This window comes from Tenrec ecaudatus, chromosome 17, assembly GCF_050624435.1.
Source record: "Tenrec ecaudatus isolate mTenEca1 chromosome 17, mTenEca1.hap1, whole genome shotgun sequence".
In the NCBI taxonomy this organism is placed as follows: Eukaryota; Metazoa; Chordata; class Mammalia; order Afrosoricida; family Tenrecidae; genus Tenrec; species Tenrec ecaudatus.
In genome coordinates this window covers 14,891,908-14,952,855 of record NC_134546.1, presented here as the reverse complement: position 1 = coordinate 14,952,855, position 60,948 = coordinate 14,891,908, and the positions used below count along the sequence as shown (strand labels likewise).

Here is a 60,948-nt window from a genome sequence, read left to right as displayed (position 1 = left end):
ACCATACCATTCCATACCATTCCACACCATACCATACCATTCCATACCATACCATATCATACCATACCATTCCATACATACCATTCCATACCATACCATTCCATACCATTCCATAGCGTACCATACTATACCATACCATACCATTCCCTTCCATTTCATACCATACCATATCATACCATACCATACCATACCATACCATACCATACCATACCATATGAACGTTGTCAACTGGGGTTCTTTAAAGAACAGAAGTTTATTTTCTCATCTTTCTGGGTGCTAGAAGCTCAAATGTGCCTCTTGATCACGTTGATTCCATTCTTGTAGGCAATCCCAGCCCATCCTTACTTTCTTAGCAATACTCACATGACATTTTCGCGCCTGTTTGTGCTTGCACATCTTTGTTGCTCCCTAGATAATTCAGAGTGATTCATTTTAGACTCTACACAAAACTGGTTGTAGCTCAATGGACTGACTATATTATACTAGAGTGTATTACTTTAGATTAAATGGCCTAAGGGGTGACTTAGGGTCACAGTCTCATGGGTTCCACTAGTCTCTGTCTGACCAGAAGCCTGGTCTTTTATTTTAATTTAAATAATTTTGAGTTTTGCCTACAATTTTCCCCTACTGTGTCCAAGACTTCCTCATTCAATCCCTTTCTGAGCAGTTGGTAACTGGATACCGTTTACTTCTCCTTCTGGTCTCAGGGTCATAGAGACTGATGTTCATGTGGTCCACGTGCCTTCTGTCGGCATCCCTGCTTTTTTCTCTGCACGGGGAGAGAGCAATAGAGTCACACATTAGATGGTTACGCATGAGCTCTGAAGACCCCAGTTGCTACTCATCAAAGTAGAATATGGATCATTGTCTTTATGTTAATTGACCATGGTGTTTCCCAAGACTGATCCTGAGCTTCCAGACCCATGGACTCATTCTCTCAAGAGAATGAGTTTTTATGGCTAAGAAGTTCTCATAACCTTGCCTTTATACGCTGTGCCACATTCATGGCTATGTTTCAGCAAATCAGACTCACTGTCATCGAGTCAATGCTGACTCACAGAGATCCCCCTGTGAATTTCTGAGACTGTAACTGTTTACAAGAGTAGAAAGCCCGGTCTTTCTCCCTCGGAGCTGCTGGTGGTTTTCGAAGGGCTGACCATGCAGATCACAACCCAACGTGTAACCCCTGCACCACCAGGGCTCCTAGCAAAGGTAAATACCCACTGTGGTCATTACATAATCTGTTGTCAACTTGAGACTTGGGAGTGAAGGGTGGAGTTTAGCCTGTCAATCAGGTTGCAGCTTAATGACCTCATCTGGAGGTGCTAAGGAGATAAATAGCTCACTGGAGGAGAGACACTCCCTGGGAGACATTCCTGCCAACAAGACACATGGAGCTATTCTAGAGCTCTAGAGCTAGAGGAACCACATGGAGATTCCTTCCAGTGCTGAGATGCTTCTACTGCCGCTGGATCCACAAGACTTCCCACCCACTGTCCTGTGATCTTCCTGCATTCGGCATCATTGCATGTGTTTCATGAGTCTGAAGAGGACTTTATGGTTTTGGACATATGGGCTCATATCAGACTTATGCACTTGATCTGGACTAGATTGAGATGTTTTCTCAATATACAATTGCTCTTTTATATAAAAGTCTTTCTTATACACATATGCATGTTTATGAATTTGTTTCTCTAGTCTACCCAGACTAGCACCCCCACCCCCAACCTGCTGTCATTGAGCCCATTCCAACTGATAGTGGGCCCCTAGGACAATGGTGAACTGTAGCAGGTAAGCCACCACAATCCACTAACCTGACAGGTGCAGGGAAGTTGCACCCTTTAATGCACTCAGCACAGACTGCTGCCTTTTAGTCCCATCAGGTCAGTGTTTTTCAAAGTATCATCCTCAACGAGTAGCATAAGCATCACCTGGAAATGCACATTCTCAGGCCTGCCGAAGACCTACGGAATCAGAAGCTCTTGGTGTGGCCCAGAAATCTGTGCTGTAATAAGCCTTTCTGGCGAGTCTGATGCTCCCTCACATCCGGGCAAATTGTTCTGCCTTTGTATACTCACAGCGGTTGGTGTTCGGATTCCCAAAGCCTATTGTTCATCTCGTGGATTCTGGAATCTTTATGGGATGACATCACCAAGTCTTTCTCCTGTGGAGCCCTCACCGCTGCCTTTGAATCGATTCTGACCCACAGCAACCCTGGAGGGTGTGCAGACCTGCCCTTGAGGGTTTCTGAGACTACTTCTGCACGAGGAGCTGGTGGCTATGAACCGCTGACCCTGTGGTGAGCGCCTAGCGCGTAGCCATGAGGTGGTTTCAAGCCTTTTGATTAGCCAGAGAGAGCTTAGCAGTTGTACCACCAGGACTACCTAGGGCTAACAATATGGGGATTATTGTATTCGTAGTTTAAAGTGTTTACTAAGGGTTCATTCTGAGCCAATGCCCTTCTTGAGCTGGTAGATGCATGTGGGAAAGAGCGCCGACGATATTCCCAGGCTCAAATCAGAATGGTTTCCTGAAGTTGAATTATTCATTATTGCGTAGGGGTCGGTTGTAAAGAAGTGTAAGAAGGTCTTGATATGTCCTCACTAGTAAATGACAGAGCCTAAGGGAGACATTTTCAAGTAGAGACTTTTGAGTGTTGCCGTTTCTCAGTGCCGATGTAATAGAAAGTACCCTAAGTAGGTGGCTTTCATGAACAGAAATTTGTTTTCTCACAGTTTCTGAGGCTAGAAGTCGGAATTCAGGACACAGGCTCTAGGGGAAGGATGTCTCTCTGCGTCGGCTCTGGGGCAGGTCCTTGTCTCTTTTTGGCTCTGTCCCTTAGGGGTTTTCAGGTGGCCTGGCGTCCGTCATCCCCCATTGGAGCTTCCTTGCTTCTATGCCAGATGGGTTCCATGTGCGTCTCTGAAATGACTGGCTTACAACCCACTGCACAGGGAGATGGCCTTACTAAGATCACCAAGAAAATCCTATTCCCCAGTGGGGTGACATTGATAGGGAGGTAGGGGTTCGGATTCACAAGATATACATTTTTGTGAACCCAACTTAATTCATAACAAACATGGACCATTAGTAAGTCTTCATCCAAAGAACTTCTCAAGGAAGTGCTCCAGGAGGAAGAAAGTTGAACCTAGAAGAAAGAAAAGGGAGTTGAGAAACAAGCAAACAAAACATTGGCGATAAAACAAAAGCAGTAACAAAAACCGTGTACGCCCGTAGCTGAGCCTCTCTGAGGGCAGGCTGTCTTTCCACCCCCAAACGGCTGTCCCGCAGTCCCAGTGGGGGGAGTTAAACATCAGACACACCAAAATGGGCTACCGTGCATTCAGTGTATACTTTGGGCCAGACTGTCATGGTATGTGATATGTTCGCTCTCATTCAGAGCCACACTCCACAGATGGAATAGAAACCTTGATTGTGTCAAGTTAAACCCGTAGGACTGCGAACCCTAGGGCTGTCGTTCGAACCCAGCAGCTGGCCCTCAGGAGGAAGATGTGGCAGTTTGCTTCGGTCAAGGTTGCGCAGCTGGAAACTCCGGCGCAGTTCTGCTCTGTCCTGCAGGGTCACCGTGAGTCAGAAATGAACTCAACAGCAATAAGCTTTAGGTGTAATTTTACATCTCTCAACGCTGAAGCTGGGATGTGGGGGTGGGGGGGGCCAATGGCCGAGACCACCCAGATATTCCTGTAGGTACAGCATACCTCAATAAAGTTGATTTTTAAAGCATCCGATGACCTAGAGTACTCTCCTGTCTGGTTCTTCCCAATACAGGCTTAGCTTTGCACACCGTGTGTGTGTGTGTGTGTGTGTGTGTGTGTGTTCGAGCTTGTGTACACATGTACCTTGGCTTGAAGCCGAAACTTCTATTGAAGTAGCTGCAAAGCCACCTAAGTGACTGGCAACTCACTCTGTACAAATTCACGGAGAGGCAGAGGGTGTGGCTGGAACTGTGGTCACCTCAGCAAGTCCCCCTGTTCCTGAAACCACAAGTCTGTGAAACCATAGCCTGCCTTTCCTGCTGCCCGTGCGATCTCGATCTACGCCAAGGTCTACAGAGTAATTAAGTGAATTGATTTGGGGTTCAGACAAATGTTTAGAAAGAGAAACGCAAACATGTGGACTCAATGCCCTGCCAGACTGTTGGTGCATCGGTGGAGTTCCATTAGGGGTTTAAAGTCAATACCATTTATCCAGAAAGACGGCTTTATTGAAGAGTCACGTGACTGCTGCGGGACTCACCTTACAAAGTCCGTTTCCAAGGCGGTCAAAGCGCCAACAGCCTTGCGCGGTGCCAAGAAGCCAGTGGCAGCGTTTTAAATCAACCTACTTGTGCTTTCCTTCCCAGAGTGAAGAATTGCTAAAGGCTGATGCCTCCACCTCTCTGTTTATTTTTGAATAGAACATTTGTTTTTTCTTTGTTGAAAATTGCCTAATAAAAGGTCTCTGGTGTATTTTGTCACCGTAGGTAGCCTTCTTGAATCTTTGCTATGTGTTTTCTGTTTCTCAGTATCTGAAGCCCAGGACTGATGAACCTATAGCGACAACAAGTAGAATAAAGGCTCCCGAGGGCCACGGGGAGGGAGATGCGGGGCGGGTAAAGGGGAGCTGACATCAAGGAGTTCAAGAAAGAAGAAAAGGTTTTGAAACTGATGGTGGTAGCAATTGTACAACACTGCTTGACGTGGTTCAAGTATGGAATGGTATGATATCTATGTTAGCTCCCCATAAAGTGGTTAAAAAAAGAAAACATTTCTAATGGACAATGCCGTGCATGTCTTATTTCTTATTTTTCAACTGTATACTTACCTCTATTTTCAATCCACCTATGTAGGATGTTTTCTTTTTGATTCTTAATTCCAACCTATTATGAGAATTGCACATTACAAAACTACAATAAAATCCCAATGTCACCTTGTGTAGCTGAGGGACCTTCAACAAGCTTATGGACAAAATGAAATGGAAAGATGCTGAACAAATTTCCACAAACATTTTGAAGACCCCTTCCATATTTAATTTTGTTATAGATTACCTTTGGAAGTGTTGAGCGGAAAGAACATACTCATTTTCACCTTCTTGATCTAGATATACTTGCTCCTGTTAGTAAGTTTGTTATAAAATCCCCAACCTGATATTTCATGATGGGGAACAAAAGGTGCTGGGTGGTCACTGACGAGCCAAGGTGCCAGCTTGGTTTTCCTCCTCATCGTTCAAACATCGCTTAGCCTTTTCTTTCGATGGCCGCCCAAAGATAAATCGAACTAACAATGACCCAAAACCCACTACTACCAAATCAATTCCGACACATAGGCACCCAGATGGGGTTTCAGGGCCTGTCCATCTTGATGGGAACAGACAGCCTCATCTTTCTCCCACAGAGCGGCTGGTGGATTTGAGCCACCGACTCTGGGGCTAGCAGCCCAATGCCGATCTCACAGTCTACCAGGGCTCCTCCATCAACAACCAGGTCTATGTGTTTATCATCAGGACCCACCGTGACACAGAAATTAGAGGCATAGAAGGCACATAACTGGCAGGAAGGAACTAGAAATCTAGTGGAAGGATGTACACACAATGAGCCAGCTCTGAACACAGCTTGTATGGAACTCTGTGCTCAACCGAACCCGGAACATGCCAACTCCTCCTCCTCTGTTGTGATTAGGGGGCTGCAGCCAAGACCAACAACACTGATGAAAGCCAGAGTGGAATGCAAGCAGGAGAGGGCTCTGCCCGGGGCTCTACGAGAGTCCCCCAGCGGCCATGGCCTCCTTTCAGGAGGTTTGCTCCTGAGGCTCATCATAAAGGGCCTGGGGGAAGCAGTGCAAAGAACCTTCAGGAAGGCTGTGTGAAAGCATTTATTCCTTCACAGGAAGGGAACAAAATAGGCTTTTGATAGAAGACATTCCAATGACAGAAAAACACCTCGGTGACAGTGGCCAATGAAAATGAGTGATGTCCAAGCCAGCAAAGGACACCCCCCCCCCCCCCCCCGCTCCTCTTTCATTCTAAATGCCCTGGGTCTCACTGTGGGGACTTGACTCTGCTGTTTGTCGCCTTCAGTGAATATTGGTAACTTCCAGTTTCAAACTCATCCTAATTCCCACAGGTAAGTATTTTTTTCCTTGTGGACCAGGGCCTGGAGAGCGATTTGTCTTCCAATCAGCAGAGGCCGAACGGTCGACAAACCAAACCAACCTCGCTGCTTCTGACTGGGTGCCAAAGCACAGCCACCCTCCAGGCCCAGGTAGAACTGCCCCTCCGAGTTTCCAGGCTGTACCGGTTCATCGGAGTTGAAAGCCTTTCATCTTTCTCCCACAGAGATGCTGGTGGTCCTGAACTGCTGACCTTTCGACTTTCACTACTGAGCCACCTGCATTTCCCCATAGCGTAGAGTGAGGCCCAAATACGAGGTATTTGGACAAATGGCGCAGCTAAAAGATGACCCGTCTTGCTCCTAGTCTGCATGGTCAGTCGCACCTGCCAGTTCGTTTGTGAGCAGCAACAGGCTCTTCGAGTCGAATCTGTATCATTTTTGATCTTTGAAGTTCCTGTTGCTTCTGTTTGGGGGAAAGGCAGGATGCCAGCTCTTCTTCAAATATTCACCATGATTTATGATGCTATAAATCAACCTGCTGATAAGAGCTTTCCAGCCTGGAGTTCCCAGCAGGGCACACGGAGCTTGCTGACATGGGAGAGGCAGCATATTGCGGCGTTCACACACATTAGTCCCAACAAGGTGTGTGACACTTGCCTCCATTGAGGCTTTCCTCAACATTGACTTTGGTGGCTTTATTTATTTTGGGGGGAGGGGTGAAAATAGCCATGTAACTCCGCTCTCCTTTCTCCATCAACCCAGTCACTGAACCGCCAGCATAAGCAGAGGCACAGCAGTTTTCCCATTACTTTTGGCAACCCAAACCAAACACACTGCCATGGAGTCAAATCGGACTTACAGAGTCCCCGAAGGACAGCAGAGCTGCCCTGTGCGATTCCCAAGCCTGTTCCTTTGTTGCTGCTGTTCAGGGCCATCCCTGCGACCCATAGTGACCCTGCGCACCACAGCAGCAAACACTGAACGACGGTCCTGCTCCATCTTCGCCGTTGCTCCTGTGCCCGAGTCCACGGATGCAGCCACTGAGGCCATCCATCTCCTCGAAGGCCTTCCACTTGGTTGCCAAACGTGATGTCCTTCTCCAGGGACTGATCTCTGCAGACTGTATGAACGATGAGTTCTTGCCATCCTTGCCTCTAAGGACCGCTCTGGCCTGACTTCTTCAAACACAGATCGGTCCGTCCCTTGAGCAGTCCATGGTGATGTCCGCGCACCAGCACCACACGGCAAATGCTCTTTAAATACTAACTTACAGTACGTTTTCAGCACCAGTGAACTAAGCGGGGTGAGGTCGTGGTCCTGTTGTCCTAGCTCCGTTCCCCACAGCAGCCACTCAAAGCAAGCCTGCAGGCCTTCAGTTCCAGGAATCTTAGTCTTATCTGGAATTGGGGCTCCAAATGACATTGAAACAGTTTATTACAGCGACAATCAATCTACTTTGTATTTTTTAATATGACAAGAATTTTTGTAATACGAGGATGAGGTGACATATTCACTTTTGAGATAACTTTTTTGACACTCACTTTTGGCCAATTGTCCTGTTAATTTTAATCTCAGATTTATTTATTTATTAATCAGTTTTACACCAATCCATTCATCAATTGCATTAAGCACACTTGTACATATATTGCCGACATCAGTTCCAAAGCATTGTCTTCCTACTTGAGCCCTTGGGATCACCTCCTCTTTTTTCCTTCTCTCCCCCAACCTCCCTCACTTGTTAATCCTTGATCAATTTCATATTATTATTATTATTATGGCAGTTACATAATATGTCAATTTACAAAGGGGTGGAGTCTAGCCTGTCAGTCATAACCAATGAGGCCACTGTGTGGGCATGGCCTTCTCCTGAGAATTCTGGAAACTCCTGTCTTCTTCCTTAGAGGTGGGAGACAGACCCTCTCTGCTTCATCTTTCCGACTGATGAGACACATGGAGCTACGCTAGAGCCCTGGAGCTGGAGGAGTCACGTGGAGACCCGTGCCAGTGCTGAGATGCTCCCACTGCCACTGGATCCACAAGACTTTCCACCCACTGGCCTGTGGTCTTCCTGCATTCGGCGTCATTGCCTGTGTTTCGTGAGTCTGAAGAGGACTTTATAGATTGGTATGGGACATATGGGCTAATATCAGATTTATGGGCTTGATCTGGACTGGATTGGGATGTTTTCTCAATATTCAATTGCTCTAATATATAAAGCTCTTTCTTATATACATACGAGTATCTATGAATTTGTTCTCTAGTCTACCCAGACTAGCACAATTATTATTTTTGTATTTTACAACCTCCATTGTCTCCCTTCACCCACATTTCTATTATTCGTCCCCCTGAAGGAGGGGGTTTATATTTAACCGTGTGTTGTTTATTTTTTTATAGTAAGCTTCCAAGATAAAATAAAAGGAAAGTAGATTTTAGATGGAACTATAGCATAATATTCTTTTATTGGGTTATTTGATCCTCCACTGCTTCAACTGGTTTGGGCGTCTAACGAGCTGGGCTAGTTTGTTTTTAAGTGAGAAAGAAATTATTAGATGTTTTAAGTAACCACTTGCAGGATTTTTCTTAGCAAGATACAGGGGAGATTTCTAGTGATTCTTTCATTTCCAAAATATGTTTCCTTCTGTTTTATTGATTAGGAAAGGGATTCGGCTGTGTGGGTCAAACAACTTATGGATAACAGTGTGAAGAATGGGGATTCCCCAATACGTGGCTGTGCTCCGGAGAAATCTGTATACAGACCAAGAGGCAGGTGGCGGTGGGGTGACTCGTGACTCTGCACGGACTGCCAGAAACTGGTGTGCTTTTGGGTTTTTAAGCAAAAGTCTAATGTAATAGCGAAGTAAATAGCAGAGATGGAATCCCTCGGGAGGAAAGAAGAGACTGGCATTTCGACAAGAGTGTTATGTGATCACAGAACCTTGAGATAGACGGTCTGCTGTGAAATTCTTTCAGCCACGAGGACCCGCTTCCGGAGCAAACCCTAAAACAAAACAGATGATTAAACACCTACTGTTGGGACCTGAAGACAGGGATGTTTAATTAACCCTGGGGAGAAGTGGCTGACAGGAACATGTAGCCAACCGCTTAGCTTAGTCACCAGGCACAAGCTAACGCCCACCTGAAACAGGTCCAATTGTCTCTGCTTCCTCCACTGACATCTTGAAAAGCTGACTGTATGCTCACGATTCAATCAGACCAGAACGGAATGCATTGCTCCCCTTCCCCTGGGGGGCTCGCGGGATGCCCAGGGGGCTTCACAAAGCTCTGGGAATGTTGCCAGTGTGGGTGTGGGTACATAGGCCAGGAGTGCGTCCAGAGTGTCCACTGTCCACCATGCAATCGGCTCGCTGCGCTGAACAAGGGGGAGCTTTTCCAAGCAGGTTTGCCTTCTGCTGGTTCTCCGGGCTGAGAAGTCATCTCCTTCACAGAGAAGACGGTGATGGAAGGTTTGTGCATCACGGGAAAACTGTGTAGCACGCCTATCTGTGTCTTGTGATTCGGATTCAACGAGAGCTATTTTGACAGCTCTGTAAACTGTAGCTGACGGATATCAATCCATGTCTATACAAAACAAAACAAAACAAAAGAAATGCCCTCAAACTTACTGCCGTGGAGTCTATTTTGACCCATAGTGAGCCTATGGCACAGGGCAGAACTACCCCCATGGATTTTGCAAGGTGAAATCTTTACGATGGTAGACAGCCTCAGTTTTCTCTGGCTGAGCAGCTAGTGGGTTGGAACTGCTGATTTTGTGGCCAGCAGCTCCAACCCAGAATCCACTCTGCCTCCAGAGCTCATGTCCATTCCTGTCGGCGGACATGCCACTGAACTCTCAGAGGATGGGTACTTCACTAATATTTCATTAATGCATTAAATACAATATTTTAAGCATGAAAAAGGTTCATGGAAAAAATGAACCGGAAGATAATGGGATTTTTCCATGAGCTCTTTTGGAAGCCCCTCCCCCTATTGTGTAGACAGGACGGGGCTACTGACTACATGAAGAAACACATACGTAGTCTATTCAGCAATCTCCTCAGACTTTGCAAGAAAAGAATAGAATTAACACAAACCAAATGTGGGAAGAAACCTTAGCTGTCGGATTCTTCACTCAGCATCCTCGTCTTCCAGTAAGTGCGGTTGCGTGTCAGGCACCAAACAAGGGCAAACGTATTGCATATTCTTTGGCAGCCCCGTCACTCAAAGGTGCCGCTACAGCCTTGGTCTTCCGGGCCCACATCATCATTCAGAGGTATCGAGTCTCCCTCGGGCTTCCTTATTTATTACCCAGCTTTTCTCGGCGTGCCTTTATGTGTGGTTGGTGGATGCCACCACGTTGGTTCTCAACACAGCTATCCTCTGGGTACAACAGAACGAAACAGCGCCTTCCTGTCACCACTGTGCCACTCCATCTGGTCCACGGTGTGCCTCTTGTTCGCCGCCCCTCGACTTTAGCACGCATGTACGTTTCAGATGAGCTCATTTCATGCTGCCAATAATCAATGAGGAAGACGCTGTTATCTTTCCCCTTTTGCAGAGACTGCTGAGGCAGAAAGAGCAATGCACTTTCAGAAGGTCACACAGCTACCAAGTGCAATATTAGGATTACAAGCCTTATGGTTTCAATCAGTGAATTCCATACCACGATACTACATCACCCGGGCAGTATTTCTCGACCACAAATAGATTTTCAGGGAAATTGCAATTCGAAGAGAACGAACGTGTGTGTGTGTGTGTGTGTGTGTGTGTGTGTGCTCTTACTACATGTGACTTTCTGAAAAGAAATGCCTACATGGATGACTGTGCATGAGCCTGGGCTGAACTTTTATTTGCTTATGTGAATTTCTCCCTTCTCTCTCTGGGCTGCAAAGGGCGGACGTGCTCACTCAGGTGACAGTTTTGAAGGTTTGAATCCCCCCAGAGGTGCCTTGGGAAAAGCCTTGGTGATGGGTTTCCAAAATTCAACCAGCTCAGGTCTCATGTGCATGGGGTCTCAATGAGTCAAAATCCACATTTGATCCATTGCTTAAGTTATTCTAATGATTACCATGTTGCAGTTATAACTAGAATTTCATTAAACATATCAAAAAAATTTTTTACTTTTAATTTTCAAATGAATGTACAAATAAAACCAGTTCTTGAACTATTCCTTAAACTATTTGCTATTAAATTTAAGAGCATATTTCCCATTTGTAGAAAATGAAGTTCGCTCTTTTATGTGATAAAATAAATTTTAATCATATTGTTTACCTACAATTTTTAAAGTACAAGCAAACCATCTCTTAAGTGATTTACTATTCAATTGTACTTCCTATCTGTAGAAATTAACTGCTCTGTCCTTTACACTAATTATTTTTTGATAACTACAATATATGGTAAGACAGACTTTCTAAAAATATGCTGTGATGGTTAAAATTACGTGTCAGCTTGACGGCTCCATGTATCTCCGTGGTTTGGCTACTATGCAAAAATTGAATTTGGCAGTTAGAGCATGGTTATGTTATCCTCCATTATGTGACATATTGTGGCATCTAATGCAACCAGTTGTAAAGGAAGTTTTCTTGGGGTGACGGTCTGCATTCAGCATATGGTGGGTCTTAAAAAAACTCATGAAAAATGTGGATTATGGAAAACGTGCATGTAGTTCAAAAAAGTTTTTACCCCCCAAATAAACCCAGACTAACTTGTTACAGTATAGCTGAACAGAATGTAGCTTCTGAGGCACCCAGAAGGCTAATACATCTGTTTGACAAGACCCCCTATTTGAGCAACATCACTCCACACACTCACTGCTATCCGGCTCATTCCAACTCATCGATCCTGTCGATGGAGAACTGCCCGTGGGTTTCCGAGACTGTAACTCCTTTGGAGAGAGGAGAGTCCCACCTTTCTCCATCTGTTCATTGAAGAAAGAACCAACATCAAATGTGTGGTGAAGCTTGGGGAGAAGAATGGTGAAATCATGGATGCTTTATGAAAACGCCATGAGAACAGTATCCCAAATAACTCAGTAGGGTACAAATGGTTAACATGCTTTAAGAGGAAGCCAGATGAGGTGGAGGGTGCAGTCTGCAGAGACAGAGCATCCACATTGAAATTTTGAGACATCAATCTTGTTCATGTTGCAAGTAAGCAAGCTGAAGGATTCACCAGAGACAACCGCCAAGACGATTGACCTCTCAAAGGGTCCAGCGTTCTTAGGGAGAGATCAAAGTTGAGCAAACTTTCTACTCAATGGCTGTTGAAATGGTTGGGCCCTGATCAGCTGCAGACAGGAGGAGAGCTTTCCACAGAATTTGAAAACCAGGGTCATCAAGGTCCTGAAGCATTTCTTCAAGTACTGATAAGTAATAGGAAGTGAAATATGGTCCGTGCTACGATGACCTTGAAGACAAAGTTCAACCAGAGCAACGGCTCTCAAGAAATGGAAATGCTTCACTCAAAGCAAAATCAGGTTGACCAAGAGCAAAGGTCACGGTCATGGCTCTTTTGGGTTCTTGGGGCATTTTGCCTTTTGTCTGTCTGGAGAGCCAAAGAGCGCTAATACCTATTTCTAGGAGTGTGAGTCGAGAAAGTCAGCCAAAGCTTCAGCTCAGGATATCTTTTCACCAGAGACTCTACTTCACCACAACTATGCACCTGCTTATTCCTCTCTGCAAACAAGGGTGATTTTGTGGAAGTTTCCATGGGAAATCATTATGCACTCACTTTTCAGTCCTGATTTAACCCCTTTCAACTTATTTTTGTTTTCTAATTTAAAAAATCTTAAAAGCACCCATTTCCTTCCATTGGTAATGTTAAAAAGACTGTATTGACATGGCCGAAATCCCAGGACCCTCTGCTCTGTAGGGGTGGATTTAATGACTGGTAAGTGTAAGTGATCAGCCTCACTTACAAAAATGTCTTGACCTTGATGGAGCTGATATTGAGAAATACAGCTTATTTTTAAAATTTTTATCTTTTAATTCCATTTTTTCCCCACAGAAGTTTTGAAGTCCTCTTATAGGTAGAAGCCTAGCAAAACTTGGTGTGCTTCATTTTATTGTTTTATTTTGCTTGCCCTGGATCCTGTATCTATGTGACTACTGATTCTTGGGACTTAACGTCAGCCTGAAGATCTTGGGGTTCATCAGCCAGTGTGGCCTGGGAGCCAGGTGCTTGCCATCTGACCTGCTGGTCTTGAGTGTGTCTACCTTGGCAGCTAAGTGAATCAAGAGAAGCCACCGGAGTGATGTCTGACCCAGGAACCTGGGACTAGCCAGCCTTTACAACCAGATGAATCATTTCCTTGGGATAAATCTCTCAGTACAATGGGGCTCCAAAAACAATTCGTGAAAAAAGAGAATTATAGTTATTGACTTGACCAGTACACCCCCCTCTATGATGCATGCTGGACCTGGACCTGATCTGGTTTCTAAAATTTCCTGTATTGGGGTTGTATTGTTTGCTTTTTGTTTGTTCACATTAGGGGTATCTCAAAGAAGTTAACACCACCCTCTTGAAGTCGTGGTATATGGTTTTTTGGTTATTGAAATTTGAAACCCAGGATTGATCAACCTGTAGATGACAAGTAGAATAAGGGACTTGGGGGAGGGGGGACACAGTGGTGGTGGCAGAGGGAAGGGTGATGAGGTCAAGCAGTCCATGCAGCAAAGATATGGTAGGAAACTGATTGTAGTGGCAAGTGTACCATTCTGCTGGACATGATTGAACGATGGAATATGCATATGTATTAATGACCAATTCATAATAATAAATGAGGGGGGAGTTATTGGAGAATTAAAAGGCAGTAGAATGTTTCCACACATTTTGTGAATCCCCTTTGTATGTGTATATACAATTATAAAAGCATCGCTGGTTTTGCTTCAGTGAAGAAGCCAGCCCAAGACATATGCAAAACCAGCATGCTTTTGCAATCTATGGATGAAGCGGGGGTGGGGATGAAGCCCCGGTGCAACCGTGGTTAAAGTGCTTGACTGAAGACCAATAGGTAGGTGGTTCTAATCCACCAGTTGCTCTGAGTGAGAAAGATGTGACTGTCTGTTTGCATAAAGATTTTCAGCTAGTGTTACAGCTCTTTTAGAATTTGTCTAGCAGGTTTTCTGTTTGCTTTTTTTCAGAAAACCCATTTAAAAAAAAAGATTTTCAGTCTTGGAATCAATAAGGGGCAATTCTACTATTCAAAATTGACTCGGTGGCAGTGGGTTTTATTTTGGCAGGGTGAAATGAATAATGTTTGCATAATTAATGAAACTCTCAGTCACACATATAAATAAATATAGCAAAGGAGAAGCCTCAGACGTGACCCTGGAAGCAATTCACGGAGCTGTTAATTATGCTCTGCCTGCCTCTGGCTGCTCATAGATCTTTGAATAGACATGCAGCTTTAGAGTATTTAAAAAATAAATCTTTCATTAACTTCAGGACTATTACCAAGAGTGACTTTGGCCTACTAATTCATAGATAAATTACACCCAATAGAAATGATCAGCGAGCTACTGTTGGCAACTTGGAATCTTAAACTCATAAAATATTTGTACAGATATTTCTAACACACTAAAAAAAAGTAGCAACTTGTTCTCAATTTGGAAACAGGACACCATTAAAAACTCTTGCGCTGGTAAGATTTCCCACTAACAGACAGCTTTTTTGTTATTTTAGTAAGATTATATTTGTAGGTCTCTTTTGGACCCAAAGTAATATTTCATTATCCCTTGAATAAGGTACTTTTACTTAGTGTTTGTGTTTTATTCTAAATGCGGTCACTTAAAAATGTCTTCATGTCGATCAATGTTATTGTCCGTCGCTTGTCTGTCAGTTTGTTGCACTGTGGTGGCATGTGTGGTGTTGCGATGGTAGAAGCTTGGCTGTCCGTGTTTCAAATACCAGCAGGGTCACCAGCGGTAAGCAGGTTTCAGTAGAGCTTCCAGACTATGAAGAAGGACCAGGTTGTCCATTTCTGAGGAACTAGGTACTGAAAACTTCATGTATGTCCGCAGAATCTTATCAGATTTAGTGCTGGATGATGGACCCATCAGGTGGAAAGACATTCAAAATAGAACTGAGGAAGAGCTGCCTTTTCAAAGAAAAGCTGGCAGTGATAACGTGAATTGAGTGCAATTTCAGGACCTCCAAGTGCTGATGGGGCATGACTCAAAACGGGTAGAACAGGTGGTGGTTATATCTTGAGTTGGTTCCGACTGCTAGCTACCCTGTACACAGTAGAACTAAATGCTATCTGGTCCTGTGCCATCCTCACAATTGTTGGATTTCTGCCCATTGTTCCAGCCACTACGTCCATCCATCTGGACAATGACCTTCCTCTGTTTCAATGCCCTCTACTTTACCAAGCAGGATATCCTCTCCCAGGGATTGAGCTCTCCTCATAACATGCTTAAAGTACATGAAGTAACAGAAAGTTTTAAAGGAGAGCTCAAAAAAGACAATGTAAAATATAGTGAAATGTGCAAAGACTTGGAGATGGAAGACCACGCTCCACATATGTCAAACCCACAGGCCTAAGGGGGAAAGATAAGCTTAAGTTGCTGTGCTAGTCTGGGTTGACCAGAGAAACACATTCTTAGACACTACACTCCTATGTGTATGAGAAAGAGCTTTATAAAAACAGTAATTGGATATTAAGAAACAACCTGGCTCAGTCCAGATCAAGCCTGTAAGTCTGATATTAGCCCATATGTCCAATACCAGTCTACAAATCCCTGTTCAGACTCACACCGCCATGCAATGATGCCAAATTCAGGAAGATCCCAGGCCAGTGGGTGAAAAATCTTGTGGATCCAGTGGTGGTGGAAACATCATGGCGCTGGTGTGGGTCTCCACGTGGCTCCTCCAGCTCCAGGGCTCTGGCTGTATCTGCGTAGCTCCATGTGGCTTGTCATCAGGAATACCAAGCAGAGAGCGTGTGTGTCTGGCCTCTAGTGAGCTATTTATCTCCATCATGCCTTCAAATGAGGTCATCAAGCTATGACCTCATTAACACGCTAAACCTTCACTCTTGATAGTCTCAAGTTGACACCAGATTATGTAATTACCACAGTTGCAATATTCAAATATTCTATGGGGAAAATATTGAATGATGTAGGAAACAGTTAAAAAGATGGAAAGAACACAGAGTCACTGTACCAAAAAGAACTAGTCACCATTTAACCATTTAGAACAGGTGTCCTCAAACTACTGCCCACGGGCCACATGTGGCCCACCGAGGACATTTATCCGCCCACCGGGTGTTTTTGCCCCATTTGTTTTTCACTTCAAAATAAGATATGTGGAGGGTGCATAGGAATTTATTCACAGTTTTTTAAAAAAAAACCTGTAGTCCAGCCCTTCAATAGGTCTGAGGGGCAGTGAACTGGCCCCCTGTTTAAAAAGTTTGAGGCCCCCTGATTTGGAAGTACAGTCAGAATGCTCCTTTAAAGTTAGGATGGAGAGACTTCATCTCACATATGTTGGACATGTTGTTGGGAGAGACCAGTCCCTGGAGAAGAGAGTCTTGACTCATACAGTGGAAGGAAAGCAAACAAGAGAGAGGAAGACACTGAAGAAGGTGGCTTGACCAGTGACCAGCACAATGTGACTCAAGTCTAACAATTGTGAGGATGCCAAAGGACCCATCCATGTTTTGTTCTGTTGTACATGGGATTTCCATCACTCGGACCCAGTGCGATGGCACCTACCACCACCAACATGATGCCACTCTTACATGAATGCAACATGAGGGTGCACACACATGAATGGAAACATTCTTCTACAGAAATAACTTCTCACATTTCACCAATGCCACTTTTAGAAGGTTATGGAATAAGTCCTCATGGATTTGCGGCTTACATATTGACATTAGCTTTCTTAGTTAAATAATCGACCCCTTGCTCACCAGTCCATTCTGCCTCATGGGACAGAGAGGGTCCAATGCTACAAATCTTTGTTTTTAACATTTTATTAGGGACTCATACAACTCTTATCACAATCCATACATATACATACATCAATTCTATAAAGCACATCCAAATCTTTACAGGAGCAGAATGTCTCATATTTCTTTTGTGGAGAGGCTGGGGGTTTAAACTATTGACCTTTCAGTTAGTGGCCCAACTCATTACCCACTGGGCCAGCGGTGCTCCATTCATGAAATAGATGACTCTCTTACTATCTAGGAGACTTAACATGATATAAGAAATCAAAGTCACTCCTCTTTTCCTTTATATGTTTGTACTGAATGGTCGGCATTCCTATCGTGTGTGTGTGTGTGTGTATACCTCAAAAATTGCTGCATAACATACGATGCTATACATTCACTTTCAGGTGTCTGGGAGGTCCGGCTAAATTGACCTGCCCGAGGAGATAGACTGGGCTCTCTGGAGGAATGGCCTTTTGACTCTGCACCCCATGTGCCTCCACGTTTGGGGCTAGCAAGCTCTGATGGCGTCCTTCGCATCATGATGACAAGCAACATACAGCAACCCAGATTTTCAAGTTTCTTCTTGCATCCATCCACTGGGATTCCGCTGGCCCCGAGTCAGCAAAAGATGGAATGAATTTTAATCAAGGGGTGGAAAAATAGGGTTGGTCTCGCGATTGGAGAAGCAGCAACGCCCCAAGGAAAAGGGCACTGAATCAGGGCGAGCTGGAGACTCACCCCAAAGCCTCAGCCTCTTCGAGAGGGAAGCACAGGAGCCTGTGGGGTTCCTAAGAATACATATGGAAGTATTTAAAACTCTCCAAGTGTACAAAATATGACACTCAATTTCCATCAAAACACCAGGGGAGAAATAGACCTGAAAGATGTAGTATTTCCACCCAGCCTTTTAATTATTTTATAAACACGGGGTGAGCCTGTGATGTGAACACTTGCATGGGAAGCCCACAGCTTTCTAGAAAGGACTGGGTTGCAATTCTGAGCTCGTGACACAAACGTTTTCATGAAGCAAGTGGTGAAACAATTGAATTACCCTTCATTTTCTGAGCAATTTTTGCATTAGGCAGAATGATCAGGGGATAGTTTCGCTGTCTTTGTGAACTTATTTATGTCTTAGATCTGAGCCAATGGGAACACCGAAACCTTTAAAATTAGTAGCCCCTAATTCTATTTTTGTCTTAAGATTTATCCTTTAATTAGATTTTCTTCTTAAAATAAATCCTACTCGTCCTCTCTTCATGTCCATAGCAGTCCTCACTAGATTTCTTTAGGGAGTCTTTCGGGAGTCCCACATAAAAAACCAACCAACCAAGTTTATGGTGTTTCCCTAGAGTTCCAACCATATCAGCTATGTAGGGAATAGCAGAAACTTGGTAGGAAGGGAGTGTCAGTCACTCCGTGAGCTTCAGCCTACGTGATTAAAAAATAATCTCCAGTCCATGTTCTAGAGAAACTGTGCATGGATACAGTTCAGGGGACTTTGAGTCTATTAGCAATAATAAGACATTTGAAAATTAAATCTGCACCTACCAAAGGCTCTGTCCAGCAAGTGTCAGAGAAGCAGGAAGGAAGCCCCCAGGGAAGAGGTCTCATCACATGAACGATAGTAACTCACTCCAGTTTTCCAGTGTTGGGTGCGTTAATCTGGGCTGACTAGAGAAACAAATTCATAGACATTCATATGTATATAAGAAAGAGGTTTACATAAGGAGCAATAGTGTGTTGAGAAAACATCCCAGCCCAGTCCAGATCAAGTCCATAAGTCTGATATTAGCCCATAGGTCTGATAACAATCTATAGATTCCTCTTCAGACTTATGCAATACATGCAATGACGCCGAATGCAGGAAGATCATAGACCGGTGGGTGGAACGTCATGTGGATCCAGTGGCAGTAGAAGTATCTCAGCATTGGCATAGGTCTCCACATGCTCCCCCAGCTCCAGGACTCTGGCTCCACCAGCGTAGCTCCATGTGGCTTGTCAACAGGACTGTCTTGCAGGGAGAGAGTGTATCTGGCCTCCAGCGAGCTATTTATCTCCATAGTGCCTCCAAATGAGGTCATCAAGCTGCAACCTGATTGACAGGCTAGACTCCCCCCTTCGCAAGTTGACAGGAGAGTCTGTAGCTGCCTCGCAGGGTTATCGGGATGTTGTTCAGTGCCGTCAAGGTAGCTCCAGTCCATAGCGAGCCTATGCATAACTGAACTAAACACTGCCCGGTCCTGCCCCAGCCTCACAGTTGTTCCTATGCCTGAGCCCATTGATGCAGACACTGTGTCATTCCCTCTTGTTGAGGGCCTTCCTCCTTTTCACGGCCTCTCCACTATACTAAAGATGCTGTCCTTCTCCAGGGACTGGTCTCTCCTGACTATATGTCCAAAGTATATAACTCTTGTGATCCTTGCCCCCGAGGAGCACTCTGGCCTTACTCTTCCAACACAGATCAGTTTGTCCTTTTAGCAGCCCATGGTACTCTCAATATCTTCTCCAGCACCATAATTCAAATGCATCAGTCTTCCTTATTCAATGTCCAACTTTCACCTGCATATGATGCAATGGAGAATAGTAACATCCTTGCTCTTCAATACTCTAAAGAGTTCTTGTGCAGCAGATTTACCTAGTGCAATGTGCCTTTTTATCTACGGACTGCTTTTTTACCCATGAGCATTGATTGTGGAACCAAATAAGACAAGATCCTTGACAACTTCAACCTGCTCTCTTCCATTATCGATATGCCGGTGGCACAATCTTGCTCGCTGAAAGCCGAGGACTTGAAGCACTTACTGATGAAGATCAAAGGTATGGATGATACCTGTTTTGGAGTACAAAAGAGAGCCCCAACTCAGATATAGTTTAAGGAGAATATTTGTTAAGTCTTAAGTAGGACAAAGGTAAGACAAAGGCACATCATCTGAATGAAAGAGACTGTTAGCACAAGACCAAATGGCTTCTCAGGGTTTGCTTTTTGTCTTGATTTGGATCCTGCACCTGGCTCCTCCGTCAATGAACTTCCAGCTTTTTTGACTCGAGCCTGCTGTATTGCCTCTACACCAGCCTGCATGATCCAAGGATTGGAAAGAATATAATCCAAACCTGGAGGAGCTAATGGCCTAAATCAGTGCCTAAATCCAAACACCTCATTTGTGGAATGTAATGCATGATAGAGGATGCCCCAAATCCATTTGCAGGGTGCCTATGTGGACTGACTCCTCAGTGAACCTTCACTTTCCATACATTAGGAATGTGACAGCCTTACTATCAAAGGACATGGCATGGCGGGTGTTAGCAACAGTACTTAGACTAGAATCTAATATCTTGTCATTAGATCTCCCTTTGGACCCATTTTCAGTTTATTCTCAAGTTATAATATCTTCTGCTCTTTCTTAGATTGTAGTCTTTCCTCTGTTTTAGATGAGCACTGTCAATGGGTCCTTTTTGTATTATTTTTTTTATTGTACAGGGGAGCCAAGATCTGTGGATTTATAAAGACAGTAAGTGGATTAGTAATTACCCGAGGACAGGGAAGAGAAGGGTGGGGGGAAATGGAGATTAAACACCAATGTGTCTGATGCAGAAGAAAATGTTCCAAAGTTGACAGTGGTGATAATTCATAATATGAATGAACTATTGAGTTGTATGTTAATTAACACATCATAGCAACCCCCGTGGGTTTCCAAGGCTGTAACTCTTTATGGGAGTAGAACCCCCAGTCTTTCTCCCATGGAGCTGCTGGCGGTTTTGAACTGCTGACTTTGGTACATTTCCCTCCTCCAGGTTTTGATTTATTATTCCTAATCCTTGGATCACCCAGGCTGGTGTGATTTCCTCATGAGGGTAAATCCTCGGTAGGGCCTTCTCACACCTGTTTACTTATTTACCTTCAGGACTTAGCCAGAGAATATGCAGAGAGGGAGTGTTAGCCACCTTTGCCTCAAAGATTGTCATGAGATTAATACATGATTAATTAATGAGTATGCTTCCACATCTTGGTCAGCATTACCCTATAATTGAAAATACATTTAGAAACAAAACTTGATATTGGAATTCTTAATTTTGCCATGACTTGTGGATTATACTTTTCAAAGTTAGAAGGGGCCATAAAGTAATGGTGAGGAATATTCTTTACCTTGTTGCTTACATAACAGAACAAAATGAAAAACCTTCTTTATTGTGAGTGAAGTGAAAGTTTACAGAGCATACCAGAATTTTACATTCTACAATTCATACTTTGTGATTCAACTTTCCCCCCCTTCCTCCCTGTGTTTCAATGCCTCCTTCTTTCCCACGGCTTTGATCCGTGGCTTTGGTTGATTATTCTAAGTCAGACGTGAGCTCTAGTCCAGACCTGAAGGAAAAGGGCGATCTTCCGGGGGTCCCACCGGTCTATCCAATCAGCAAGCTTGTCTTTGTGAACGACTATACCAGCTGACTCCAGGGTCCCTTGAGTGCGCAGGACTATTTTGAATGCACAGGCGGTTCCAAAGAAAACCTGTCCAATTGTCCCTGAGCTTATTGGGCTCGTCGCAAGCCCTGTGTTACAGAGCAGAGCTGCGCCATAGGGGGTTCTTGGCTGCAAGATGAATGGAAACCACCCATCCCTTTTCATGGTGCATTGAGTGAGTTAGAATCCCCAATCCTTACGTTAGTTATTAACCCCACCCTGGTCTCACCTGACGATATGTCCCAAGTATGTGAACGCTCACACTCCTTGATTTTGAAGGACGTTCTAGCCACCCTTCTCCAGACGCGTTTGTTCTTCTGACAGTTCATGGGGTACTTTTGCTATCCTTTGCCAACAGCGTCATTCACATGTATCCGTTCTTCTGCAAGCTTCCTTTTTCACATGCATAGGAGCCAAGTGAGAATAGCGTGCTTGTATCAAGTGTACCTTAGCCCTCCAATGAGGAATGCACTCTAACTCGTTCAAGAGGTCTTAGGCAGCAGCCTTGTCTGTTATGTGGTTTCTTGACTGCTGCAATTGGTTCTGACGCATACGTGCTGAGGAATGAAACACTGATCAGTCCTGTGTGAGACTCACAATGGTTCTTATCTTTGAGCCCGTGAGTGATGTAGTGTGACATTTACACAATGACCCGATCATCCCCCATCATGAGAGCTGACACAATGTAATCCCATTTTGATGCCATCTGCTTCCAGCCGTCCATCAAGTGACTGGGATTATCCTTGGAGGTGTGGTTGGCTTCCAGTATAAAAGGAGGTACTTTGCTTTTTGTCTTGATTTGGATCCTGTACCTGCCTCCTACTGGAACGTCTAGCCTTTTTGGATTGAGCCTGATGTTTTGACTATAATCTTGGATTTTTTGGCCCCTGCAGCCGGTGAAGCACGTCTCCATCCTCAGACATCTTTGAGAGTAGTAAGGTATGTCTTCCGAGAATTTCACTGGGGAATCTTTCTCTGTCCACGATCTTGTCTCATCAGATTTTTTGCTCCCAAACTGCAAAGAACACTTAAGGGAGTCCCTTGAGGAGGGTGAATCAAAGAATCTAGGATTCGTTGGGAAAGGATTAGAGCAATGGAAATACCAACCCTCAGAAGTGTTTAGACCTAGATCGAGGAAGTAAGTGTAGAAGCATGGCTTCACATTTTGTTTAAGAATGCTTTCTATGATTTGTACCAACCCGTTTTAAACACATCTTTCAAATCTTCACTGGTTTTACATCTCTGAAAAAGTCTAAAACAGCATCTATTGAATCTCTCCTTGGTTAATTGTCATGTGGTTGTAAAACAGATTTTATATTATCATTTGGAAGCTGGAAACAAATACTCCAATCTTTTACTGTGGTTCAAACATTTTAAGTCAGGAGAAAGATGAGACTGTTCTTGTGAAGAACTGTCTTGTGATTTATAGTTTTGGAAACAGTGTATAGGGTCACTATTAGAATTGATTGACTCAATGGCATGGGTTTGGTTTTATGAAATTCCTATACTGTGGTAGGCCAAGTTAGAGTACCCAATTCAGCTTCATGGAATGGAGTACCAGAGACTGTGATATCCCGTGATGCACTGGTCTTGAAATGCTATCAGGCCACACCCCTCACCCCTAAGATCTTGGATAAGTTTTCTTTCCTAATTCCATGACCCTCGAATGCAGTTCCTCATGTTGTAATGACCCCCAATCATAGTTATTTTCGTTGCTACTTCATAACTAATTTTACTACTGTTTTGAATCTTCATGTAAATATCTGAGATGCAGGATGTATTTTCATTGTTACAAATTGAACATAATTAAAGCATAGTGATGAATCACAAAAACAATATGCAATTATATACTATGAAATATTTCTTTACAAAAAACCGAAGTTTTGTCTGGAAGCATGGTGGAGCATGGGTAAGTCTTCACCCCCCCACCGACCCCCCTACTCGTAGGTGGGTGTATCTGTTGTGGGCGGACCCGCTTGGAGACAGCTAGAAGAGCGGTATCTCGATTCCTAAGACCATCGGAAATATATGTTTTCCGATGGTCTTAGGCGACCCCTGTGAAAGAAATCGCGACCCACAGGTTGAGACTCGCTGATCTCCATCCTGGTTTAATGATCCATGCGGGGACACTTCATCCATGCGGGGACACTTCAAATGGATTTTAGGCTGCCCCGGCCCCTTTGCAAACCAGTGTGCTCAGAATTCAAGTTCTAATCTTGCAGTCATTCAGTCACTCCATGTCCTTGACCTCGAGGGTCTTCCTCTTTTTTTCAGAACTAACACTTGCCTTGCTTTATTAACATTCGATTTATTTCGAGGTGGTGGTCGGCTGAACACAAATCTAGAAAAAGATGGCTAGCATCCGTCTCCAAACTCAGAACCCGCCGTCTTGGAAGACTTCCTTTAAAATCGGGACCCACGCCAGGCCAGTGGGTAATTTACTTCCTGTGACCAAGCGGGGCGGGGCGAGCGCGGTTACGTCATCAAGAGAGCGACGCCGCGGCGCCGGCCGAGCCGGCGCGTCTGACGTCACCGCCGGGCGACGGTTTTCCGGCGACGGCGTCCGAGGCGAACGAGGTACCCTGCAACGCGGGGCCTGGAGGCTTCCCCCCCGCGTGTGTCCCCTGCCCCGGGCTCCTCTCCATTCCCCGACGGGACCGAGCGTCCGGCCTGGCGCCGTGTCCTGTGGGAATGCTGTCCCCCCCGTCTGCTCATCGGGGGTGGCTTTGCTCGAGACCCAGTTTGGCCCGCCGGGTCTCGCTCGCCGGCCCTGCGCTTTTTCTTGGTTTCATTACTTGTCAGAGTCAACTGACCATGCTGGAGGTGTCGAAGTTGAGAAGTGATTTAAAAAACAAACCAACCAACTTCCAATGGTTCTTCATACGAAGGGGCTTTAAGGAGCTCGTGGGAAATGCTAATATTCCATGACCTTTTTGAAGTCCGCTTGAATGAAAAGATAATGGAATTTTCTGTGGACTCTTCAAGAGCTCTCAGCTGGGTTTTCGCAGTTAGCTAGTATTTGCTATTTGAGTAAAGATCCAGAGTACGCATTCCATTTGGGAGTTAAGCTTTGTCCCTTAGTCTAGGGAGAACAATCACGTCGGCCTTTGCTTAATTTCCCTTTATTGAAACTCTTCCATGCTATTACTTATTTTCTTTTCCTGTAAGTAAACTTATAGGCGCAACTAGATTCATATTTAACTTCTTTGGGAGGCGGACATACTTTGATGGTGTTGTATGTAGGTCATAGGAAGGGCCTCAAAAATGCTCGAGGGAAAATTCGATGATTTTTTTAGTTCCTTTTTCCCAGAGTTCTGAAGCCTCTTCAATAGAGCTGGCATCAGGAGGTCATCTGTGTTTGTCCTCGTTGTAATAATGCTGAGAGTGATGAGTGGATCTAAGTAGTAACTGCCCTATGCCCTCTTGTTAATCTCATTACCCCCTCCCCTTTTTTGGGTCAATTTTCCTGTATTTACTGGGTGAAATTGGAAGTGTAATTTTATTCTGTGGAACAATGAAAAATAGCAAGTTGTGGCCAATGGAGCGACCTTTTGTGATGACGTCAGGAAAAGTCTTTGGTCTCGGAAGATGAAGGGAGTGTGATGGAGTTTTTTGATAATGTCTGGGAGGCCGCAGCCCTTAGTTATTCAAACACCAATCTAGGTGGTGCTGTGAAAGTGGAAGATTTGATTGAGAGGCATGATGAGTCGATTTCACGAAGGGCTATCATCATAGAGGGAGCCTTGGTATTGTGGTTATGGGTTGATAAGCCACCAGCTGCTGGTGAAGTGGTTATGTGTTTGAAACCACCAGCTGCTCCTTGGGAGTAAAGCGGGGCTTTCCCATTCCATGAAGCATTCCAGCCTCAGAGAGTTCTACTCTGACCTGTAGGGTCGCTATGTGTTGGCACAACTTGATAGCAGTGAGTGTTCGGCTTATTCATCATAGATAGTTCTGGCTTCCCTAAAGAGAAAAATGAAGGAAGGAATTCTGCACAGCTTCAGCCTGTGTCCATGAATTCCAGCTTGCCTTAGGAATTTTGAACTTGCCTGTCCAGCCTCCATAATTGTGCCAGCTAATTCCTTGTGAGGCCCACCTCTTAACGATACTCCTGCTGTTTCTGCTTCACCTACCGACCGATTGGTGACCAGTATAAGGAGCACTCTGCCGCCTCTCCTGTGGTTCGCAAACCAAAGGGGCTGCGGATGATGGAGAGGGTCAGAGGTCCTCTTGAGGTGACCATTTGTTTGATGTAAATGGGGGCTGCTGAGAATGAGAGAGGGAGCCTGCTGGTGGCAAGCAGAGATAATTGGCATACACTGGGACTGTCTTGAGCAGATGGAGAATATGGCTGTCTTCCTGGTGACCTAGTGGTAAAAGTGTTGGGCTGCTAACTGCAAGGTCAGCAGTTCCAAACCACCAGCTGCTCAGGAGAAAGAGACTTTCTACTTCTGTAAAGAGTTATAGTCTTGGAAATCCACAGGGGCTGGATCGTACAGGGTCGCTGTCGAGTCTGAGTGGACTTGATGGCAGTGAGAGCTGTGTGTGTCACTGAGGTTACAAAACCCATATGACAGCCCTGTTGAGCAAAGAGGCCCCAAGGAAGTCAAGTGAATACACAGACTTTGGAAGATCACGTTTTTAGTGACTAGCTCATTGCTGGGTTTCTCCTGCAGCCCTTTCTGAAGCGAGGCCTGATCCTAACTCCTGAAGACAAGAAAGGTGTGATGAAAGTAGAGTGGGAAGGATGTTTTTGGTGCAGAGAACCATGTGACATATTAGAAAAACAACCAATAAATCACATGACTGCAGTTCATAGGATAGGAAGGCGACATGGTGAAAGTCGGGGCTAGTTAGGCCAGAAACTAGCACAGGCCTTACAAGGAATCTGGAACATTTCCTCAAAGTGTTTGGGAACTCTTGGATGAATTTAAGCAGGGAACTACCCTGACCAGATGATGTAGGGACATCTTTATTTTGTAGCACTCCCAGATTAGTGAACCAGCTGCCCAGGGTCAGGGTAATTCCTGCGCCCAGCAGCCCTCTGCTTGTCAGGAGAACGGAGTCCCCCAGGGTTGTCAGGCTGGTTTTATGGAAGGAGATTGCCAGCCCTTTCTTCCAAGTTGCCTCCAGGGCCAAATAGACCTGTAAGCCTTTTGGTGAACAGCTGAGCTTGTTAACCATCAGTGCCACGGGGCCACAGTGAGCCAAATTAGCCATGGGGAGACCACTCCCTGGCTGTTGAAATCGGCTAGGCGGTGTGAGTGACGGGCAGCTTTTGATGCCAGTGGGACTGATTGACGTGAGGGGTGAGTCCCGGGGTTCTGGCTGCGGTAGAGAGCTGAAGGGAAGGGTGTGCAGTGATGTCAGCTCTGGCCTGTGCCAAGCACTTCGACCTTGGTGACCTGTGAGGTGGGGAAGATGGCCAGCCCAACCCCACCCCTTGTTCTTCCCAAGAGGAGGGAGACCTTCCTGAAGGATGAAGGGAAGCACATAGAAGGGGTAGTGGGAGGAGTCATGGTCCCTGGTGGTGCCACGGTTAAGCTCTTGGCTGCTGACTGAAAGCTTCACAGGTCGAATCTACCCAGATAATGCACGAATAAAATAGATTTAAGATATGTAAAATATAATTGATAACATCATGTGTATATATATCTGGTAAATGTTATTGCGGGATGCAGGGTAAGGGGGAGGAGGCAAGGAATGCTGGAAGGAGGGGCATGCCACTTTAAATTGACAACCCTCATTGCCATCCAGTCAGTTCTCACTCAGGCTGACCCTTTTGGGGGAGAGGAGAACTACCTTACAGGGTTTCCCAGGCTGTAACCTCTGTGGCGGGACCCAGCCGGACTTGCCTCCCCAGAGCAGATGGTGAGTTCTGACTGTCAAGAATGTGGCGGTCGAGGTTGTGTCAGCCTGGCTGGCATGCATCTCCGTAGTTTGACCAGCAGGTATGCCTTCACCATTGCCCAGGATTCGGTGTGATGAAATCCATGGCGTGATTAGTTTGGTGGGCATTGTGACTTCTTAAAATATTTTTACCAGCACTGGACTCTGCATTCAGCTTGTCATCAACTGACTGGCAGTTCTCGAGACTTGAGCTGCCAGACTTGGGTTTTGTTAGCCCCTGCAGCCAAGTGAGTCAGGAGACATTTCCAACTTGACTTCTGACCCATGAGCTTGGATTTATGAACCCTGGTGGCATATGTTGGGTTGTTGACCAGAAGGTCAGCAGTTCGAAGCCATCAGCCTCTGCTGGAGAAAGACAGAGCTTTCCATTCCTATAGAGAGTTACAGTCTCAGAAACCTACAAGGGCAGTTCTACTCTGTCCTGTGGGGTCCAGTAGGGTCACAGTGAACCTGGATTGGTCAAGGGAGTGAGTTTTTTAATACAACTACATAAACCGTTTCTTTAAGCAGAATCTCTGTACATACATCAGCTTCACTGAATTTGCTTCTTTAGAGAATCCAGTGTAAGACAGTCATTGGTTTATTAGTGTATTTTAAATTATAGAGATTTGTGGTCTCACTTCAGGAGTAAAGCAGATAGATAACTAGAGGCAGCATTAAGATGCTGAAGACATGCGATGGCCCCTGATTACAGAAGATTAAGAAAGGAAGAGGAGGAAATAGAGTAAGGAGCCTCGGGCCGGCACCGCACAAGAAAGACCTGGTGATCTACTTGCAAGAAATCGACCATTGAAAACCCCTCGGAGCACAGCTCTGCTGTGACATGCGTAGGATTCCAAGCGTCAGAATCTTCCATGGCAACCGAGTTGACTTTTGGAGGTTTGAAAAACTTGCTGCCATCGCTTCCATTCGGACTGATGGCCGTATGGGACAGAGTAGCACTGTCCCTTTGGATTTCAGAGACTCTCACTAACTCTCTATAGGAGTAGCACGCAGGGGCTTTCTCGCGTGGGACTGCTGGTGGTTTCAAACTGCTGAACTTGTTGCTGAGTGGCCCAATACGTCACCCAGATCTCCTATTTGGGGGTTTAGTAGAACAATTCTTTAGAGTTCTAAAATGTAGAGCGAAAATGGGACTTCCACTAGGGGGTGATATGGAGTCAAAGAGTTGCTTCTTGACTTGGAGAAATAACATGTTTCCAGTGGATGAATAATGTTTCATAGAGGGGAAAATTGATGCAAGGAGGAGATTCAGAGAAAAGTTTTGAGGTGTCCATTTGAATCAATTTATGTCTCTCTGCAGGGTTTTCTGCAGGCTAGATCCTTAAGGGGATTTCCTGAATCTAATTAAACAGTCTGTACCTAGTTAGACCCACCCTAAGTGGGTAATTAAACAGTCTGTACCTAGTTAGACCCACCCTAAGTGTATGAGCTTGCTAATGCTGGACATTCCTCATCTTTAGAATGATTGCCTATCTGACAGATGATGTGATTGTCATTGTTGTAAGTTTCTTCATTGCTTGCTAAGAACTTTCTGTAATCTGTTTAATCCTTTGCTGGGTTTTGCCAGTTATTTTCTCTCAGGCTATCTCTTGCCTTTTAACTTTGTTTAGGGTATCCTTTAATTATGTAGAAGCCTCTTTTCACTTTTTACCGTGCTAAATCTGCCCTGATAGCATTTTGGTTTCACTTGAGTTATGTAACTATTTATGTAATTTTTGAGTGCATCTGTCGATACATTGAAATTCTTCATTCTCCTGGCACTCTGTTTGAGTGTGTAACAAGAAAAGTGCTGACAGTGCCCTCAGGGGAGCCTTGGATTGCTAACGGCAAGGCCAGTGGTTCAAGCCCCCCAGCCGCTCTGTGGAGCGGACAAAGCCTCAGGGCCCCTCCACAGGGTTGCTGTGGGTCAGAAATGACTCGGTGGAGGTTGTTTGTTTGTTAAGGCTCCTTCCTGTCTTCTTTGCTCTAGCATGGCTAGAGGCCACAGGGATCACGTCCTCCTTAAGGCTGGAAGAAATGACCTTTAAAAAATCTTTAAAGTTACCTTTAGATTTCAAATAGGTCTGATGTCTAATTGGAGGATAGATTTTTGTATGTTGACCAAACAAAAAACTTGCAACAAAACTACCCCCTGTGGTTGATGATCTAGTTCAGGCGTCCTCAAACTGCGACATTTATCCAGCCTGCTGGGTGTTTTTTTACTTCAAAATAAGACATGTGCAATGTGCATAGGAATTTGTTCATAGTTTGTTTTTGTTTTTTTAAAAAACTATAGTCTGGCCCTCCAATGGGTCTGAGGGATAGTGAACTGGCCCCCTGTTTAAAAAAGTGTGAGGACCCTGATCTAGTTGGTCTATTATCATCTTTTTAGGTCACGGATACTTTCCCATCTTATTCTTTTTTCATCCAAATTTCCAGATAAATTCTGCACCCACAGAGAAGATAAAAATCCATTGCCTTCAAATCGTTTCTGACTCATGGTGAGCCTAAGGACAGAATCAGGTGGTGCCTGCGGGCTTCTGAGGCTGGAACTCCATGAGAGTAGAAGGCCTCTGCTTTCTCCCACAGAGCCGCTTGTAACTTTGAACCACCTACCTGGGTGTTAGCAGCCCAACTCATATCCCTCTAGCCCACCAGGGCTTCTGAGAGAAGACAAGCCTCTTTGCGTTACCGACTGCCCCACCCCCCTTCTCTTTCCTGCCTGTGAGTGCTGGCTCCCAGAGCGCTCCCCCACTGGGGGACACTGGTAGTTCTCCACCCTCGGAGCCATGCTCTTACTGCTTGACTTTGACTTTCAATCTGTCCTTCTTGAGGGATGTCAGAGGAAAGTGAAGCACATGCCTGTGTCTACTTAACCACTCAATAGCCGGTCACCATTCTTTCTCTGTGGTCTTCTTTTTTCAGCGCCCCCTGTTGGATTGCTGGTTGCACAGCAGTGGGATGGTCATACTGGGATTCTTCATCCAGTAGTGAGTGTCACATGGACTTTGCTGCTTGTTTTTTTTTTTTTTTGGTGTGGGGTGGGGGGGGGACGGGATGACAGGGAGGTTCTCAGTGTAATAGTCTTATGCAGAAGACTAATACATTGTGACTAAATACTCACAGTTATCCGTTTGATCTGATTTTTGGGCGACCCAGTTCCACATCGTTCCTAGTGTGGAACTGCCCCTGTGGGTTTCTGAGACAAACTATGAGAGTAGAAAGCCTGGCCTGTCATCTACTGAGTGGTTGGTGGTTTTGAACCGGTGACTTTTCAGATCACAGTCCAACTCATAAGCACCCAGATACCGGGGCTCCTACTATGCCACCGGCATCCCCCATATGCTCAGATGGTACTTTGTGAACTTCAAAGTTGTGCTGGCAACATTTAGATGTCAGGGACTTTACAGATCACTAAACCAAGGGCCATGTTTTCTGGGTGTGGACGTTGAGGCCCGCAGAGATGTCCTGATTTATCTGAGGCACTCAAGCAAGGCAGGGCTTCCTCTTGGCACACTGTGCTCACAGGCTGCTGTTCACGTTCTCACTGAGCACACCTAGCTGGGCTCTTTGCCGTTACTGTCTCTTTTCTGCGTCCGCCGCCTCCCAGCAGCTGGAGGGGAAGTTTCAGTATAGTTGCTCGAGAACTATGTTCTAAGGTGATCTGTAGGTTTTTCCTCATATTGGCCTTCTGCCTTTTTTGTTTTTCAGGTAAATGAAGGTACAATCTCTTTCCAATGAATTCTGACGTTTCATCCTCTCCCCCAGTTACTCATAATGGCGGCAAGTACGGAAGTCAATGAAGACTACCCAACTGAAATTCACGACTATTTGTCGACCTTCGAGACTTCCATTGGTGCCGTGGAAGAGATGCTGAAGACCATGATGTCTGTTTCCAGAAATGAGTTGTTGCAGAAGGTATTTGAAACATGTAATTCCAAACGTGCCCTGTAGGGGGAAGTGTGGATTTCCTGTTAGCTGCCTCCTTTCCCCTTTTACTTTAACTGTGCATCTATTTCTAGGGGGAAACCAAGCCAAAGCAGCCTTAGAAAATGCTTCCTAACAATTTTTCTTTTGACTCGATTTTTTTGGGGGGGGTGAGTGGGGGGATGGGGGTGGGGTGGGGAGGTGGGGAGGAGTTCTCCCAGCCATCTTTTTGACAGACTCTATCTTTGGCCTTTGAAGTATGACAATGATGTTATCAGGGTTTCTGGAAGTCCTGTAGGACAAAAACAGTAAATTGGCTTTGACAGTCTAAAACAAATCTCATTATGTCTCTCTGTCTTTGGTATTGCCTAAGCATTTTAGCCTGCTGCTTATATGTGAATGCATCCTGTACAGTGTTCGTATTGATAAATTACTTCTGACATGCAAAGGCCAGATCCCAACTCCCCAAATTAAAATAATTCAAAAGATTTTCCCTTGGATTATACACATTTCTTTGTCTAACTCAAGACGGTCCTCGGCAGTGCACATTTGTGGACAGAAATCACTGGTTCACAAACATATACTTTTTGCTAATCTTTTCCAGATCATCTAGTTATTGGATTATGAAAAGTAGAAAAAATGTTTTCTTTGACACATTGTGCTCGATGAAAGCTTAAAATGTTACAAAGGGTCCTCAGATTCTGTGAGTGTTGAACTTATTTTTTCTTTTTCTCCTATTTTTTAATAGCTGGACCCCCTCGAACAAGCAAAAGTGGATTTAGTTTCTGCTTACACATTAAACTCAATGTTTTGGGGTAAGTATGTTTCTTGGGAGTTACTTAGAAAGCAAATTATTATTTATTGTGCCAAGGTGATTTTTTTCTTTTTAGGGCTAGCTATTTGTATATATTATACTTGATGGCACTTTTAGTAGTCATATTTATTTCTTTTAAATCAGAAGCCCGGATACTCCTGCCCCGGTCATAGACTTCATGTTTCATGTGGATTGAATAATTTAAGGTTCACTTAGCCATCTGGGTGACTCTCCTGAGTCTTCTGAATTGCTAGGATTTCTTTGACTGCCATGCCTTTAATTAATACACACCATTTTCTCTTGTAGTGTATTTGGCCACTCAGGGAGTTAACCCCAAAGAACATCCAGTAAAGCAGGAATTGGTGAGCTTTCAAGAAATTATCTTCTTTTGATTGTACCTGCCCAGCTGCTGTACGTGAGATGCTCTCTACAGGTAGACTTGTAGTCAAGGCTCTCGACGTTGAAGTCACAGGGCCTTGGGCACACTACCTGGAGACAGAGTTATTCAGTGCCGACGTCTTGAAAGTGAGATGCAGCTCCTTGTGTCCCTGGCTTTTCTCTCTCTTACCTGTGTCAGAGGCCGGGTGTTCTTTCTGTTGCATAAATCTCTGCATGGGACCATGTTCTGATTCTAGTAATTATTTATAACTTCCATATTATTTTCCCCATAAATTCTTGAGATTCTGTTCATCTCCAGGACAGTTTTTTTTTTGCCTTTTTTTTTTTTTTTGGTAACTCTTACACAATTCTTAAAAAGTATATGCTGGTTGATTTACTAGCAAAGACGGGAAAAGTTTCTCCCCCACCTTTTCCGTTCCTCCATTAATTCATTTTCTCAGCAGTAAAGCATCCAGTTCAGCAACAAAGCTAAAAGCTTTTTTGGCACCAGCTGTATGTGTACTGTCCAGCAATTCTGCATTAGTGACGTATTTACAGCCTGCAATAAATCTTTTAGGTTTGTCTTTGTATTCCATTTAGATGTGTAAGTACAGTATAGAAGGTCTGGGATCTTGGAGTTTCTGCTGACTTTAAGAATTAAATCAAATCATTCAATATGAAGGGAAAAAATTAGAAATGAAACTTATGGTGACCTCCTAGACTCGGCTTTATGAATAAGAATATTATTAATAAATCCATCCTCTGTGTATAAAGTACAAGGTAAATACACATGTGAAATACACTTGACATTGCGTTCTGGTTGTGCTCTCGAGGCTGTGGGCAGTTGGTGTGTGTGTTATTTGTAAGTAAATCGGTCATTTATTTCAAAACAACGAGTGAGACTGATCTGTTGCCCGCGCGCTCAGTTTGTGGACCAAGACTTTTCCTGAAAAGTCCTTGGGAGGAAAATGCAGAATATGGTGATTATGAAAAACATGCCAAACAAACGTGTGAGGCAGTATTAAGTGCAGCTTTTGTAGCATGCACTTTCAGCTCTAAGACGTGTGGGTTGCATTGGCTGCTGTACACTCCATGGTATTGATGAGACGCCTCCTTTCCCTCGAACGCACATGCTTTTGGACTGTTTTAATACTTGTGAGTGGTAGTGGATAAGATCACCTGCTATCTTCCCCCCCAGAGACCCCTCATTGGAGGAGCACACGGGTTTTCTGAATCAGAGTGGGCAGAATAACAAGCAGTAGAAACCTGTTCTCCCGATCTGGCCTTGTTACAGACATTACTAATTGATCCCAGCTCAGGAGCCCTGGCGGCACAGTGGTGACTCTTTGGGTGGCTCACTGCAAGATGAGGCTTTCTACTCCCACAGCAGACGCCCACAGAGGAATTGCTACGCTGCCTTTGTAGGGTTGCTATGATGGCAGTAATTTCTGAGAGTTCAAGTGTGAGTGGATACCTACTTGCTCTGTGTGTGTGTGTATAAAATAAGTAGGCACAGGCCCATTGAAATTTATTAATTTAGTCATTCAACAAGGATTTGAACGCTTACTGAGAGCCAGGCATGATTTCCAAGCCAGATAATTTCTCCATAAATAAAGCGGGCCCCTGCCCCTGCCCCCCTGGCAGTCACAGCAGATATATCCAACGGAGGAGACAACAGTAAACCTAAAAAATCAGACAAAAAAATTGCCAACATAAAGGACGGTGGTGGTACATTAGAAAGCTGCCCGAGGAGGGTTCCAAAATGTTTGTGGGAAAATGGAATGAAAAGTTAGTGGACAATTTCCACGAAGTCTCCTGTGTGCTGTGAGGAGAGAGGAACAGGTGTATGTGGGTAGACGGGCGGGGTGGTGATACTTGGGTGGATGGCAGAGCCTGGAGGGCCAGAGTGTCCCTTGAGCTGATTGGAAGGGAGACGGGAAGAGCCTGGTTACATGTGGAGCTGCTTACCACCAGGCCAGCAGTTGGAGACCACCCACCGCTCCGCTGCTAAGACAAACAGTCTCAGAAACCCACGGGGGCGGTTCTCCTCGGCCCTGCCGGGGTCGCTATGAGTCAGATTGACTCACGGGTGGTGGGTTTGGGCAGGCAGACAGGGAGTGGCTCTGCAGGTACTTGAGGGCTGAGAACCAGCTGGGCAGAGGCCCGAGGCAGGGCTGAGCTCGCCGTGGACTGTGCTGCAAGGGGTTCTTCAGAGCAAAGGCCTTGGCCGTTCCTCTGGCCTCGACGGGGTTTTGAGCAGAGTTGTCAGTCTTCTTCTTGGGTTAAAATATGTGAAGGTTCCGCATTTCCGTCTGTATGCTTCTATATAACTACTCTGATTACGTCAATGAAACTTGCTGGTAAGCTGTGATCAATCATTTACTATGCCATTTTCCGCTGTCATCAAGTTTATTTCCCCAATTGAAGTGTAGGCTAGCCCTTTATTCTGATTAATGGCCTCAGAAGATTCAGAGTGGTGTGGCAACATGTTATGCTTCTCACCTTGCAAAGTTTGATTAGAACTGTATATTTTATTAGGAAATTTCATGTGCTTATCAATCAAAACCATGAAATGGAATAAAAGACCCTGTGTTTTCCTGCTGCCCTTTATAATTGGGACTTGGAAAGCAGCACTGCTCTGCGCATGCTCCGTTCAGGAACCCCTGGGTGTTAGCTGGCGGGTTGCAAGTGCATGGGAGCCTGAGACGTTAGGTGGTAGGCCCAGAGACAGCAGTCACGCTGTGGCATGAGGGTACTGCTGTGAATATTATCAGGAATGGTTATCTGTGTCGTGATGTCTGAGTAGTTACGCTCTTCTGAAAACACTTGGGTCAATTCCGACCGGGCTTGCTAGTGCCCGTTTCCCTAGAGGCTGAGCCCGGAGATGGGGAGGAGGGGGGGGGGGCGGGGGGAGGCCCTTGCTAGCACTTAGTAGGCGATATGTACTTGGATAGGGCTGCGGAATTCGGCCCGGTAAAAGGTACTAAAGCTTGGTGGTGGCGGAGAGCTTCTAAAACCAATTTCGTCTTCGTTTTCCCCTTTAAGGAGCGAATCCGAGAACACATGAACAGGGTCAAGGAGATCACCGACAAGAAGAAGGCCGGCAAGCTGGACAAAGGCGCAGCTGCGAGATTCGTCAAGAACGCCCTCTGGGAACCCAAACCCAAAATTGCCTCAAAAGTTGCCAAAAAAGGACAAAAGTAAAACCTAACATTTTGGGTTTGATGTATGCATATTCAAAGAGTACATAGTCTTTGGGTTTTTTTTAATGTTCTCCACAAAATGTATTCCCTGTTGAATTCGTCTTTGTGAAAGTACACTTTGTGAAATACTTTTTGTTTGTTCAGACAGATGAAGTAGTTTTTACTGCTTTTCCTCCGGGAGGGAGCTGTGTTGTTTGGAACATTGTCTCTATATTGTGCTTCAGCCTTTCTTGACCAGACCCTACCTTCCTTCGTGGGGCTCATCTTTCAAGTACCATTTTATAAACAACTCTGCAGTTTAAGTGAAATGTTCTTGGTAAACATTTGGACTCATCAGCGTGTCCCTCATGAAATTTGTGGCCTGACGACTGGTTCTATGACAGGCGGTCCTTGCATTGTGCATGAGTTCCTCCTCTGTCATTAACGCCGCTGTGGACACACGTCAGGCACAGTTTTGGATCTAGTGCTCATTAGTCTAATGTCGGTCTTGGTGTGCAGCATACCTTGTTATGAGAGAAACTCATTTAGGAAACACTCCTGGATCCAATACAGTGTCTTTTTGCAGATAGCGCTGTAACAGCGATTGTGACCCAGGTTACAAACACATGTTGCATCACGAACTTGTCATGACACAGGCTGGATGGGAGTTGTCTCCTAACAGGTGGTTGTGTACAAGATGTTTGTAGTGCGGGACTGTGTACAGTCGATCTGTTTTTGCTATATGCTATTAAAATAAATGATTTAAATGTCCATGTTTCTTAAGTAGGTACTTTATCATACTTCCCTGGTTTTAGGGATTACATGCTCTGAAAAAATATTTGAGGTGTGAAATGAAAACTCTAAGGTGACGCTCTGTAATGCTTGGCATTCTGTGTCTACATCCCACGTAAAATGCATTTCCACTACCTTTCAACGGAGAACCAGGTGGCATGTTGATGGCTGGATGTTGACATAATTGGTTTCATTATCAATAGAAGCCGTAAAAGTTACTCACTGACTCATTTCTTTTGAACTTTCTTATGTTGTAAAAATCATCACAGGTAGAGAAACACAGAGTTTTGTTCTTGATGTACAATACCTCAGATAACTGCCCAAACTTGGTTACATTTTTCCCCCTTGCTGTGTTTATTTTTTATTACTGTATTTTAATGCAAATGGAACACAATCATCAGGTCTCTCCCGAGAGTTTTTTGTGTAAGACCTGTGATACCAATTAAAAAAAAATATATATGAAAAGTTAGTGTACAAAACTGGAAGGAGAGCATGGTTGGGGACATGTCGAGGATGAGTGCCACTTGCTTTAATCTGTACGGTGTTTGGGGCCAATGTCAAGGTCCTGCATACGTGCTGGGACACTCCTATGCCATGCAACGCCATTCAAACAGAAGGCAGTCTCTAAAGAAGATTACATGGTGTTTATGTTCTGATTTATTTTTCTGGAATATTGGTTACAGTGGATTTTACATAGCAAACCTTTTTAGTGCCTAAGCCCATGAATTTTAATGTTGTGCCCTTAAAGCTTTCAGTCTTTGAATCCACATCATTAAGTGTGGGAACGCCGAGATAGGAAAGTACTTTAATTTTTGAAGAAGGAGTTGTTAAAATTTTCTGTGTGATTAATCCTCCGCAAGGAGCCTTGCATCAATGGGCTTCTTGATTTATGGCAGCAGATATGGAAATGGTCTTCGAGTGTAATGGGTTTTGTAAAGCATGTTGAACTCTTTCTGTGGCACATGACGAAGCTGGAGGGAGGCAGGAAAAAAACCTCCCGGCCCGAGTGTCAGACCGCGTGGCAGGGGAGGGACGCTTATGGCCAATTCAGGCCCATCCTTTCCCGTTTCTGCCTGGTTTCCTCACCGTTGCCACTTCGTGCGAGAAAGCAGTGCTGCCGCCGGGACCTGCATGTGCCTTTGTGTGACTGGTTTCAGGGAGGCCCACTGTTGGCACCTCTGAAGGTTCTCATCTCCTGAAGAAAGGCAGGCTCAAGGGGGAATGCCATCCAGGCGCAGAGAAGCCTTCACCAAATTAGTGATCTGTGAGAGTCCAGTTCTGTTGTTTCGTCCAATTGGAGGTTGTTCAATGAATATTTCCCCCCAACAGTTTGACTGGCATACAGTTCACCTATCGTGCAATTCAATAGTGCACTCGCCTCAAGGAGCTTTAAACAGTCATTGCCACGGGCCGTTTTAGAATATTTCCTTCCTTCTTGTCCTTATTATTAGCTCCCCATTTCCCCCCAGCCTCCCTGCCACACCCCAAGCAACCATTAATCCAGCTCCCGTCAATAGATTGACCTCTCCTGGATTTCATGTACAGAGAAGCAGGAATAACAAAGCAGATTAAAAACGTCAATTGAAAAGAAGCACAAAATGTAAAAAGCCAGAACAAATTTAAACGGATTATAAGCGAGATGAGATGACAGGGCGCTGCATTTTAACCTAATTGCATCTGCAATAGCCCGCTTCCTAACGCATCTGCACGACAGCCCGGGCCAGCGTTTATCGTTAGAAATGAAATACGGTGTTTACGTATTCTGCTTTTTAATGTGTGGCTTTAAATGTCTATTGAAGTAGGGAGCTGAACGGAGTGGAACATTGGATTGTTATTTGCCGTTTTGATGAGTAATTCCGTATATACTCAAGGTCAGCCTTGAGCTGACTTTTACCAAGTGTGCCAAAGAGAATCTGTCCTTCAGTGCACTTTTTCAGGCTGACTGGGAAATGAAGGACAAAGTGCACATGAGCCTCCGCCAGCGACATAAAAGGTTGATGTTTCTGACTACGGCCCAGTTAGGGTTAACAAAGTTGGTTCCAAATGGTAGCGTGCTTTGGATTTGGATGTGAATCACCACAGTTCTTAATCTCTTCAGGAATGAGCACATGACAGGGGTCGCAGCGGTAGATACTTTTAAGATTAGACTTACGGACTCTTAGTCTAAAGCTAAATCATGAGGATTTGTCGCAGTATCCTTGCAAATACCATTTCCTTCTCGTTCACAGTTGCAGGGTGGGACTTCATCTTTGTGAAGTAGAACGATGCGATCGGAATGGACACTCCTAGTGAATACACGTCTTTCCCCCCTAGATCCTCGTCCACAGTGCTTCCCTCTGGGAAATACAACCCCCATGTGTATTTAGTCTGTTAGCAGTTGGTCATTGTTATTCGCCATCCCGTGAGGGGAGAAGTCAGCAGGACTTGACCAGTGGATGCTGTGGATTGGTGGTCCTCGATTCATTTGTTCCTAGCAGGATTTCAAGGCAATGCCGGAAGCTTCCTGGTCTGCACGTTGTTTCCCTCTTGGAGTGAGTGTACCGTTTGCAGACCGCTCGTACGAGCGCCCACCCTTGAGTGGAGGTGCCTTTTTAAGGGGTTATTTTTTGGCAGGCAGATGAGTCAATCTGTCCAGAGGAGAAATAGCTCTAGTGGTATCTGTCGGCAATTGTAGTTAATCTTGCCCCTTTCCTCCCCAGTGGCTCAAGACAACAGCAAAACTAGCTCTGTATTAATCGTCTATTCAAAGAGGTTGAGCGAAGAGGCGAGGTTTTACCCCACTCCCTCCTCTATTATACCTGGAAGTTTAGCAAATGCATCTTGGCAGGATTACTGAATGCAAGATAGCAGTTTTGCAAAGTGATATATTTCAGACTATATACCACATTTGACGGTGGGTAAAAAATAAGCTTTATAAATGGAACATTTAGGAGAGATTTTTTTTTTTTTTTTTTTTACTATTTGCTTTCCCGTTTAGTGTTGCGCCGTTTCAGGTTGGCAGTTACCATAAATGACAGAGGGAAATTGAAGAGGATAATTCAACCTTTCAAGATGCGACTGCTGAAATGAATGCAGACCTACGGGGGGTTTGAATGTGAAGTTTATAGTAATACAGTATTTTAAAGCCAAGTATCCAGGGAATTCATGGTGATAGACGCTTAGGACAAGCAGAACCGAATGCCTTCATTTCCTTGTTCGGGGGGCTTGTCTATGGAGAGGCGATGTTAGAACTGTTATCCTCAAAAGAATGGAGGCTTGTCAGACACAATCTGCAGAGTGTATAATACACCTTGGGCTTTGTGCCAAGGAGGGTTCATTATTAAAATAACAAAATTTTTTAATAAGGCATCACTGAAGTAGTGATGTGATCATGGACTGCATATTCACACACTGCCTTTGAGTTGATCCAGATTCACCTTTACCTTCTATACAACCAGAAAAACAAACTCAGCGCCACCGAGTCGATTCTGACTTACGGTTGAGCGTGGGTTTCCAGGACTGCAGCTCTCTACAAGAGTAGAAAGCATCCTCCTTGTCCCTTGGCGCTCCTGGTCATTTTCGAACTGCTGTCCTTGCAGATCTCAAGTGCAGCGCATAACTACCGGACCACCAAGTTCCTTAGCGCCATCTACGGTGACCACATCTTCCTGGGGGCAGATCTCTCCATTTCCCTCCACGGAGTGGCTGGTAGGCTTGACGCACTCACCTCGAGGTTAGCAGCCCAGACACACAGCAGTGCCATGGCTCCTGAAGGTGTTCTGTTAAGATGTAAATATTATTTTCCACTAGACAGTGTGGTGTTGTATCTTGCTAGTATAATATCATTTGGTGACCTTTGTTCTCATAACAAGACCCTCGACGTACATACACAGAAATCATTTGCCGTTCCCTCTCCCTGATATGCTATTAGTTGCCCCTTATGAGAGAAATGTTCTTTTCACGGGCTGGGTAGTAGGTGCCAGGAGCCTGGTGGCACAGTGTGAAGGGTTGGACTGCCGGCCACCAAGTCAGCAGTTTGAAACCCCCAGCCGCACCTCGGGAGAAAGTAGACTTTCTATTCCTGTAAAGAACTAGAGTCTCAGAAACTCACGGGGGCAGTTCTACCCTGTCCTATAGGGTGGCTATGAGTCAGCACCGACTTGATGGCAGTGAGTTCGTTCTTTCTTTTTTTTGGCGTTGTTGCTGACATTTTTGGGTTTTGACATTATGGGTTTTACCATTTGTGAATTTTAACATTTGCAAATGACTTTCAAGGTCCATGGGTATGTAATCTTGCTAAGGCACAACCTTAATTCCTGCTGAATTCCATGCAAGAAGGCATTACTTAGGTACCGATTCAATCTAACTTTTCATTCTCTGCAGTCTAACACCTGCTCCCCCTCCCCGAAGTCACATTCATTCATCCATTCAATCATTCCACAAATATTTATTGAATTCCTACCCCGTGCCAAATTCTCCTGAAGGCACCGGAGATTCAACAGTTACCCCAGCCGTAGGTAGTGATTTGAGAGATTCACAACTTGAAACGTGAGAAATGGCTGTCAGAGGAAACGATTGAAGAGGGTGCGGGGGTGGGGAGGGGTTGTGGGGGGCAGATTGGCTGAAAGTGTGTGTCAGACATTTGAAACTATGATTCTGAAGAAACCAGAAACCTGGTTGGACTCCGGAATATTTTTGATATGGCGCAAAGATCTTAGGAGTCAACCTGGAGCCGTCAAGGGACTGTTGTCCTGTTTCTGAAGCCATGGTGTGCAGACCCCACAGGCAGGCGTTGTCCCTCAGGATCCCATAGGCGATCCATTTAAACGGATTGTTTCCCTGAAAGAAAGAAGACCCTGCTGGGTTTCCATGGAGAGGGGCTTCCTGAAGCCCGCGCTTACCCTGTGCCCTGTGATCTTTCCCAAGGCAGCGCGCTGGCCAGGTTCAATGGAGTCAGCGCTTAGAACAGCTTACAGAAGTGTGGAGTCGTGCTTTTGGATGGACGCATAGGCTTTTAAAAATCCTGTATTGAATTCATCTGGTGTCATGGATTGAATTGCAACCACCCTCCCAACACATACGCGCGCGCGCGCACACACACACACGAAATGTGTCAACCCATGATTCTCTGGCTTGGCAGTTACTTAACACTGTCATGTGGCAGGTAGGTAACGACTCCCTCCCCCCACCCCCACCCCCATGTGATCTGTTGCAAAAGGATTAATCCCTTCACCGCCCTGATTCCCAGGTGTGGCCCGCATCCCCTTTCTATTGATGGAGACCAAAGGAGAGAGAAACACCAAGCAGAGAATGACCTCCGGCTTCAGGGTCACTGCTGGAAACACCTTAGATGCAGGGGAAGATTGATGCCAAGACCCATGGAGATAGATCCCTAAGGAATTCGGGGCCCACAGATGCGAGGGGAGATAAGGCCCTTCCACCTAACCTGTGAGCCCAACCAGAAAGCTTCCTGCCCCCAGGGCTGGTGCTGCAAATTGGATTTCCAGCCTACCCAAAGGTGAGACGGCACCTCTCTTGGTAAAGCCACTCACGGGGCATTTCTGCCAGAGCAGTTCAAGGGAACCAAGACATCTGGGTGCAGTTGGTTAAAATCCCCCTCCTCCCAGCCCTTCTGTAAAGTTACAAAGTCGAGAACTCAGTAGTGGGTTTTTACTCCTAGCATGTGGGCCCCGTTTATTTACCCCCTTCTGAGTATTATCATACATGCTGGTGATGGGTGTTGCTCTTAGGACTCATCCCATAGGTGACACCAAACCAAACTCACTCCCGCTGAGTCCATTCTGACTCCTAGCAACCCAATGGGACCGGGTAGAAACGCCCCTGTCGGTTTCCGAGATGCTGCAGGAGTAGAAAGCCTCTTCACTCTGGCAGATTGACTGGGGGTTTTTACTGTTGACCTCAAGGTTAGGGGTGTAACACTAACCACTACACCACCAGGGCTCCTTGTAGGTAACCTGCAACAGATGAAAGTGTACATGAAAGTACCCCTGACAATATAAGACTAAAGGCAGACACGTGGTGATTAGAAAGGAGGACGAGAGGAAGGCAGGTGTGGCACGGTGCTGGTCCTCAGCTGGTAGGAGCGGAAGCCAGACGCTGTACAGCACGGATGGATGAATGAATCACCTGTTAAGGTTTGTTGGCTTAAGTCACAAAGACACTAGGAAACTTTCCTTTGGCGCCTGAACCAAAAAAAAACTAGAATGAGTCGACTGCGGGGCATAGTCTAATGGAAATCCTGTTTGGGCACCAGGTGTCAAGAGATGCTGCCCAGAGAGGGCTAGGCAGGTGTGCACCGTGTGGGCAGTCATCATCAGTAAGGCAAGGACGGTTTGAAAGCAACGATCCCCAGCTATGACAGGGATGGAGTGGGAGCCGTGTCCTGTCTAACTTTCTTCTGGCATGTACAGAACAGTTTGTTGAGAAAGAAGATGTATGGACTGGCAATAGAACATCTTCAATGGAGCAGCAGGACAATCCGGTGTCACAAAAATGCTAGCTATTTTGGATTTTAAAATGTTAGGCCATTAAACACAAACCACCACACACTTCGTCAATGGGAGTATAATAGAAGAATGTGTAGGTGTAGCAGCAGATTTTTCATTATCTCAAAGTGAGCCCATACATAGAAACAAACAAACACCACAACCATGTATGGTGGGAGAAAGTTGCCGCAGGCTTTCTATTCCTGTAAAGAGCTGTAGTCTTGGCAACCCACGTGGGCAGTGCTGCCTTGTGGTTGGGTGGCTGGGAGTCCGCATAGACTGGAGATAGCAGTGAGTTTGGAGCTCCGGTGGTGGCAGGGGTTAAGGGTTGCCCTGCTGACTGCAAGATCCGTGGTTCAAACCCACGAGCTGCTCCTTGTGGGGGAGAGGGGCGAGGGGAGAGGCTGTCTGCTCCCACAAAGATTTACAATCTTGGAAACTAGTTTAATTTTAGGCAAGTACATTTCAGGTGCAGTTAGAGGATATGGTAACTCTTATTTGGAAGTGGCGCCCTCTAATCTGCCTTCCACCTATTTTACTCCTCCTGAATGTTCTTGTTTGAAGGAGAGGCTGGCTCATAGGAAACACACTTGCAGTTCTTTATAGAATCTTGTTTTCTCACCGCTGCCTAGACTTTCACAGAAATGGATTTTTCAGTTTCCACAGTGATACATCTCAGAGGCACGGCAAACTGGAAAACCTTTTCAACGTTTGTTCTGAGAGCAATTTAAACAAAATTAGGGTTCAAGGAACAGGAATTGCTCGATTTTAGGCATCACTTTTTAAATGTGTAGAAGGCACCAACCAAGACTCCCCTAAGAGAATCTTCTCAATTGTTGACAAGATTTTAAAAGTTTTACTTTCCCCCAGTTTGTTATTTGAAGTTGCCCAGAGAGATCACTGTGTTGCCAAAATATGTAACTCTGGGAATACCTGTAATTAAATTTCAGCCTCTCATGTAGGTAGGCATTTAAAGTTACTTTAAATAATTGAAATATAGAACTTCTGAAAGAGCTGTTAATAGCGGCTTTTAGAAATAGTGTTTCTGTGTGTTTAATCTTTTTAAAAGGAAGTCCTTCGGTACAGTTCAGTACACACCTTCTTAGACTTTGATTTACTAGCTTAGTTCTTAGGCATTGCCTAACGCGTACAGAAACAACCGAAGTAATCATTTCTTAAGCTATGACTGTGAGATGTTTTGTTGCCTGTCCTCCTCCCCCTTCCATGCAATTTATTTTTAAAGCTTTTATTTGTCGATTCTGCTGTACAATTTTTTTTCGAGGTTCAAAGAAAGAAAATGATTTAAGTGGTCAAATGAGAGAGGAAATCTGAGGTTCCTTAATGAAAGGATTGGAAAGATGGGAGAATCCGCATCCTGGAGAGCTGATCACGAGCCCATTCCCAACTTTTGGGCTCTGAGTGGCACCTGCACCCCTAAAGTCCTTCATTGCCCGGAAGACATTTCAGCATGTTAGGATGTCTGCCAGTATCGGAGTCCTCGTCCACAGGGATCCTTCTGTCAGAGACAAACACTTGCTGATATGCGAGGCAGGACACACACTGGAATTTATTAGGGCTTTGCTTTTAATAGGATCCATGGTGGGGTAGTGGCTACTAGTTGAGTTTTGATCCACAAGGTCGGCAGTTCGAAGTCCCTCGCAATTCTCCAGAAGAAAGACGGGGTTTTCTACTCCCTGTAAAACAGCGATTCTCAACCTGTGGGTCATCATGACCCCTCTGGGGGTTGAACGACCCATTCACAGGGGTCGCCTGATTTATAACAGTAGCAAAATGACAGTTATGAAGTAACAACAAAAATAATGTTATGGTTGGGGGCTCACCACCACATGAGGACCTGTATGAAAGGGTCGCGGCATGAGGAGGGTTGAGAACCGCTGCCGTAAACAGTTACAGTCTTGTAAACTCACAGGCATGTTTCAGCCCTGCCCTACAGGGTCGCTATAAGTCAGTAATCGGCCCGCTCTGCACCCAGAAAGATGAGACTTTTCTACTCTTGTGAAGAGTTACCGTCTTGGAAACCCACAGGGCAGCCCTACCTTGTCCTGTAGGGTTGGACTTGACTTGAAGACAGTGAGATTGGTTGTGTTTAATGCTATCGTTCCATAACAGAAGGAGGCCTAAGGATATAGTGGTTCCGCATTGGGCTTCAATCCATACGATTGGCAGTTCAAAACCACCACCAACCAGCAAGGCCACGGGAGAAAGATTGGGCTTTCAACAGTTACAGTCTCCACAGGGACTCGCTGTGAGTCAGCATTGCCTCGATGGCAGTGAGTGAGTGGGTGGGTATATTATTTACCTATTGCTTTATGCCCCCCTTTCCCCTTTTATTAAGGTACTTGGAATACAAAATCAAACTCCCTCTGGATTATCATTTTTCCTAGCTGGAACCCTGACTAAAATGTTTACTTTGGGGAGCCAGCAGCTCTAAGATGCCTGGGTGGCAGATGAGTGAGAGTGGTCTGGACGACGTTTAGTCTTGAGTTTGTGGTGTGGAAACTGCTAAACTCCGCAGTATCGAGGACGCACTTGGCGCCTTCCTCAGACCTGATGCTGACGGAACATCCAGAGTAAAAATATGTCTCATCCTCGGGCGTCAGTGGCAACCATTGAAGCGAGGACTACTGTCCTTCAGCCTATCAATAAAATTCTCATCTCCAAGTACAGGGTTTACACTGTGATCCACTCCTGTATTAGAATCACGAATGAAACAAGTATGAAACAAGTAAAAACAGGTAATGACATAAGCAGAGAGCTATTTGCAGGCCCTCTGCTAGCTTCGCCGACTACAAAGGACACCCACTTTTGCTTGAACTTTTGATCTAGGGAGCTGGTGGAGGGCTCCCCTCCATCGTTATGAAACAGGTAGGAATCTTCTATCACGGACTTGCCTGTCTCAGAAGGTACCACGTGAGCAGTGCTTCAGCGCGGTGCCCTTGCCTCCTCAGCACATCTGACTTGGGGCATTTTAGGTGCCTTCATTGCATTTACCTATGATCGCCACTGGGTGGCAGCAAAAGAACGTAGACGGTACCGAAGCATCTTTTGTGAGCATGAAAGTGAAGCGAGAGCTACTCTGAATTTCAAGGGTGATGGGGGCGGGTAGAGGGTGAAGGGAAACTTGGAGATAGACGACAAACAGACAGACAGACATATAGATAGATGGATGGATGGATAGCTAGATAACAAATTTGAAGGTAACTATAGCAGATGAGACCCCAACTAGTCCTTTTCCTAAATATATGGACTATCCATATATATGTGTGTGTGTGTGTATGCATGTATGTATGTATATGTGTGTGTGTATATATGCTTATCTCCAAAGCCACATTGCAAAAATGTCCTTTCTTTTTTTTGGTACTTAGTATTTTTAAAATCATTTTATTGGGGGCTCGTACAACTCATCACAATCCATACATCCAATCCATTGTGTCCAGCACATTCTCAAAACATTTGCTTTCTGCTTGAGCCCTTTGTATCAGCTCCTCATTTTTAACTCTCCCTTCCTGCTCTCCCCGCTCACAAACCCTTCAAAATTCATAAATAATTATTATTTTGTCATATCTTACAGTTACTTTCAGTCACATTTCCCACGATTCCTAGGAAATTACATTCTCTATTGATAATGGTGAAAAACCAAACCAACCCCCACAACTGAACACAACACAGCACTGAAAGCCCTTCTCACCTGCTTGTTGCCTTTGAACCTGCTACCTTGCTGTGGGATTCCCTGGTCCTGACTCTCAGAGACTGCCCTGCAGGCTCCCAGTGACCTCTTGGTCTCTCAATCTCTGCTCACGCCTTTCTCCCTTTATGAGAAAGGAAAACTGACCTCAGTGAGAATGTGAGAACCAAGCCTAGTCTCCTTGCAACGAACTGGATGGTTACATCAGATCATATCTTAGTGAACGAGCACTTCCCTACATCATTGCCAAACACTGAAAATCATGACCCAGCAAAGTGGACACACATTTTGGAGGGTGGGGGGGGGGTACACAATTTAATCCATGACTGGGCCCATCTCTGAGGCTCCTTCCCTCCCCTGGTCCTGCCTTCCTGTCTTACTGCTCTGGGGATCAAGCTGCCCACAGTCAGGGCCAGGTTGAGAGGAGACCAGCGAGCTCCATCCCGTTTGTAGTGAAACGTTTAGATATTTGTTTATCCTCAGTATCTCTGGCATTAATTTTGACTTTTAGAAATGTTATTTTGGATCCAATTTTTTTTAAGTGCATGGATCCCTTGGAGGGTTTGTCAGTTTTGGTTCCAGACCATCGCAAGAGAGCGCCTATAAAAAGTACAGCGCTTCCTCTTCACCATTGTCTTTCACAAGGAGCCCTGATGTGCATTGGGCTGCTAATTGCAAGGACAGCAGTTCAAGACCGCCAGTCCCCTACGGGAGAAAGACAAGCCTTTCTACTCCCGCAGAGAGTTCACACTCTCAAAAACCCACCAGGAGGCAGTCCTACCTTGTCCTGCAGGTAGAACACTGGCATCGACTTACTGGCAGTGAGTTTGAGTTTTTTTGAGTTGAGTAGTCTTTATGCAACTTTTCGACTTTCTGGGGAATGATAGGGAGGGCGTCCCAGTGGGAGCCGTGTGGCACTAGAGATGGCTGATCTATAAACAATCATGTCACGAAGGCCACCAGCTGGGCAGCCTCTGTCCATGTTGACCAAAGTGGGATGCTCAACCATCTTGCTCTTAGTTGGAGTGCTTAGCTGACAAATAGTGTTGGGCATACACTATGCAAGGCAATAGCCGCACATTTTAGGGATGGCATGTACACTTGAAGCGATGTCCATCACCTTAATTGATGCTACGCAATCATCGCCAAAATCCACTGCCAAGTTGCTATCACCAAAGAAAATAAAACTCACCACCTCCCAAACTAGGGTGCCCTCTCTTCCCCTCCCTCCTGCCCTGCCAAACACTTAGAAACCTGGTCTCCATACCTTGGCTACTCACAGATCATCCATGAGAGTGACTTTGTACCATAGTTGTCCCCAGGTGATGGACTGGTTTCCTTTATCATGTTCTCAAGGTTCAAGGTTGAATTTGCAGTGTGTTGAACGTCGGGCTGTTGATGGAAAGGTGGTTGGAGTCCACCAGTCACCCCTCGGGCCCCTCGGTCCTCGTATAGATTTCTAGCCTGGAAACCCTGCGGAGCAGGTCTTCCCTGTCCTACAGGGTCGCTGTGACGTGGAAGTGACTCGATTGTAGTGGGTTCGGGGCTTGCGTTTCAAAGTTCATTCATGCTGTGGCGTGAATCAAAACTAAGCGAACCAAGGAAGACCCAAACCCACAGCCAACGAGTCGATCCCAATTCTTAGCGACCCCACATGGGGGTTCTGAGACTGTCAGAACAGGTAGGTTCGTCTTTCTCGCTGGGGGGTTAGAACCGCTGATGCTGTGGTTAGCAGTTGGACACTCACTTGTTGGTGTCACCTGGGCTCCTAGCGTGGACAAGCATGTTGTTTTCCTTTATGGTTGAGTAGGGATCTAGTGTGTGTAGGCTCCCCATTTGTCCACTCATCTCTTGAAGGACATTAAGGTTGTTTTCACCTCTTGTCAATCCTGAATAGTGCCGAAACGAATATGGCTTTTTATGTGGATGTCTGCTTTCGATTCAAGAGCTACATTTTAATTCCATCTTGTGCAGATCCCACTGGTAGTTTAAATGACAAATATTTATTTCATTCTTGCTACGAAGGCCATACGTGCTCTCTGTAAATATTCCACCAAGAGAGAAACACAATGTAGAAGATTAATCTACATGACAATCTAGGAGCCCTGGGGGTGTAGAGAGTTATGGGTTGGGTTGCTAACCTTAAGGTCAACAGTTCAAAACCACCAAGGGAGAAAGATGAGGCTTTGCCCTCTGGGAAGGGTGACAATCTTGCAAACCCATAGAAGCAGTTCTACCCTGCCCCATAGGGTGGCTCTGATTTTGAAGCAACCACATGGTACAGAGTGTGGATTTTAGAGGAGCCACATCGAGGGGTTGCAGTGGTCCCCCATCTGCTGTCAGTGGCACCTTGCCTATCAACTGCTTGCACCTGAGCTTTGCTGCCTGAGGGCCCCATCGACCTGGGTTTGGGCAAGCCACAAATGTTGGTCATTGACCTCTCGGGAACAGCCCTCTTGGGCAGATGGGATGTGTGGATGAATCTCTCAACTCCTTCGGCCCTTGGGTAGAGCAACCGAAGACACCATTCCCCTTTACCAGCTGGTCTGCCCTTGGAATTCCTCCAAAGTGAAATAGAGTACCCATAGATCGCTATTCTAACCCCTAGTGGGCAGACATGGGCTGGTATTGGCCATTTTTAGTCAGAAAATCATATGGTTTTCTCTGCTGGGAATGCCCATCAAGAGGAATGGGGTTGCATTCATCCTCAAAAAGGACATTTCCAGGTCTATCTTGCAGTATGATGCTGCCTGTGATAGGATTATATCTATCTGCATTCCAGGAAATCCAATCCATACAATGATTATTCAAATTTATGCACCAACCAGTATAGTTAGTGATGAATACATTTAAGAATTCCACCAATTTCATCTTCACTCTGAAATCTATCAAATGTGACATCCAGATGCATTGATAATTACGGCAATTGGAACAATTGGAATGCCGAAGTTGGCAACAAAGAGAAAGGAACAGTAACTGGAAACTATGGTGATAGGAATGAAGGTGGAGATTACATGATAGGATTCTGCAAGATCAACGACTTGTTCATAGTTAATACCTTTGTTTAATAAGATGAAAGGTAGCTACATACATGGACTTCTCCAGAAGGAATACAAAGAAATCAAATCGATGACATCTGTGGGAAGAGAAAATGAAGACGCTCAAGATCAGCAGCTAAAACCAGGCCGGGGGCCAACTGTGGAACAAACCACCAATTGTTGGCATATAAGTTCAGGCTGAAGTTGAAACAAGGACAAAAAGTCCCTGAGAGCCAAAAAACGACCTTGAGCATATCACATCCACGATTGTTAGGTTTATTGTGCCAACCTGGCCAATGGGAACATGTGGGATTAATCAGGCTGCAATTTGATAGGAGGGCAAAGTGATAAATGGCCTTGCAAGGCCCGCCCCTGGGAGCTTTAGTGTTGCTGCTGTAGCTACGTTCTCTGCCTCAACCTGTGAGCTACACCACCCGTGGGCCAGCCAGCCTGTGGATCGTGCCGCCAGAGCTCGAGGCTCCTTTGAGACCTGCTTCACCACGCTGCCGGTGCGTACAGTGCTTGAGGTTGAGGCTGGTGCATTCTGTCGCCTTGCATTGCTTGTGTTTGATCCCCATCCAGGCCTGCTTCGCTAAGCTCCAGAAATATTGACTGTTGGTGACCCCACTCTGCTGCTTGTTGTGAGCAGACTCTGCCTGCCTTTCCTTAGGGAGGACTCTGCTGTGTGCTTCCTTGGCCTTGGACCCAGTAGTGCACTTGAGTTGAAAGACTTCCAGTATATTAACTGTTCCATAGAAGTGAGTTGAACTGAGCCCTCTGTACTGCTGTGTGGACTAATTAGCTGTAATATTTCTTCCTGCTGTATAAATCTATCTATCTATCTATCTATCTATCTATCTATCTATCTATCTATCTATCTAACAGCATCTAAATTTCAAGAACAGATTGGATGCATTAAACACAAATGACAGAAGACCCGATCAGCTCTGTATTGACATCAAGTATATCATACATTAAAATAATAAAAACATCATACATGAAGAAAACAAAAGGTGATTAAAAAGACAGGGAAGAAAGAAAAGGTCAATGTAGACATCAGAGGAGACTCTGGAACTTGCTTTCCATCATAGACTCTCTAACCCCAATGGAAGCAATGATGAAGTCAAAGGGCAACGGAGTAAAAGTAGTACATCATGATTTCACAAAGCATTACACAGTAACTTACAAAGTAAAATAGTATAGTGAAATCTGCAAAGACCTACAGTTAAAAAACCAGAAAGGAAGGTCACACTCACTATACCCTAAACTGAAAGGACTAAAGAAAAAAATTCAATTCTTGAGTTGAAATATTGAAAGATTCTATGGAAAAATTACTGAATGGTAAAGGAACTACCCAAAGAAGATGAAAGAGCACAGAGTCACTGTACCAAAAATGAGTCGCCCTTCAGCCGTTTCAGGGGGTAGCACATGAGCAAGAACCAGTGGTGCCGAAGGAAGAAGTTCAAGCTGCCCTGAAAGCATTAGCTAAAAACCAAGCACTGGGCATGATTTCAACAGGCCGGTGAAGCACTGGAAGCACTCACTCGTCTCTGCCAGGAAATTTGGGAGACAGCTCCTTGGCTAGCTGACGGGAAGAGATCCATATTTGTATCTATTCCAAAGAAAGCTGACCCAATATAACGCTCAAATTATGGAACAATATCATTGATATCACAAGCAAGTAAGGCTTTACTAAAGATCATCTTACAACGGTGGCAGCAGTACATTGACAGGGAGCTGCCAGAGGTTCAGGTTCAGGTTCAGAAGAGGACTTGGAACAAGGTATGATGTCAGATGGATCTTGGCTGACAGTAGAGAATACCAGAAAGAGGTTAACTCATGTTTCGTTGTCCATGCAAAGGCATGGGACTTTGTGACTCATAAACTATGGCTAGCCTTGAGAAGCGCGCTCTCAAGTGGATCAGGGGGCACGTGGGAAATACTGGATGGATTCAAGTCAGGAAAGTCGTGTGTTAGGGGTTGTGTGTTAGGGGTTGTATCTTTCACCATATGTATTTAATCTGTATGCTGAAAGAAATAATCAGAGCAGCTGGATTATATGAGGAACAGTGTGGCATCAGGATTGGAGGAAGGCTTATTAACAGCCTGAGATATGCAGATGACACAGCCTTGCTTGCTGAAAGTGAGGAGGACTTGAAGCACCGATGGCGAAGATCACGGATTGCAGCCTTCCGTGTGGGTTTCAACTCAACGTGAAGAAAATCCTCACAACTTGACCAATAGGTTATATCATGATAAATGGAGAAAAGATTGGAGTTGTCAAGAATTTCATCTTGCTTGGATCCACAATCAATGCTCATGGAAGCGACAGCCGCATTGTGTAAATTTGCCGTGCCAGATAAGAATGAGAAGCTAGAAAGGCTTTGAATGGCAGCGAGGGTCCCTAACGGTGAGACGTCCCCTCAGAGAAGCTAACATCTTTCGAGAAGCTGAGTAGTGTCTTGGAGACATCTGGTCAGTTGATTCTGAATTTTTTTTTTTTTTTGAGCAGAAATAGCTTTATTAGGTGGGGGGAGCTCGCGGTGACCTAGGCCAACAGGGAAGTCGAGCAGCAGAGGGGGCTATAAAGGGGTGGTGAGGAATGTAGGGCAATTAGCATGTGGGGTCTGGAAACCCGGAGAATTGTGGCTTTCTTTGAACCAATAACAGCTGGTTTCACTGGTTATCTGGCGTCTGCTGCTGACCTTGGGGGTGAGCAGGGAGCACGTGCAGGGCTCGGCCCTGCTTGATTCTGAATTTTTTAGAGAGCGGTGTGGATGGAGAAAACAGGAACTTCATGAAGACCTCGTTTAAAAAAAAATCCTTTTATTGGGGGCGCATACAACCCTATCACAATCCACATATATATATCAATTGTGTAAAGCACATCTGTACATTCATTGCCCTCATTGTTCTCAAAACATTTGCTCTCCACCTAAGCCCTTGGCATCAGTTTCTCATTCCCCCCACCCCTCATGAACCCTTGATAATTTATAAATTATTGTTTTGTCACAGCTTGCCCTGTCCGACAAAAGACCTGTATTTTGGATGGAATAATGTACACTGTGAACTTCTGCCACAACCATGCCTTTCAACTAGGCTTAAAACTCCCTGGGAAGGAAAGGCGACCAGCCACTCTCAGGCATGAGGTGACAACAGGAGCCTCATCTCCCAGGAAAGGCAAGTAGAGCGAAAACGTGTGGACAGTATCCAGGACACCGCTGGGCATACCCTACTGTACGTCAATGACATACTGTTGACCATGAGGAGCCAGTGAGGTCTGCACCCCAGCAGAGACTCTGGAGGAGTGACGGGATCAACAAAGGTCTGGGATTCCCCCGGGGATTGCCTCCCATGTTCAAGTATATAACGTGCACTTGACATTTTGGCTTTGCTGCATGCACAGGAGCTGATATGGTGGGAACCGTGCAATCCCAGACTTGGGCAGCAAGTCAAGAATTCTTGGCACAACCGAGAGTCTAGCGAGTGCTGTCCTAGAGCTCCACGAGGGTGGGAATTGTACAACTGCTTGGCAGAGTGCAGTCACATCCAATGTCAGAGCTAAGATCAGACTTCCCAAAGCCCAGGAAAACGTTGGTGAAATGGGAGAGCTTAACCCCTAGTTGATAATTTAGAGCCCCTAGCCCTCTCGGTGCTGGTTCTTCAGAAGATGTCATCTTTCTCGTCCGTCCTTCCTGGGAACCGATCTCAGAGTCCCTGGAGCTGTATTTTCTCACTCATCTCAAGTACAGGCTGATGTTGCGGCGTCTTTTCTGCCTTTACAGTGACTCTGCCTTTTGTTCCATTGAACACAGTTGTGGATGATTTTTTTTCTCTCCTCAACTTGATTTGGAATCTTGGGCAGGCATACGTGTTCCCAGAAGGTCCGTCTTCCAGAAAGTGATTGGCCTGTCCTGGTAAACAAGCTTTCACGCCCTCTCTCTTGCTGTCTGTGTCGGTGGATCTCAGACTAGGAGCAGCAGTATCACCTTCAAGCACCACCTGGGACTTCGGTAGCAAGACCATACTCACACGATCCAGCCCACATTGGTTGTGGCTCAGTGCTGCTGAGCCAACAGAGACGCCTAACAGCTCCGTCTGACAGAGTGGCATGGCTGCATTGGACTCTCCAGTCTAATCTTTATGGGAGACGAGGACTAGGTTTTACTCCTGCGGAATTGCTGGGTGACGTTGGACCCCCTGACCTTCTGGTTACCAGTGATGATTGATCGATGTTTGTAACGGTTTCTTATGTTGAGTCATGCTCCTTCAGCCAGTGAAGGTTCTGAAAGTCTTACTCCCTCCACATCGCGAAGGTTGACTGGACTCCCTCAGTCGTAGTTTGCGTGCCTTCCCACCTGAGGGGCACCACATCCGACAACGGGGTGTTCAGTGGTTGATCCTTCCGGAGTGGGCAGCCTGTTCCTTCTTTGCGTGACGTGACGCCATTAGAAAACCCCACACCAAACTCACTGCCGTGGAGTCGATTCTGACGCATGCTGACCCTGTAGGACAGGGTAGAACTTGCTCCTGTGGGGTTCCTGAGACAGTAATTCTTCTTTTTTTCCCCTTCAAAATCTGTGCTACTTCTTTTTTAAAAAAAAATCTTTTTATTAGGAGCTCCTACAACTCTTATCACAATCCATGCATACATCCATTGTGTAAAGCATATTTGTACATTCATTGCCCTCATCATTCTCAAAACATTTGCTGTCCACTTAAGCCCCTGGCATCAGGTCCTGATTTTGCCCCTCCGCCCCCTGCTCCCCGCTCCCTCATGAGTCCTTGATAATTTATAAATTGTTATTTTGTCATATCTTGCCCTGTCCAACATCTCTCTTCACCCACTTTTCGGTTGTCCGTCCCCCAGGGAGGAGGTCACATGTAGATCCTTGTAATTGGTTCTCCCTTTCCAACCCATCCTCCCTCTACCCTCCCAGTATCACCATTCACACCACTGGTCCTGATGGGATCATGCGCCCTGGATTCCCTGTGTTTCCAGTTCCTATATGTACCAGTGTACATCCTCTGGTCTAGCCTGACTTGCAAGGTAGAATTGGGATTATGAAAGGAGAGGGGAATGAAGCATTTAAGAACTAGGGGAAAGTTGTATTTTTCATCGTTGCTACATTGCAACCTGACTGGCTCATCTCCTCCCTGAGACCCTTCTGTAAGCCCTTACGGTAAGGGGATATCCAGTGGCCTACAAATAGGCTTTGGGTCTCCACGCCACACTCCCCGCCACCCCATGCATTATGGTAAGATTTTTTGTTCTGATGATGCCTGATACTTGATCCCTTCAACACCTTGTGATCATACAAGGTGGTGTGTTCTTCCATGTTGACTTTGTTGCTTCTGAGCTTGATGGCCGCTTGTTTACTTTCAAGCCTTTAAGACCCCAGATGCTATATCTTTTGATAGCCGGGCACCATCAGCTTTCTTCACCACATTAGCTTATTCACCCACTTTGTCTTCAGCAGTTGTGTTGGGAAGGTGAGCATCATAGAATGCCAATTTAACAGAAGAAAGTATTCTTGCATTGAGGGAGTACTTGAGTGGAGGCCCAATGTCCTTCTGCTACCTTAATACTAAACCTATAAATATAGGCACATAGATCTATTTCCCCATCCTCATATATAAATATATTTGCCTATGCATGTCTTTATCTAGACCTCGATAAATGCCTTTGCCTCCTAGCTCTTTCCTCTATTTCCCTTGACTTTCCTCCTGTCCCACTATCATGCTCAGTCCCCACCAGGGTTTCAGCAATTCCTCTTGGTTACGTTACCCTTGATCATGCCTTACCAGGCCTCTCACACCCTCCTCACCACTGATTTGGATCACTTGTTGTTCCCTTGTCCCTGGGCTTGTTAACACCACTACCTTTTCCCCCACCTCCCCCTCTGCCTTCTTCCCCCAAGAACTGTCGGTCCCATTGTTTTCTCCTCCAGATTGTTCATCCAGCCTATCTTACTTAGACAGACCTGTGGAGATAATAACATGCACAAAAACAAGACAGAGCAAAACCAAGCCACAATATACAACAAAACAACAACAACAAACCAATGACAAGAAGCAAAATAAAACACAGCAAGAAAGAAAAGCTTGTAGTTAGTTCAAGGGTTGTTTGTTGGCCCTTAAGAGTGTTTTCCAGTCCAGTCTGTTGGGGCACCATGCCTGGCCCCAAAGTCCACTTTCAGCATTCCCTGGGGACCTTGCCACTCCATTCCCTTGCTGTTCTGTTGAACCGCCTTAGTGTTTTGTCTCGGTGTGGTGGGATCAGATCGGGTGCAATTCCCACCTTGTGTCTCCGGTGTGGTCCCCTGTAGGGCTATGGGTCAGTCAGGGGTGTCGTGTCTCATAGTGGGTCCAGCCATGTGGTCCTCTCTGTGGACTGACTGCTGTAATTGGGAACATCGTCCTCAAGGCCTGGTGGGCCAGGAGAGATGGTAATTCTTTATGGGAGTAGACAGCCTCATCTTTCTTCCACAGAGTGGCTGGTGGTCTCCAACTGCTGAACTTGAGATTAGCAGCCTAACTCGTAATCCCCCATGCCACCAGGGCTCCGAAACCCATTAGAGAACTGATAATAATAACCTCAACGGATCTCAGTGTTGGTGCAGGACCAGGTATTACTTCATTCAAGGCCAAGACAGAATTCCGAGGGTAAGCACCCAGGTGGATAGGCTTTGTGACTGAGCAAAGTCTCATGTTATCTTTGGGGGTGGGGGGTGCATGGTGGCAGCGATGCTGCTTGTGCCTGGCAGAAAGGGATAGCTGCTATTCTGGGTGGATTGGTTTGTGCTGATGTTTCATGTTTGTAAAACGTCACAGCTTGATGTGCTGAACCAAGGAAATCATCAAGGGAGTGAATTACAAATACTGAGAAGGTTGGTGGATGGGACAGCAGACGGTGTGAAAGGCACTGGAATTATCTGCTTTTCACACAAAGCATTGCTAGAAGAAGATGATGATGAAGAAGAAGACAAGAAGAAGAAGAAGAAGATGAAGATGAAGAAGACGAAGAAGACGAAGAAGAAGAAGAAGAAGAAGAAGAAGAAGAAGAAGAAGAAGAAGAAGAAGAGAGATCCAGCAGGCCATAGGGAGGTGGCAGCTACTGTGAATTTACCTTGGGTTTCCAAAGGAGGGTTTTATCTTATTATGGTTGATTGACACAGAACTTATTAACAAATTAATAGGTGTACATTCCTTGAAATATTTTGGACAACACCAACTTTTTCTCATTAGTTATTGAAAGAACTATTATGTCAGCTACAAGCTGGCCCTCTTGAGCATCAATAAACATCATTTGTCATAGGATTTGCAGGTGTGACTCTGCTCCTGTATTCAAATACACAACAAAAGCCCAGGCTGAGCAGCCAGTCCTCTGCCAAGCCTAATGAGCCTTCGGTAACTGGCATGCTCCCAGCAGCCGGCGTCCTTCTGCAGGCTGGCTAGGGTCGGAAGACTTGGTTGGTGCTGGGATCAAACCTGTCACTGTCACCTCCTTGTAGACCCCTTTCACCCCTGGGACAAGTGCAGGAGAGCCCCTCTTGTATTCATGGAGCCCTTTGGAGGTTTCCCACAGATTTTGTGATAGGTCCGCTCTGGGACCTGTCTCACACAGAGCCAGACTTGCTTCATGCTACTTCCCCACCTCGATCAGCAATTCCATTCAAAAGAAGACAAACTATTCACATTCCAGCTAGAATTGCTTCCCACCCCCAACCTTTCTAGCCATATGCCGTTTTCCACTAACAAATCATTCAGGACTCCAAAGGGCTTTTGTTTAAGTGGGTGATATGTATTGATATTTATCACCGGGTGCAGTTAACGATGGCCCTTGGGTCAAATTTGGCCCATCACTCTTTTTTTTGTAAATAAAGTTTTATTGGAACACAGCCATGTCAATTTGCTTCCATATTGTCCTGGATGCTTTCATGCTACAACTGCAGAGCTGAGTATAGCTGGACCAGAGACGACTTGGCCAGCAAAGGCAAACATGTTTATTATCTGTCCCTTTGCAGGAAACTTTGCCAATCTCTGATATAAGAATCGAGATGAGAAATGTTCAATGTACTACAATTAATCTTAAGTCATCACTAATAAAGCCATTGCAACACAACAAACCACATTTTAAGTTAAAAAAAGATAGACAATAGTTCTAAAAGAAAACAAAAACAAGAGAGGCATTATTTCACACTTATTTTCAAATATCTGACGTCTGGTTTAATAGAAACAGCTGGATTCTCCTATTTCTTATTCTACAGCCTGTTTTTGTATGGTACTTTAATTGAAGTAGGTGGGAAAAAAAGTTGAAGCTCCTACAGGTATGTAGGTAGAAAAGGGAGGAGTACTTTAAAGGTCTTTATAGGTCTTTATAGATTTTCTTGGACATGATGGCAAAACTTGATAAGTAGTGATTTCTAAGAGATTGTCTTTGGGCACCAAAGCCATAATAATAGAGGTGTAACATGTTTCTGCATTTAAATCCTTTGGTCTAAACTGGACTTTGAATGGACCTTCTTACCCAGCTGTGATACTATGCCTTAATCGTTGTGACAACTGGCTCGGTGTGTAGTGTAGATCGTCCAAACAGCGACATATTTCATTTCTTAGGGTATCCAAATTTCATACTTGTCCATGTCACCATCCAGCTTTGACCAGAAGGTCTTTAGCTTGTCAAGCTTATCGCTGGCCATATGGGCTTTCTGCATTTCTTGGAAGGCTTCATCTATTGGTTGTTGTTAGGTGTCAGGTAACTCCAACATGTAGGCCCGTATGTAGAACAGAGCAAAACGCTGCCTGCTCTGTGCCATCTGCCCCATCATGTCTGTGTTTGTGCTCATTGCAGACACTGCGTATATCCATTTAATTGGGAGTCTCCCTCTTTTCTGCCAACACTCCCTTTTACCAAGCACGATGTCCTTTTCCGGCTATTGGTCTTTTGGTGGCATTTCCAAAGTAAGCCACACAAAGTCCTTTGCCCTGGCTTGTGAGGGGCATTCTGGTTGGACTTCCTCCAGGACTGATTTGGTCATATGCTTCTGGCGGTCCATGGGCAATTCCCCATCTTTGCCAACAGTACCATGCCACTGGGCCATTTCTTCTTTGGTCCCTCCCCACCTTTTTGGGATGGAACAATGTCTTGCTCATGCAGAGAATATACAGAGTGAGGTCACCTTCGGCTGTGGGCCCTGGCCACCTAGGTGAAGGGGTCACTCCATGCCCTGCAGGCGCATGATTGACGTGAACCCCTGTGAGCACAGTTAAGAGAAGGCATCATTAGCTCCCAAATGGGAGCAGATATGGAAGTGGGTTGGCGAGGTGCCTGAGAGCCCTCACGCTGAGAAAGTTAATGTTCGCAGGCTAGGTGGGGAGGGAGCCAGCTGCTGTGGGATGTCTCGGTGCCCCAATACAAGGGAGTCAGCCCACATTCTCCTCCTACTAAAGTCGCCCTGCTATCGATGGCATCTGCTCCTCGTTGCAGGATTCATTTGTGGTCACGGGAAAGGTGGCAGATTGCGCTCAGACTGTCTCCTTCGAAGCTACAAAGATCAATGTTTAATCAAAGCCATTATCCTAGAGTGGTTAATAGTTCTGCTTGCGGGCTGATTTAATGACCACAGATGGGGCTGGAGAGCGAGATGCTTCCCAAACCTGTTCTCCCTTTCGTCCTTGATGATAATTTGTGTTACTTCATGTTCTTGGGCGCACACAGCAGAACATATACCTGTTGAATGCTTTCTACACACGTGCAGTGAAGTGGCATTAATTACATTCTTCCAGCTCTAAACCACGGCGACGCTTCTTTCCCAAATTGCTCCTCCCTCCCCGAGTACGATGGACTCACTACCCCTTAAAGCTTCTCTCTGATCTTTTGTGCCATACTTTTCCATTTAGCCCCATAGAGAAGGTTCTTAAAAGACAAAGATGCTCCAGGCAGAAATTCTCTACTAGTGAAGTTAACCGATTGCTTGGTTTTCCGAAGACTTCAGGGGAAGTCTTTGGTTTAAGATCTGAAGATTATTTTAGGGCAGGAGTCAGCATTCCATGACCATTTCAAATTCTCTCTGGCAGCCTCTCTCTTTGGATAGGATTCTTCCACCAGAATATTGACTCATCAAAATGCCCAGTCGTGCTCAGACCCCATCCCATTCTTTGGGTCTCAATGATAAAGGAGACAGTTGCTCATGGGTCAGTTGGCCCTCTTTCCACGTCTTCCTCCTATTCCCGACTCCCCTGCTTGCTCCAGGGCTCATTTCCCACCATCTAGCTTTCTCCTGCCTAGGAGGCGATGGAAAGAGCCAATGGCTTGGGTCAGGCCTCCACAGTCATCAAAGCTGTGTCTGCGTATGACACTTCTCAAGTGTTATCAGAGCTCTTCTCAAGGCTCAGATGTGCCCAATTCAATAGGTCCTTTGATTTCTTTCTTTTTAATTAAAAGATCGCTTTATTGGGGGCTCTTGTAGCAATGACAACAATCCACACATCACTTGTATCGAGCATATTTGTACATATGTTGCCATCATCATTTTCGAAACACTTACTTTTTATTTGAGCCCTTGGCATCAGCTCCTCTTTTGTCCCTCCCTCCCCCCTCCAACCCTGGTGACCCCTTGATGTATTATATATTATTATTAATTTCATATCTCACAACGACTGCTGTCTCCTCCACGGTTCTGTTGTTTATCCCCGTGTGTGTGTGTGTGTGTGTGTGTGGTTATGTGTCAATCATTGCTATTGGTTCCCCCATCCTCCCCTCCTCTCCTGGTATCACTACTCCCATTCCTGTTCTCCCGGATTCCATGTGTCATGAGCTCTTATCTGTACCCGTACACGTGCTCCAGCTAGTCCACAGTGAAAGGCAGCACTGGGGTCATGATACTAGGGTGGGGGGTGGGGGGTGAGGAAGCCTAAAGGAACCAGAGCAATATTGCGTGTTTCATTGGTGCTATATTGTGCCCCGGTTGACTCATCTCTTCCTTGTGACCCTTCTGTGAGGGGATGTCCCACTGTCTACAGATGGGTTTTGGGTGTCTGCTCTGAGTCCCCTCATTCTCAACAATGTGTTTTTGTTTGTTTTGTGTCTTCTGATGCCTCTTACGCAAACCCATCAATATCACATGATCACACAGGCTGATGTGCATCTTCCATGTGGACTTGTTGCTTCTCTGCTAGATTTCTTGACTACTGTTTCCTTGGACACTGATTATTGATCCAATGAGAATGA

General features: G+C 45.3%; 1 protein-coding gene and 1 pseudogene across 5 annotated transcripts; both read left to right on the top strand.

The window, feature by feature from the left end:
• Nucleotides 1–14,190: 14,190 nt before the first annotated feature.
• Nucleotides 14,191–14,256, top strand: LOC142431164 (U7 small nuclear RNA; annotated as a pseudogene).
• A 9,741-nt stretch (nt 14,257–23,997) lies between these two features.
• Nucleotides 23,998–36,902, top strand: C1D (C1D nuclear receptor corepressor). 5 transcript variants are annotated; one of them, XM_075535471.1, is made up of 6 exons: nt 23,998–24,078; nt 30,319–30,383; nt 31,162–31,311; nt 32,069–32,135; nt 32,441–32,496; nt 35,558–36,900. In XM_075535471.1, exons 3-6 carry the CDS (start codon nt 31,171–31,173, stop codon nt 35,714–35,716), a joined length of 423 nt encoding a protein of 140 aa, XP_075391586.1. In that variant the 5' UTR covers nt 23,998–24,078; nt 30,319–30,383; nt 31,162–31,170; the 3' UTR covers nt 35,717–36,900. The 5 variants fall into 5 exon arrangements, with proteins under 5 accessions (XP_075391586.1, XP_075391585.1, XP_075391589.1 ...); XM_075535470.1 differs by having other exon boundaries at nt 24,008–24,078; nt 31,105–31,311; nt 35,558–36,898; XM_075535473.1 differs by lacking the exon at nt 23,998–24,078 and adding an exon at nt 29,875–29,894 and having other exon boundaries at nt 35,558–36,899.
• Nucleotides 36,903–60,948: the final 24,046 nt, after the last annotated feature.

Coding starts and splice junctions, on each gene's coding strand:
- C1D (XM_075535474.1), top strand. CDS start 31,171: ATGGCGGCAAGTACGGAAGTCAATGAAGACTACCCAACTGAAATTCAC. Junction 31,312..32,068: donor GAAATGAGTTGTTGCAGAAG/GTATTTGAAACA, acceptor ATTTTTTAATAG/CTGGACCCCCTCGAACAAGC. Junction 32,497..35,557: donor ATCCAGTAAAGCAGGAATTG/GTGAGCTTTCAA, acceptor TTCCCCTTTAAG/GAGCGAATCCGAGAACACAT.